Source organism: Pleurodeles waltl, chromosome 3_2 (assembly GCF_031143425.1).
Source record: "Pleurodeles waltl isolate 20211129_DDA chromosome 3_2, aPleWal1.hap1.20221129, whole genome shotgun sequence".
In the NCBI taxonomy this organism is placed as follows: domain Eukaryota; kingdom Metazoa; phylum Chordata; class Amphibia; order Caudata; family Salamandridae; genus Pleurodeles; species Pleurodeles waltl.
The window spans coordinates 212,652,131-212,724,219 of record NC_090441.1 but is presented as its reverse complement, the minus strand read 5'-3'; positions in this window follow the sequence as shown (position 1 = coordinate 212,724,219).

Here is a 72,089-nt window from a genome sequence, read left to right as displayed (position 1 = left end):
ACCACTGCCTTAGAGGATCCCCAGCATTGCTACCACCAGTCTTCCAGCGTTTTCCAGGCAGCCCAAGCTGCTGCCACCCCTCAGGCAGGTTTGTGCCCTCCTGCTGCTTGAAGAGCTCAAGCCCAGGAAGGAAAAACAAAGGATTCCCTTTGGGAGGGGGGTCGGTAACACATTCTCCCTTTGGAAATAGGCCTTACATGGCTTGGGAGGGGTAGCCTCCCCAAGCCACTGGTAAGCTTTGAAGGGCACATATGGTGCCCTCCATGCATAAACCAGTCTATACCGGTTCAGAGACCCCCAGTCTCTGCTCTGGAGTGAAACTTGACAATGGAAAAGGGAGTGACCACTCCCCTGTCCATCGCCACCCCAGGAGTGGTGCCCAGATCTCCTCCAGAGGGTCCCTGGGTTCTGCCATCCCGAATCCAAGGTAGGCAGGGGTATTCTGGGCGCATCTGAGTGGCCAGGCAGGTGACGTCAGAGCCCCCTCCTGATGGGTGGTCACCTGGCTAGGTGACCATCCCCCTTTCAGGGCTATTTAGGGTCTCTCTCTTGGGTGGGTCTTCAGATTCGGCTTGCAAGATTCCAGCAGGACTCCTCTGCAACCTTACTCGACTTCTAGCCACTGGAACTGCGAGTGGACCCTCCAGGAACCGACAATCAGCATCCACGAAGAAGACTCTTCCTGCAACATTGTTTCCATAGCTCCTTCCAGCTTCTGCAACATTTGCCTGGCTGTGCATCCTCTGGGGGAAGCAAGTCTTCAGCCTGCACAAGAAGGAAGAAGGAATCTCCCTTTGAGTGAAGGAGTCACTCCCCACATCTGCAGGCACCTACAGCAACAATGACCTGATGCGTGGCTATCCTCTCATCCTGAGCTGCGTGGATCCTGCATCACGGGTCATGGTCCGGAGTAGCACTCTTGGCCCTCACTGCCAGCTGTATAGCTTTGGTGGAGATAAGCCCTTGAATTCCCATGCAGGACAGTACCCCGATGTACTGCGTCCGTTGCAGCTGCAAAGGCTTGTTTGCATCTCCTCCAAGGAATCTTCAGGCTACATATAGCTCCAGCCCCCAGCACTCCTTCCTGTGATGCACAGCCCTCTGTGTGGTTCTCCTGCGGCGTGGGACACTTCTTCATTCATGCTGCGTGGGCTCTTCTGCAACGCCTGTGTCCCAATCCTGTGGAACTCCTGTGGGTGCTTCCTTTGCTCCTATGGGCTCTCTGTGTTGCTGAGGGTCCCCTCTAACCCCCCCACCTCTTGGGTTGAGTCCTCCTAGGCCTTGCTGGTCCCCGGCAGCTCCACTCTTTGCCAACCGCAACATTTGACTTTGCCAAGGATTGTTGGTGGAATTCCTGCTCCAACACCTCATTGCAATTCTTCTTACAGTGTGGGGCATCATCTGCATCCCTCAGCAACTCTTCACCGACTCCAGTGCAGTGCTGACCTTCTTCACATCACCGTCGACCAACTCCTGCTACCACAGCTGGGTGGGTAGTAGCTCCTACTCCTACTGAACTCTTCTGTGACTTCTAGACTTGGTCCCCTCTCTCCACAGGTCTTCCTCTTCAGGAATCCACTGCTGGTTTGTTGCAGTCTTCTCTGGATGTTGTATTTTCTTAATTTTCTTCCTTTTGGGTGGTTTGGGGAAAATCCACTAACTTACTCCTTTTCTCCTGGTCGCTGGGGGGTACTGTGGTATTTACCATTGGGGTTTCTTAGTACCCCAGCTCCCCTCTACACATTCCACTTACCTAGGTGGGTTCCTGTGTTCGCATTCTATTTTTTTAGTGTATGGTTTGGGCTCCCCCTGGGGTCACTATTGTCTAACTGCATTTGCACTGTTTTCTATCACTTTTTATGCCTATTTCTGGTAGCAAGTGTATATATTTAGTGTAGTACTTACCTCCTATTGGAGGGTTGTCTCTCAAATACGTTTTGGTATTGTGTCACTAAAATAAAGTACCTATATTTTTGTACCACTGTTTTCTTCCGTGTGTGTAAGTGCTGTGTGACTACAGTGGTATTGCATGAGCTTTGCATGCCTTCTAGTTAGACTACTACTAAAGTCTACTAAATTTCCAAACCCTTGTGGCAGACTACCATCTTCACCCCGGTCAACTCCTTACTTACAACCACCTTAAATAATCATCAAATGCCCTATTTCATGTCTGCTACCTAGCATTAACCCTACAAGAGGTGTGCCAGAAGCTCTGTACCATAGGAAATGGTGGCCAACTGATGGAATGGGTGTACAGACCTATCCTGCAACATGGAAACCACTCCAGGTCTTCTCGCCATACTACCTGGGTGATTGATGTAGCCAAACCTCTGCAAGATATGGACTAAAATACTGGACTTTCCCCACAAAGTACCCCACAGCTGTCACTTTAAGTAAATTCATAGTGCTTCCTTGTGAATGCATTCTGCCCGTTGCGTGCCATTGGCCTTGTGGTTTGTAACTCACAATTTGTTGCTTTCAATTTGCTGGCTTTATTTGTTTTAGGTTATGCAGCTTGAATTCGTCCCTTCCCTTGCCAAAACCTTATTTACAGTATCCTGCCGAGTGCCTTTCTGTAAACAGGCCTGTAAATCTTGTTCTTTTCTTATCATATTTGCTGTGCATCCAAAGAACAAAGTCAAATGTCAGGCTCTGTCTTCGGTGGGAACTTAGTGTTTACTTTCCTTTCTCTGACTTCAAATTGAGAGGGTTTATGCGACAATCTTGCTGGATACTGGGGTTAGGAAAGAGTTTTTTCTATCACATGACAACATTTAAATAAACTTCAGAATATATCAGAATTAGAAGTACAAATCAAGCACATTTTTGTTAATTCTGAACTGTGCTGGAAACAAATACCTTTACATGATTAAAACAAATCATTGCATTAGGTGATGCAATTTCCACACATCATCATCTGTGCACAGTATAGTTTGATTTGAAAAACTGTATATCTGTGCAAATGTAATGGTCATTTCAATCAAAAATGTGTTGTCTGTAATGGAGGTGTGTTAGCATATCATCCATACTGCACTCCACTCTGCTCTGCACCACTACACGCCACTGCACCCTAGTCTGTATCACTCTACTCCACTCCATGCCACTGCACCCTTCTCCATTCGGAACCACTCCACATTATGCCACTGCACTCTATGCTACCTCACACTATGCCTCTCTACTCTACTCTGTACTACTCTACTCTATGCCACTGCACTTTATGCCTCTCTACACCACTGCGCTCTGCTCGTCTGCACGCCATACCACTCCAGTCTAGGCAACACCAATCTAATCCGCACAACTCCACTCTCTGCCACTCTGCAACACTACACTGTACGCCACTGCACTCTAAGCTAATACACTCTATGCTAATGCAGTTTACTCTGTAACACTCAACTCTATGCCCCTGCACTCTACATCAATACACTGTACATCATTCTAATCTACTCTGCACCTCTGCACTCTATGCCACGGCACTCTACACTACTTTATGCCATCACACTCTATGCCACTTTATGCAACTCCACTCTAACCTGCACTTCTCCACTCTAAGCCACCTCAGTCTACTGTGAAATAATCTACTTTATGCCACTGCACTCTGTGCCACTGCACTCTCCACTCTATGCAACTGCACTCTACTCTGAAACAATCTATTCTACGCCACTGTACTCTATACCACTCTGACCACTGCACTCTAGTTCAATGCACTCTACACCACTGCACGCTGACACTCTGCAACACTGCACTGGCCGCCACTATATTCTACACCACTCTGCTCTGTACTACTGCATTCTGCACCAATATACTCTATCCCACTGCATTCTATGCCACTCTACTCTGCCCAATGCCACTATATGCAACTGCACTCTACACCAGTGCACTCTAAACAACTGCACTGTGCCCTTTACTCTGCACCACTGTACTCTATGCCACTGTTATCTGTACCACTCTACACCACTACACTGACACTCTACTTTGCAACTCTGCACTCTACACCACTCTACGCCACTGCACTCTAGGCACTATACTCTACTCTACACCACTCTACAATACTCCACTCCGCACCACTCTACACCAATGCACTCTGTGCCACGAGTCTACTCTGCACTCTATGACACTGCACCACTCTGCATTACTGCACTCTGCTACTCTATTGTATGCCACTCTACTCCACTGCACTCTATGTAACTCTACCCCATGCCACTCTATGCCACTGCACTCTGCGCCAATGCACTCTAAACAACTGCACTGTACGCCACTGCCCTCTACTCTGTACCACTGTACTCTACGCCACTGCTCTCTGTGCCACTCTACTCCACTCTACATCACTGCACTGACACTCTACTCTGCAGCGTTGCACTCTCCACCACTGTACTATACACCGATGTACTATGTACTACTGCATTCTATGCCACTGCACTCTATGCCACTCTACTCTGCATCACTCCACTCTACAGCACTTTGCTCTACTCTGCACCACTCTACACTACGCCACTGCACTCCCTGCAACGTGAGTCTACTCTGCAATCTATGCCACTGCACCACTCTACGCTAGTGCTCTCTCTGCCACTCTAATGTATGCAACTCTACTCCACTGCACTCTATGCCATTCTACTCTGTCCCATGCCACTCCATGCCACTGCACTCTAAACCACTGCACTCTGCGCTAACACACTCTAAACAACTGCACTGTACCCCGCTGCACTGTACTTTGCACCACTGGGCTCTACGCCACTGCTCCTATGCTACTCTACTCCACTCCACACCACTATGCCACTAACTTTAAGCCATGCTGAACAGCAGCTACTCTGGTGTATAACATGGCTAATGGCTAAAACACATTAACAAAGCCAATAACTCTTTTGTAGATGAGACCTATTGGCTTTGCCAATGTTTGTTAGTACTATGAGGTACTGAAGTACCTGAAAGAACTGTGAAAAATACAATTACATCATAATAAAGGCTGCTACAAAAAGCGCAAATACATTTTGGTTAAATACAAAAAAAGTGCTTCTGAAATACAGATTGGAATAATATACAGTTTATACCTAATACTAAAAAAAATTATAACACTCCATTAAAACCACACACTCCACAGCTCACCTTGGAACACCATTACAACACCTCTCTAAAAGTAATGTCTTTGCCATCAGAAAACTCCAAGTGACTCGTTTTAGTAAAGTCAATGCCGGTTTTCAAGCCCCTTTGTATTTGCAGATTTACCAGTTGTGCACATTTGCATGTCTTTAAGGAAGGAGACCCCCTGTCAAGGTCTGATTCTTATCTGTCGGCCCCTCCCTCCCTCAGAGCACAGGAGACCCCCTGCCTTTGAAACCTGCTGGGGAAACTCATCTGCCCGTAATTTCGCCCTGCCTCCCTTGTCCTTTAGGTGAAAGGCTGAAATTACGGACAAATGCCGTCCGTTAAAGGTTTAATCACGGACAACGGACGGCAGGGCGAAATTACGGACAGTCAGTGAAATTTACGGACGGGTGGTCACCCTAGGAGCCGCAGCACTTTCACAGGAGATGGTTGGGGGTTCCGTCCCCTTTGAATTGTTCACACGTAAGTAGCAGGTGACACCCCAATATTCCCCAGATGAAAAGGCCGGCGGGGGTTGTGGGGCGGAAATCCCCAACATCCCCATGTTAATCCCCAATGCAAGGGGACGGCTCATGACGGGGGCTGCTCATCGCGCCTCTTAAACTCCGCGCCCCGGGGTGTCAGTATTTAGCGGGTGCAATAAACCGCACCTATTTCAAACACTTGGAGGTGAGGCCTATAGGTCAAGCCTCAGGGCGCCTCCCTTACTGTGGTAATGGAATTCTGATTTAATTGGCATTTGTTTGCTTTGTAGCTCCTTGAGAAGGCCTCAAAGCGCTAAGGTTGAGTAAGCAGCTATTCACTTGCTTGTGAGTGCTCGGCAGAGCGTGTGCTTGTGCAGTGCTCCAGGGCCCTGGGTGGGGTTCAGGGGGTGCTCCAGGGCCCTTGGTGGGGTGCAGGGGGTGCTCCAGTCACGCGAGGCGGACATGGAGTGGAGAATTTTTTTGGCTACGCAGGAACTGTATTTGTGTTCTCTGTTAAGGCTGAGCACATGCAACAAATGTAACGTACTATGTATATGTGATGGGGGTTACAGCGTAAAGTTTTGTGGATTGATGATTGTTTCATGTGTTGTTGTAAATAAAATACGGCCGGGGATTTACGACCCCTAACCCAATTTTTTTAAATTTTGGCTGAAGTGATGCAGTGTCATGCGGAGGGTGTTGGGGGAGATTTGGCGGGAGTCCTCGGCGGTATCTGGCCATGTAACGCAGAGTACACGCACATGGGCTTTACGGGTCCACCCAGGAGCCACAGTGGTGCGACCCAAAAAAAATAAACAGGCGCCCATGTATATGAGTCAATGGGTCCACCCAGCAGCAATCTGTGGTGGTGCGAGACACAGAGATCAACAGACCATGGAATTCAAAAATACCACACATTTGTGGGTCTATGGTACCTACGCAGGAGCATCGGTGGCGTATCCAATCAGAATCAATGGACATCACATGTGCATGGCTTATGGGGACCATCTCACAGGAAGGTACAGTGAAACCTAAGGAATTCAACAAGCACCACATGTGCATGGGTTTACTGGAAGTCCTATAAACCCACATCTGTTGATTCTTTGGATCGCACTACCACCACTTCTGGGTGAACCTGTGGGCCTATGAATGTGGTGTGACCCAAGGAAACAGACACTATAAGTACCTAAGTCTATGTGGTTCATCCAGGAGTGGTGGTGGGACCCATAGAACCAAGAGATGTCACACATACACAAGTCTACTAGGTTCACCCAGGAGCGGTGGTGGTGTGACCCGTGGAAACGAGAGACGTCACATGTACACAGGTCTACGGAGTTCACCCAGGACTGGTGGTTATGTGACCCTGGGAAACGAGAGGCGTCACACGTAAACAGGTCTACGGGGCTCACCCAGGAACGGTGGTGGTGTGACCCGTGGAAACGAGAGGTGTCACATGTACAAAGATCTATGGGATTCACCCAGGAGCGGTGGTGGTGTGACCCGTGGAAACAACAGATGTCACACATACACAAGTCTAGGGGGTTCATCCAAAAGAGGTGGTGGTGTGACCCTTGGAAACAAGAGTCTATGGTGGTCACTCAGGAGCAGTGGTGGTGGTGTGACCCATGGAAACGAGAGACGTCACATGTACACAGGTCTACGGAGTTCACCAGGACTGGTGGTTATGTGACCCTGGGAAACAAGAGGCGTCACACGTAAACAGGTCTACGGGGCTCACCCAGGAGCAGTGGTGGTGTGACCCGTGGAAACGAGAGACGTCACATGTACAAAGATCTATGGGATTCACCCAGGAGCGGTGGTGGTGTGACCCATGGAAACGAGAGATGTCACATGTACAAAGATCTATGGGATTCACTCAGGAGCGGTGGTGGTATGACCCGTGGAAACGAGAGGTGTCACATGTACAAAGATCTATGGGATTCACCCAGGAGCGGTGGTGGTGTGACCCGTGGAAACGAGAGGTGTCACACATACACAAGTCTAGGGGGTTCATCCAAGAGAGATGGTGGTGTGACCCTTGGAAACAAGAGGCTATGGTGGTCACCCAGGAGCAGTGGTGGTGGTGTGACCCATGGAAACGAGAGACGTCACATGTACACAGGTCTACGGAGTTCACCCAGGACTGGTAGTTATGTGACCTTGGGAAACAAGAGGCATCACACGTAAACAGGTCTACGGGGCTCACCCAGGAGCGGTGGTGGTGTGACCCATGGAAACGAGAGGTGTCACATGTACAAAGATCTATGGGATTCACCCAGGAGCGGTGGTGGTGTGACCCGTGGAAACGAGAGACGTCACATGTACAAAGATCTATGGGATTCACCCAGGAGCGGTGGTGGTGTGACCCGTGGAAACAAGAGGTGTCACATGTACAAAGATCTATGGGATTCACCTAGGAGCGGTGGTGGTGTGACCTGTGGAAACGAGAGGTGTCACACATACACAAGTCTAGGGGGTTCATCCAAGAGAGGTGGTGGTGTGACCCTTGGAAACAAGAGGCTATGGTGGTCACCCAGGAGCAGTGGTGGTGGTGTGACCCATGGAAACGAGAGACGTCACATGTATACAGGTCTACGGAGTTCACCCAGGATTGGTGGTTATGTGACCCTGGGAAACGAGAGGCATCACACGTAAACAGGTCTACGGGGCTCACCCAGGAGCGGTGGTGGTGTGACCCGTGGAAACGAGAGATGTCACATGTACAAAGATCTACGGGATTCACCCAGGAGCAGTGGTGGTGTGACCCGTGGAAACGAGAGGTGTCACACATACACAAGTCTAGGGGGTTCATCCAAGAGAGGTGGTGGTGTGACCCTTGGAAACAAGAGGCTATGGTGGTCACCCAGGAGCAGTGGTGGTGGTGTGACCCATGGAAAAGAGAGGTGTCACATGTACACATGTCTACGGAGTTCACCCAGGACTGGTGGTTATGTGACCCTGGGAAACAAGAGGCGTCACATGTAAACAGGTCTACGGGGCTCACCCAGGAGCAGTGGTGGTGTGACCCGTGGAAACGAGAGACGTCACATGTACAAAGATCTATGGGATTCACACAGGAGCGGTGGTGGTGTGACCCGTGGAAACGAGAGACGTCACATGTACAAAGATCTATGGGATTCACCCAGGAGTGGTGGTGGTGTGACCCGTGGAAACGAGAGGTGTCACACATACACAAGTCTAGGGGGTTCATCCAAGAGAGGTGGTGGTGTGACCCATGGAAACAAGAGGCTATGGTGGTCACCCAGGAGCAGTGGTGGTGGTGTGACCCATGGAAACGAGAGGTGTCACATGTACACATGTCTACGGAGTTCACCCGGGACTGGTGGTTATGTGACCCGTGGAAACGAGAGGCATCACATGTAAACAGGTCTATGGGGCTCACCCAGGAGCAGTGGTGGTGTGACCCGTGGAAACGAGAGACGTCACAGGTACAAAGATCTATGGGATTCACCCAGGAGCGGTGGTGGTGTGACCCGTGGAAACGAGAGACGTCACATGTACAAAGATCTATGGTATTTACCCAGGAGCGGTGGTGGTGTGACCCGTGGAAACGAGAGGTGTCACATGTACAAAGATCTATGGGATTCACCCAGGAGCGGTGGTGGTGTGACCTGTGGAAACGAGAGGTGTCACACATACACAAGTCTAGGGGGTTCATCCAAGAGAGGTGGTGGTGTGACCCTTGGAAACAAGAGGCTATGGTGGTCACCCAGGAGCAGTGGTGGTGGTGTGACCCATGGAAACGAGAGACGTCACATGTACACATGTCTACGGAGTTCACCCAGGACTGGTGGTTATGTGACCCTGGGAAACGAGAGGCATCACATGTAAACAGGTCTACGGGGCTCACCCAGGAGCGGTGGTGGTGTGACCCGTGGAAACGAGAGACGTCACATGTACAAAGATCTATGGGATTCACCCAGGAGCGGTGGTGGTGTGACCCATGGAAACGAGAGGTGTCACACATACACAAGTCTAGGGGGTTCATTCAAGAGAGGTGGTGGTGTGACCCTTGGAAACAAGAGGCTATGGTGGTCACCCAGGAGCAGTGGTGGTGGTGTGACACATGGAAACAAGAGGTGTCACATGTACACATGTCTACGGAATTCACCCAGGACTGGTGGTTATGTGACCCTGGGAAACGAGAGGCGTCACATGTAAACAGGCCTACGGGGCTCCCCCAGGAGCAGTGGTGGTGTGACCCGTGGAAACGAGAGACGTCACATGTACAAAGATCTATGGGATTCACCCAGGAGCGGTGGTGGTGTGACCCGTGGAAACGAGAGGTGTCACATGTACAAAGATCTATGGGATTCACCTAGGAGCGGTGGTGGTGTGACCCGTGGAAACGAGAGGTGTCACACATACACAAGTCTAGGGGGTTCATCCAAGAGAGGTGGTGGTGTGACCCTTGGAAACAAGAGGCTATGGTGGTCACCCAGGAGCAGTGGTGGTGGTGTGACCCATGGAAACGAGAGACGTCACATGTACACAGGTCTACGGAGTTCACCCAGGACTGGTGGTTATGTGACCCTGGGAAACGAGAGGCGTCACATGTAAACAGGTCTACGGGGCTCACCCAGGAGCGCTGGTGGTGTGACCCGTGGAAACGAGAGACGTCACATGTACAAAGATCTATGTGATTCACCCAGGAGCGGTGGTGGTGTGACCCGTGGAAACGAGAGGTGTCACACATACACAAGTCTAGGGAGTTCATCCAAGAGAGGTGGTGGTGTGACCCTTGGAAACAAGAGGCTATGGTGGTTACCCAGGAGCAGTGGTGGTGGTGTGACCCATGGAAACGAGAGACGTCACATGTACACATGTCTACGGAGTTCACCCAGGACTGGTGGTTATGTGACCCTGGGAAACGAGAGGCGTCACATGTAAACAGATCTACGGGGCTCACCCAGGAGCGGTGGTGGTGTGACCTGTGGAAACGAGAGACGTCACATGTACAAATATCTATGGGATTCACCCAGGAGCGGTGGTGGTGTGACCTGTGGAAACGAGAGGTGTCACACATACACAAGTCTAGGGGGTTCATCCAAGAGAGGTGGTGGTGTGACCCTTGGAAACAAGAGGCTATGGTGGTCACCCAGGAGCAGTGGTGGTGGTGTGACCCATGGAAACGAGAGACGTTACATGTACACAGGTCTACAGAGTTCACCCAGGACTGGTGGTTATGTGACCCTGGAAACGAGAGGCGTCACACGTAAACAGGTCTACGGGGCTCACCCAGGAGCGGTGGTGGTGTGACCCGTGGAAACGAGAGGTGTCACATGTACAAAGATCTATGGGATTCACCCAGGAGCGGTGGTGGTGTGACCTGTGGAAACGAGAGGTGTCACACATACACAAGTCTAGGGGGTTCATCCAAAAGAGGTGGTGCTGTGACCCTTGGAAACAAGAGGCTATGGTGGTCACCCAGGAGCAGTGGTGGTGGTGTGACCCATGGAAACGAGAGACGTCACATGTACACAGGTCTACGGAGTTCACCCAGGACTGGTGGTTATGTGACCCTGGGAAACGAGAGGCATCACACGTAAACAGGTCTACGGGGCTCACCCAGGAGCGGTGGTGGTGTGACCCGTGGAAACGAGGGACGTCACATGTACAAAGATCTATGGGATTCACCCAGGAGCAGTGGTGGTGTGACCCGTGGAAACGAGAGGTGTCACACATACACAAGTCTAGGGGGTTCATCCAAGAGAGGTGGTGGTGTGACCCTTGGAAACAAGAGGCTATGGTGGTCACCCAGGAGCAGTGGTGGTGGTGTGACCCATGGAAATGAGAGGTGTCACATGTACACATGTCTACGGAGTTCACCCAGGACTGGTGGTTATGTGACCCTGGGAAACGAGAGGCGTCCCATGTAAACAGGTCTATGGGGCTCACCCAGGAGCAGTGGTGGTGTGACCCGTGGAAACGAGAGACGTCACATGTACAAAGATCTATGGGATTCACCCAGGAGCGGTGGTGGTGTGACCCGTGGAAACGAGAGACGTCACATGTACAAAGATCTATGAGATTCACCCAGGAGCAGTGGTGGTGTGACCTGTGGAAACGAGAGACGCCACATGTGCAAAGATCTCTGGGATTCACCCAGGAGTGGTGGTGCTGTGACCCATGGAAACGAGAGGTGTCACACATACACAAGTCTAGGGGGTTCATCCAAGAGAGGTGGTGGTGTGACCCTTGGAAACAAGAGGCTATGGTGGTCCCCCAGGAGCAGTGGTGGTGGTGTGACCCATGGAAACGAGAGATGTCACATGTACACAGGTCTACGGGGTTCACCCAGGACTGGTGGTTATGTGACCCTGGGAAACGAGAGATGTCACACGTAAACAGGTCTACGGGGCTCACCCAGGAGCGATGGTGGTGTGACCCGTGGAAACGAGAGACGTCACATGTACAAAGATCTATGGGATTCACCCAGGAGCGGTGGTGGTGTGACCCGTGGAAACGAGAGGTGTCACACATACACAAGTCTAGGGGGTTCATCCAAGAGAGGTGGTGGTGTCACCCTTGGAAACAAGAGGCTATGGTGGTCACCCAGGAGCAGTGGTGGTGGTGTGACCCATGGAAACGAGAGGTGTCACATGTACACATGTCTACGGAGTTCACCCAGGACTGGTGGTTATGTGACCCTGGGAAACGAGAGGCGTCAGATGTAAACAGGTCTATGAGGCTCACCCAGGAGAAGTGGTGGTGTGACAGGTGGAAACGAGAGACGTCACATGTACAAAGATCTATGGGATTCACCCAGGAGCGGTGGTGGTGGTGACACGTGGAAACGAGAGGTGTCACATGTACAAAGATCTATGGGATTCACCCAGGAGCGGTGGTGGTGTGACCTGTGGAAACGAGAGACGTCACATGTATAAAGATCTATGGGATTCACCCAGGAGCGGTGGTGGTGTGACCCGTGGAAACGAGAGGTGTCACATGTACAAAGATCTATGGGATTCACCCAGGAGCGGTGGTGGTGTGCCCTGTGGAAACGAGAGGTGTCACACATACACAAGTCTAGGGGGTTCATCCAAGAGAGGTGGTGGTGTGACCCTTGGAAACAAGAGGCTATGGTGGTCACCCAGGAGCAGTGGTGGTGGTGTGACCCATGGAAACGAGAGGCGTCACATGTACACAGGTCTACGGAGTTCACCCAGGACTGGTGGTTATGTGACCCTGGGAAACGAAAGGCGTCACATGTAAACAGGTCTACGGGGCTCACCCAGGAGCGGTGGTGGTGTGACCCGTGGAAACGAGAGACGTCACATGTACAAAGATCTATGGGATTCACCCAGGAGGGGTGGTGGTGTGACCCATGGAAACGAGAGGTGTCACACATACACAAGTCTAGGGGGTTCATTCAAGAAAGGTGGTGGTGTGACCCTTGGAAACAAGAGGCTATGGTGGTCCCCCAGGAGCAGTGGTGGTGGTGTGACCCATCGAAAAGAGAGGTGTCACATGTACACATGTCTACGGAGTTCACCCAGGACTGGTGGTTATGTGACCCTGGGAAACAAGAGGCGTCACATGTAAACAGGTCTACGGGGCTCACCCAGGAGCAGTGGTGGTGTGACCCGTGGAAACGAGAGACGTCACATGTACAAAGATCTATGGGATTCACACAGGAGCGGTGGTGGTGTGACCCGTGGAAACGAGAGACGTCACATGTACAAAGATCTATGGGATTCACCCAGGAGTGGTGGTGGTGTGACCCGTGGAAACGAGAGGTGTCACACATACACAAGTCTAGGGGGTTCATCCAAGAGAGGTGGTGGTGTGACCCTTGGAAACAAGAGGCTATGGTGGTCACCCAGGAGCAGTGGTGGTGGTGTGACCCATGGAAACGAGAGGTGTCACATGTACACATGTCTACGGAGTTCACCCGGGACTGGTGGTTATGTGACCCGTGGAAACGAGAGGCATCACATGTAAACAGGTCTATGGGGCTCACCCAGGAGCAGTGGTGGTGTGACCCGTTGAAACGAGAGACGTCACAGGTACAAAGATCTATGGGATTCACCCTGGAGCGGTGGTGGTGTGACCCGTGGAAACGAGAAACGTCACATGTACAAAGATCTATGGTATTTACCCAGGAGCGGTGGTGGTGTGACCCGTGGAAACGAGAGGTGTCACATGTACAAAGATCTATGGGATTCACCCAGGAGCGGTGGTGGTGTGACCTGTGGAAACGAGAGGTGTCACACATACACAAGTCTAGGGGGTTCATCCAAGAGAGGTGGTGGTGTGACCCTTGGAAACAAGAGGCTATGGTGGTCACCCAGGAGCAGTGGTGGTGGTGTGACCCATGGAAACGAGAGACGTTACATGTACACAGGTCTACAGAGTTCACCCAGGACTGGTGGTTATGTGACCCTGGAAACGAGAGGCGTCACACGTAAACAGGTCTACGGGGCTCACCCAGGAGCGGTGGTGGTGTGACCCGTGGAAACGAGAGGTGTCACATGTACAAAGATCTATGGGATTCACCCAGGAGCGGTGGTGGTGTGACCTGTGGAAACGAGAGGTGTCACACATACACAAGTCTAGGGGGTTCATCCAAAAGAGGTGGTGCTGTGACCCTTGGAAACAAGAGGCTATGGTGGTCACCCAGGAGCAGTGGTGGTGGTGTGACCCATGGAAACGAGAGACGTCACATGTACACAGGTCTACGGAGTTCACCCAGGACTGGTGGTTATGTGACCCTGGGAAACGAGAGGCATCACACGTAAACAGGTCTACGGGGCTCACCCAGGAGCGGTGGTGGTGTGACCCGTGGAAACGAGGGACGTCACATGTACAAAGATCTATGGGATTCACCCAGGAGCAGTGGTGGTGTGACCCGTGGAAACGAGAGGTGTCACACATACACAAGTCTAGGGGGTTCATCCAAGAGAGGTGGTGGTGTGACCCTTGGAAACAAGAGGCTATGGTGGTCACCCAGGAGCAGTGGTGGTGGTGTGACCCATGGAAATGAGAGGTGTCACATGTACACATGTCTACGGAGTTCACCCAGGACTGGTGGTTATGTGACCCTGGGAAACGAGAGGCGTCCCATGTAAACAGGTCTATGGGGCTCACCCAGGAGCAGTGGTGGTGTGACCCGTGGAAACGAGAGACGTCACATGTACAAAGATCTATGGGATTCACCCAGGAGCGGTGGTGGTGTGACCCGTGGAAACGAGAGACGTCACATGTACAAAGATCTATGAGATTCACCCAGGAGCAGTGGTGGTGTGACCTGTGGAAACGAGAGACGCCACATGTGCAAAGATCTCTGGGATTCACCCAGGAGTGGTGGTGCTGTGACCCATGGAAACGAGAGGTGTCACACATACACAAGTCTAGGGGGTTCATCCAAGAGAGGTGGTGGTGTGACCCTTGGAAACAAGAGGCTATGGTGGTCCCCCAGGAGCAGTGGTGGTGGTGTGACCCATGGAAACGAGAGATGCCACATGTACACAGGTCTACGGGGTTCACCCAGGACTGGTGGTTATGTGACCCTGGGAAACGAGAGATGTCACACGTAAACAGGTCTACGGGGCTCACCCAGGAGCGATGGTGGTGTGACCCGTGGAAACGAGAGACGTCACATGTACAAAGATCTATGGGATTCACCCAGGAGCGGTGGTGGTGTGACCCGTGGAAACGAGAGGTGTCACACATACACAAGTCTAGGGGGTTCATCCAAGAGAGGTGGTGGTGTCACCCTTGGAAACAAGAGGCTATGGTGGTCACCCAGGAGCAGTGGTGGTGGTGTGACCCATGGAAACGAGAGGTGTCACATGTACACATGTCTACGGAGTTCACCCAGGACTGGTGGTTATGTGACCCTGGGAAACGAGAGGCGTCAGATGTAAACAGGTCTATGAGGCTCACCCAGGAGAAGTGGTGGTGTGACAGGTGGAAACGAGAGACGTCACATGTACAAAGATCTATGGGATTCACCCAGGAGCGGTGGTGGTGGTGACACGTGGAAACGAGAGGTGTCACATGTACAAAGATCTATGGGATTCACCCAGGAGCGGTGGTGGTGTGACCTGTGGAAACGAGAGACGTCACATGTATAAAGATCTATGGGATTCACCCAGGAGCGGTGGTGGTGTGACCCGTGGAAACGAGAGGTGTCACATGTACAAAGATCTATGGGATTCACCCAGGAGCGGTGGTGGTGTGCCCTGTGGAAACGAGAGGTGTCACACATACACAAGTCTAGGGGGTTCATCCAAGAGAGGTGGTGGTGTGACCCTTGGAAACAAGAGGCTATGGTGGTCACCCAGGAGCAGTGGTGGTGGTGTGACCCATGGAAACGAGAGGCGTCACATGTACACAGGTCTACGGAGTTCACCCAGGACTGGTGGTTATGTGACCCTGGGAAACGAAAGGCGTCACATGTAAACAGGTCTACGGGGCTCACCCAGGAGCGGTGGTGGTGTGACCCGTGGAAACGAGAGACGTCACATGTACAAAGATCTATGGGATTCACCCAGGAGGGGTGGTGGTGTGACCCATGGAAACGAGAGGTGTCACACATACACAAGTCTAGGGGGTTCATTCAAGAAAGGTGGTGGTGTGACCCTTGGAAACAAGAGGCTATGGTGGTCCCCCAGGAGCAGTGGTGGTGGTGTGACCCATCGAAAAGAGAGGTGTCACATGTACACATGTCTACGGAGTTCACCCAGGACTGGTGGTTATGTGACCCTGGGAAACAAGAGGCGTCACATGTAAACAGGTCTACGGGGCTCACCCAGGAGCAGTGGTGGTGTGACCCGTGGAAACGAGAGACGTCACATGTACAAAGATCTATGGGATTCACACAGGAGCGGTGGTGGTGTGACCCGTGGAAACGAGAGACGTCACATGTACAAAGATCTATGGGATTCACCCAGGAGTGGTGGTGGTGTGACCCGTGGAAACGAGAGGTGTCACACATACACAAGTCTAGGGGGTTCATCCAAGAGAGGTGGTGGTGTGACCCTTGGAAACAAGAGGCTATGGTGGTCACCCAGGAGCAGTGGTGGTGGTGTGACCCATGGAAACGAGAGGTGTCACATGTACACATGTCTACGGAGTTCACCCGGGACTGGTGGTTATGTGACCCGTGGAAACGAGAGGCATCACATGTAAACAGGTCTATGGGGCTCACCCAGGAGCAGTGGTGGTGTGACCCGTTGAAACGAGAGACGTCACAGGTACAAAGATCTATGGGATTCACCCTGGAGCGGTGGTGGTGTGACCCGTGGAAACGAGAAACGTCACATGTACAAAGATCTATGGTATTTACCCAGGAGCGGTGGTGGTGTGACCCGTGGAAACGAGAGGTGTCACATGTACAAAGATCTATGGGATTCACCCAGGAGCGGTGGTGGTGTGACCTGTGGAAACGAGAGGTGTCACACATACACAAGTCTAGGGGGTTCATCCAAGAGAGGTGGTGGTGTGACCCTTGGAAACAAGAGGCTATGGTGGTCACCCAGGAGCAGTGGTGGTGGTGTGACCCATGGAAACGAGAGACGTCACATGTACACATGTCTACGGAGTTCACCCAGGACTGGTGGTTATGTGACCCTGGGAAACGAGAGGCATCACATGTAAACAGGTCTACGGGGCTCACCCAGGAGCGGTGGTGGTGTGACCCGTGGAAACGAGAGACGTCACATGTACAAAGATCTATGGGATTCACCCAGGAGCGGTGGTGGTGTGACCCACGGAAACGAGAGGTGTCACACATACACAAGTTTAGGGGGTTCATTCAAGAGAGGTGGTGGTGTGACCCTTGGAAACAAGAGGCTATGGTGGTCACCCAGGAGCAGTGGTGGTGGTGTGACACATGGAAACAAGAGGTGTCACATGTACACATTTCTACGGAATTCACCCAGGACTGGTGGTTATGTGACCCTGGGAAACGAGAGGCGTCACATGTAAACAGGCCTACGGGGCTCCCCCAGGAGCGGTGGTGGTGTGACCCGTGGAAACGAGAGACGTCACATGTACAAAGATCTATGGGATTCACCCAGGAGAGGTGGTGGTGTGACCCGTGGAAACAAGAGGTGTCACATGTACAAAGATCTATGGGATTCACCTAGGAGCGGTGGTGGTGTGACCCGTGGAAACGAGAGGTGTCACACATACACAAGTCTAGGGGGTTCATCCAAGAGAGGTGGTGGTGTGACCCTTGGAAACAAGAGGCTATGGTGGTCACCCAGGAGCAGTGGTGGTGGTGTGACCCATGGAAACGAGAGACGTCACATGTACACAGGTCTACGGAGTTCACCCAGGACTGGTGATTATGTGACCCTGGGAAACGAGAGGCGTCACATGTAAACAGGTCTACGGGGCTCACCCAGGAGCGCTGGTGATGTGACCCGTGGAAACGAGAGACGTCACATGTACAAAGATCTATGTGATTCACCCAGGAGCGGTGGTGGTGTGACCCGTGGAAACGAGAGGTGTCACACATACACAAGTCTAGGGAGTTCATCCAAGAGAGGTGGTGGTGTGACCCTTGGAAACAAGAGGCTATGGTGGTTACCCAGGAGCAGTGGTGGTGGTGTGACCCATGGAAACGAGAGACGTCACATGTACACATGTCTACGGAGTTCACCCAGGACTGGTGGTTATGTGACCCTGGGAAACGAGAGGCGTCACATGTAAACAGATCTACGGGGCTCACCCAGGAGCGGTGGTGGTGTGACCTGTTGAAACGAGAGACGTCACATGTACAAATATCTATGTGATTCACCCAGGAGCGGTGGTGGTGTGACCTGTGGAAACGAGAGGTGTCACACATACACAAGTCTAGGGGGTTCATCCAAGAGAGGTGGTGGTGTGACCCTTGGAAACAAGAGGCTATGGTGGTCACCCAGGAGCAGTGGTGTGACCCATGGAAACGAGAGACGTTACATGTACACAGGTCTACAGAGTTCACCCAGGACTGGTGGTTATGTGACCCTGGAAACGAGAGGCGTCACACGTAAACAGGTCTACGGGGCTCACCCAGGAGCGGTGGTTGTGTGACCCGTGGAAACGAGAGGTGTCACATGTACAAAGATCTATGGGATTCACCCAGGAGCGGTGGTGGTGTGACCTGTGGAAACGAGAGGTGTCACACATACACAAGTCTAGGGGGTTCATCCAAGAGAGGTGGTGGTGTGACCCTTGGAAACAAGAGGCTATGGTGGTCACCCAGGAGCAGTGGTGGTGGTGTGACCCATGGAAACGAGAGACGTCACATGTATACAGGTCTACGGAGTTCACCCAGGATTGGTGGTTATGTGACCCTGGGAAACGAGAGGCATCACACGTAAACAGGTCTACGGGGCTCACCCAGGAGCGGTGGTGGTGTGACCCGTGGAAACGAGAGATGTCACATGTACAAAGATCTACGGGATTCACCCAGGAGCAGTGGTGGTGTGACCCGTGGAAACGAGAGGTGTCACACATACACAAGTCTAGGGGGTTCATCCAAGAGAGGTGGTGGTGTGACCCTTGGAAACAAGAGGCTATGGTGGTCACCCAGGAGCAGTGGTGGTGGTGTGACCCATGGAAAAGAGAGGTGTCACATGTACACATGTCTACGGAGTTCACCCAGGACTGGTGGTTATGTGACCCTGGGAAACAAGAGGCGTCACATGTAAACAGGTCTACGGGGCTCACCCAGGAGCAGTGGTGGTGTGACCCGTGGAAACGAGAGACGTCACATGTACAAAGATCTATGGGATTCACACAGGAGCAGTGGTGGTGTGACCCGTGGAAACGAGAGACGTCACATGTACAAAGATCTATGGGATTCACCCAGGAGTGGTGGTGGTGTGACCCGTGGAAACGAGAGGTGTCACACATACACAAGTCTAGGGGGTTCATCCAAGAGAGGTGGTGGTGTGACCCTTGGAAACAAGAGGCTATGGTGGTCACCCAGGAGCAGTGGTGGTGGTGTGACCCATGGAAACGAGAGGTGTCACATGTACACATGTCTACGGAGTTCACCCGGGACTGGTGGTTATGTGACCCGTGGAAACGAGAGGCATCACATGTAAACAGGTCTATGGGGCTCACCCAGGAGCAGTGGTGGTGTGACCCGTGGAAACGAGAGACGTCACAGGTACAAAGATCTATGGGATTCACCCAGGAGCGGTGGTGGTGTGACCCGTGGAAACGAGAGACGTCACATGTACAAAGATCTATGGGATTCACCCAGGAGCGGTGGTGGTGTGACCCATGGAAACGAGAGGTGTCACACATACACAAGTCTAGGGGGTTCATTCAAGAGAGGTGGTGGTGTGACCCTTGGAAACAAGAGGCTATGGTGGTCACCCAGGAGCAGTGGTGGTGGTGTGACACATGGAAACAAGAGGTGTCACATGTACACATGTCTACGGAATTCACCCAGGACTGGTGGTTATGTGACCCTGGGAAACGAGAGGCGTCACATGTAAACAGGCCTACGGGGCTCCCCCAGGAGCGGTGGTGGTGTGACCCGTGGAAACGAGAGACGTCACATGTACAAAGATCTATGGGATTCACCCAGGAGCGGTGGTGGTGTGACCCGTGGAAATGAGAGGTGTCACATGTACAAAGATCTATGGGATTCACCTAGGAGCGGTGGTGGTGTGACCCGTGGAAACGAGAGGTGTCACACATACACAAGTCTAGGGGGTTCATCCAAGAGAGGTGGTGGTGTGACCCTTGGAAACAAGAGGCTATGGTGGTCACCCAAGAGCAGTGGTGGTGGTGTGACCCATGGAAACGAGAGACGTCACATGTACACAGGTCTACGGAGTTCACCCAGGACTGGTGGTTATGTGCCCTGGGAAACTAGAGGCGTCACATGTAAACAGGTCTACGGGGCTCACACAGGAGCGCTGGTGGTGTGACCCGTGGAAACGAGAGACGTCACATGTACAAAGATCTATGTGATTCACCCAGGAGCGGTGGTGGTGTGACCCGTGGAAACGAGAGGTGTCACACATACACAAGTCTAGGGAGTTCATCCAAGAGAGGTGGTGGTGTGACCCTTGGAAACAAGAGGCTATGGTGGTTACCCAGGAGCAGTGGTGGTGGTGTGACCCATAGAAACGAGAGACGTCACATGTACACATGTCTACGGAGTTCACCCAGGACTGGTGGTTATGTGACCCTGGGAAACGAGAGGCGTCACATGTAAACAGATCTACGGGGCTCACCCAGGAGCGGTGGTGGTGTGACCTGTGGAAACGAGAGACGTCACATGTACAAATATCTATGGGATTCACCCAGGAGCGGTGGTGGTGTGACCTGTGGAAACGAGAGGTGTCACACATACACAAGTCTAGGGGGTTCATCCAAGAGAGGTGGTGGTGTGACCCTTGGAAACAAGAGGCTATGGTGGTCACCCAGGAGCAGTGGTGGTGGTGTGACCCATGGAAACGAGAGACGTTACATGTACACAGGTCTACAGAGTTCACCCAGGACTGGTGGTTATGTGACCCTGGAAACGAGAGGCGTCACACGTAAACAGGTCTACGGGGCTCATCCAGGAGCGGTGGTGGTGTGACCCGTGGAAACGAGAGGTGTCACATGTACAAAGATCTATGGGATTCACCCAGGAGCGGTGGTGGTGTGACCTGTGGAAACGAGAGGTGTCACACATACACAAGTCTAGGGGGTTCATCCAAAAGAGGTGGTGCTGTGACCCTTGGAAACAAGAGGCTATGGTGGTCACCCAGGAGCAGTGGTGGTGGTGTGACCCATGGAAACGAGAGACGTCACATGTACACAGATCTACGGAGTTCACCCAGGACTGGTGGTTATGTGACCCTGGGAAACGAGAGGCATCACACGTAAACAGGTCTACGGGGCTCACCCAGGAGCGGTGGTGGTGTGACCCGTGGAAACGAGAGACGTCACATGTACAAAGATCTATGGGATTCACCCAGGAGCAGTGGTGGTGTGACCCGTGGAAACGAGAGGTGTCACACATACACAAGTCTAGGGGGTTCATCCAAGAGAGGTGGTGGTGTGACCCTTGGAAACAAGAGGCTATGGTGGTCACCCAGGAGCAGTGGTGGTGGTGTGACCCATGGAAATGAGAGGTGTCACATGTACACATGTCTACGGAGTTCACCCAGGACTGGTGGTTATGTGACCCTGGGAAACGAGAGGCGTCCCATGTAAACAGGTCTATGGGGCTCACCCAGGAGCAGTGGTGGTGTGACCCGTGGAAACGAGAGACGTCACATGTACAAAGATCTATGGGATTCACCCAGGAGCGGTGGTGGTGTGACCCGTGGAAACGAGAGACGTCACATGTACAAAGATCTATGAGATTCACCCAGGAGCGGTGGTGGTGTGACCTGTGGAAACGAGAGACGCCACATGTGCAAAGATCTCTGGGATTCACCCAGGAGTGGTGGTGCTGTGACCCATGGAAACGAGAGGTGTCACACATACACAAGTCTAGGGGGTTCATCCAAGAGAGGTGGTGGTGTGACCCTTGGAAACAAGAGGCTATGGTGGTCCCCCAGGAGCAGTGGTGGTGGTGTGACCCATGGAAACGAGAGATGTCACATGTACACAGGTGTACGGGGTTCACCCAGGACTGGTGGTTATGTGACCCTGGGAAACGAGAGATGTCACACGTAAACAGGTCTACGGGGCTCACCCAGGAGCGATGGTGGTGTGACCCGTGGAAACAAGAGACGTCACATGTACAAAGATCTATGGGATTCACCCAGGAGCGGTGGTGGTGTGACCCGTGGAAACGAGAGGTGTCACACATACACAAGTCTAGGGGGTTCATCCAAGAGAGGTGGTGGTGTCACCCTTGGAAACAAGAGGCTATGGTGGTCACCCAGGAGCAGTGGTGGTGGTGTGACCCATGGAAACGAGAGGTGTCACATGTACACATGTCTACGGAGTTCACCCAGGACTGGTGGTTATGTGACCCTGGGAAACGAGAGGCGTCAGATGTAAACAGGTCTATGAGGCTCACCCAGGAGAAGTGGTGGTGTGACAGGTGGAAACGAGAGACGTCACATGTACAAAGATCTATGGGATTCACCCAGGAGCGGTGGTGGTGGTGACACGTGGAAACGAGAGGTGTCACATGTACAAAGATCTATGGGATTCACCCAGGAGCGGTGGTGGTGTGACCTGTGGAAACGAGAGACGTCACATGTATAAAGATCTATGGGATTCACCCAGGAGCGGCGGTGGTGTGACCCGTGGAAACGAGAGGTGTCACATGTACAAAGATTTATGGGATTCACCCAGGAGCGGTGGTGGTGTGCCCTGTGGAAACGAGAGGTGTCACACATACACAAGTCTAGGGGGTTCATCCAAGAGAGGTGGTGGTGTGACCCTTGGAAACAAGAGGCTATGGTGGTCACCCAGGAGCAGTGGTGGTGGTGTGACCCATGGAAACGAGAGGCGTCACATGTACACATGTCTACGGAGTTCACCCAGGACTGGTGGTTATGTGACACTGGGAAACGAGAGGCGTCACATGTAAACAGGTCTACGGGGCTCACCCAGGAGCGGTGGTGGTGTGACCCGTGGAAACGAGAGACGTCACATGTACAAAGATCTATGGGATTCACCCAGGAGGGGTGGTGGTGTGACCCATGGAAACGAGAGGTGTCACACATACACAAGTCTAGGGGGTTCATCCAAGAGAGGTGGTGGTGTGACCCTTGGAAACAAGAGGCTATGGTGGTCCCCCAGGAGCAGTGGTGGTGGTGTGACCCATCGAAAAGAGAGGTGTCACATGTACACATGTCTACGGAGTTCACCCAGGACTGGTGGTTATGTGACCCTGGGAAACAAGAGGCGTCACATGTAAACAGGCCTACGGGGCTCACCCAGGAGCAGTGGTGGTGTGACCCGTGGAAACGAGAGACGTCACATGTACAAAGATCTATGGGATTCACACAGGAGCGGTGGTGGTGTGACCCGTGGAAACGAGAGACGTCACATGTACAAAGATCTATGGGATTCACCCAGGAGTGGTGGTGGTGTGACCCGTGGAAACGAGAGGTGTCACACATACACAAGTCTAGGGGGTTCATCCAAGAGAGGTGGTGGTGTGACCCTTGGAAACAAGAGGCTATGGTGGTCACCCAGGAGCAGTGGTGGTGGTGTGACCCATGGAAACGATAGGTGTCACATGTACACATGTCTACGGAGTTCACCCGGGACTGGTGGTTATGTGACCCGTGGAAACGAGAGGCATCACATGTAAACAGGTCTATGGGGCTCACCCAGGAGCAGTGGTGGTGTGACCCGTGGAAACGAGAGACGTCACAGGTACAAAGATCTATGGGATTCACCCAGGAGCGGTGGTGGTGTGACCCGTGGAAACGAGAGACGTCACATGTACAAAGATCTATGGTATTTACCCAGGAGCGGTGGTGGTGTGACCCGTGGAAACGAGAGGTGTCACATGTACAAAGATCTATGGGATTCACCCAGGAGCGGTGGTGGTGTGACCTGTGGAAACGAGAGGTGTCACACATACACAAGTCTAGGGGGTTCATCCAAGAGAGGTGGTGGTGTGACCCTTGGAAACAAGAGGCTATGGTGGTCACCCAGGAGCAGTGGTGGTGGTGTGACCCATGGAAACGAGAGACGTCACATGTACACATGTCTACGGAGTTCACCCAGGACTGGTGGTTATGTGACCCTGGGAAACGAGAGGCATCACATGTAAACAGGTCTACGGGGCTCACCCAGGAGCGGTGGTGGTGTGACCCGTGGAAACGAGAGACGTCACATGTACAAAGATCTATGGGATTCACCCAGGAGCGGTGGTGGTGTGACCCATGGAAACGAGAGGTGTCACACATACACAAGTCTAGGGGGTTCATTCAAGAGAGGTGGTGGTGTGACCCTTGGAAACAAGAGGCTATGGTGGTCACCCAGGAGCAGTGGTGGTGGTGTGACACATGGAAACAAGAGGTGTCACATGTACACATGTCTACGGAATTCACCCAGGACTGGTGGTTATGTGACCCTGGGAAACGAGAGGCGTCACATGTAAACAGGCCTACGGGGCTCCCCCAGGAGCGGTGGTGGTGTGACCCGTGGAAACGAGAGACGTCACATGTACAAAGATCTATGGGATTCACCCAGGAGCGGTGGTGGTGTGACCCGTGGAAACGAGAGGTGTCACATGTACAAAGATCTATGGGATTCACCTAGGAGCGGTGGTGGTGTGACCCGTGGAAACGAGAGGTGTCACACATACACAAGTCTAGGGGGTTCATCCAAGAGAGGTGGTGGTGTGACCCTTGGAAACAAGAGGCTATGGTGGTCACCCAGGAGCAGTGGTGGTGGTGTGACCCATGGAAACGAGAGACGTCACATGTACACAGGTCTACGGAGTTCACCCAGGACTGGTGGTTATGTGACCCTGGGAAACGAGAGGCGTCACATGTAAACAGGTCTACGGGGCTCACCCAGGAGCGCTGGTGGTGTGACCCGTGGAAACGAGAGACGTCACATGTACAAAGATCTATGTGATTCACCCAGGAGCGGTGGTGGTGTGACCCGTGGAAACGAGAGGTGTCACACATACACAAGTCTAGGGAGTTCATCCAAGAGAGGTGGTGGTGTGACCCTTGGAAACAAGAGGCTATGGTGGTTACCCAGGAGCAGTGGTGGTGGTGTGACCCATGGAAACGAGAGACGTCACATGTACACATGTCTACGGAGTTCACCCAGGACTGGTGGTTATGTGACCCTGGGAAAAGAGAGGCGTCACATGTAAACAGATCTACGGGGCTCACCCAGGAGCGGTGGTGGTGTGACCTGTGGAAACGAGAGACGTCACATGTTCAAATATCTATGGGATTCACCCAGGAGCGGTGGTGGTGTGACCTGTGGAAACGAGAGGTGTCACACATACACAAGTCTAGGGGGTTCATCCAAGAGAGGTGGTGGTGTGACCCTTGGAAACAAGAGGCTATGGTGGTCACCCAGGAGCAGTGGAGGTGGTGTGACCCATGGAAACGAGAGACGTTACATGTACACAGGTCTACAGAGTTCACCCAGGACTGGTGGTTATGTGACCCTGGAAACGAGAGGCGTCACACGTAAACAGGTCTACGGGGCTCACCCAGGAGCAGTGGTGGTGTGACCCGTGGAAACGAGAGGTGTCACATGTACAAAGATCTATGGGATTCACCCAGGAGCGGTGGTGGTGTGACCTGTGGAAACGAGAGGTGTCACACATACACAAGTCTAGGGGGTTCATCCAAAAGAGGTGGTGCTGTGACCCTTGGAAACAAGAGGCTATGGTGGTCACCCAGGAGCAGTGGTGGTGGTGTGACCCATGGAAACGAGAGACGTCACATGTACACAGGTCTACGGAGTTCACCCAGGACTAGTGGTTATGTGACCCTGGGAAACGAGAGGCATCACACGTAAACAGGTCTACGGGGCTCACCCAGGAGCGGTGGTGGTGTGACCCGTGGAAACGAGAGACGTCACATGTACAAAGATCTATGGGATTCACCCAGGAGCAGTGGTGGTGTGACCCGTGGAAACGAGAGGTGTCACACATACACAAGTCTAGGGGGTTCATCCAAGAGAGGTGGTGGTGTGACCCTTGGAAACAAGAGGCTATGGTGGTCACCCAGGAGCAGTGGTGGTGGTGTGACCCATGGAAATGAGAGGTGTCACATGTACACATGTCTACGGAGTTCACCCAGGACTGGTGGTTATGTGACCCTGGGAAACGAGAGGCGGCCCATGTAAACAGGTCTATGGGGCTCACCCAGGAGCAGTAGTGGTGTGACCCGTGGAAACGAGAGACGTCACATGTACAAAGATCTATGGGATTCACCCAGGAGCGGTGGTGGTGTGACCCGTGGAAACGAGAGACGTCACATGTACAAAGATCTATGAGATTCACCCAGGAGCGGTGGTGGTGTGACCTGTGGAAACGAGAGACGCCACATGTGCAAAGATCTCTGGGATTCACCCAGGAGTGGTGGTGCTGTGACCCATGGAAACGAGAGGTGTCACACATACACAAGTCTAGGGGGTTCATCCAAGAGAGGTGGTGGTGTGACCCTTGGAAACAAGAGGCTATGGTGGTCCCCCAGGAGCAGTGGTGGTGGTGTGACCCATGGAAACGAGAGATGTCACATGTACACAGGTCTACGGGGTTCACCCAGGACTGGTGGTTATGTGACCCTGGGAAACGAGAGATGTCACACGTAAACAGGTCTACGGGGCTCACCCAGGAGCGATGGTGGTGTGACCCGTGGAAACGAGAGACGTCACATGTACAAAGATCTATGGGATTCACCCAGGAGAGGTGGTGGTGTGACCCGTGGAAACGAGAGGTGTCACACACACACAAGTCTAGGGGGTTCATCCAAGAGAGGTGGTGGTGTGACCCTTGGAAACAAGAGGCTATGGTGGTCACCCAGGAGCAGTGGTGGTGGTGTGACCCATGGAAACGAGAGATGTCACATGTACACAGGTCTACGGAGTTCACCCAGGACTGGTGGTTATGTGACCCTGGGAAACGAGAGGCGTCACATGTAAACAGGTCTACGGGGCTCACCCAGGAGCGTTGGTGGTGTGACCCGTGGAAACGAGAGACGTCACATGTACAAAGATCTATGTGATTCACCCAGGAGCGGTGGTGGTGTGACCCGTGGAAACGAGAGGTGTCACACATACACAAGTCTAGGGAGTTCATCCAAGAGAGGTGGTGGTGTGACCCTTGGAAACAAGAGGCTATGGTGGTTACCCAGGAGCAGTGGTGGTGGTGTGACCCATGGAAACGAGAGACGTCACATGTACACATGTCTACGGAGTTCACCCAGGACTGGTGGTTATGTGACCCTGGGAAACGAGAGGCGTCACATGTAAACAGATCTACGGGGCTCACCCAGGAGCGGTGGTGGTGTGACCTGTGGAAACGAGAGACGTCACATGTACAAATATCTATGGGATTCACCCAGGTGCGGTGGTGGTGTGACCTGTGGAAACGAGAGGTGTCACACATACACAAGTCTAGGGGGTTCATCCAAGAGAGGTGGTGGTGTGACCCTTGGAAACAAGAGGCTATGGTGGTCACCCAGGAGCAGTGGAGGTGGTGTGACCCATGGAAACGAGAGACGTTACATGTACACAGGTCTACAGAGTTCACCCAGGACTGGTGGTTATGTGACCCTGGAAACGAGAGGCGTCACACGTAAACAGGTCTACGGGGCTCACCCAGGAGCGGTGGTGGTGTGACCCGTGGAAACGAGAGGTGTCACATGTACAAAGATCTATGGGATTCACCCAGGAGCGGTGGTGGTGTGACCTGTGGAAACGAGAGGTGTCACACATACACAAGTCTAGGGGGTTCATCCAAAAGAGGTGGTGCTGTGACCCTTGGAAACAAGAGGCTATGGTGGTCACCCAGGAGCAGTGGTGGTGGTGTGACCCATGGAAACGAGAGACGTCACATGTACACAGGTCTACGGAGTTCACCCAGGACTGGTGGTTATGTGACCCTGGGAAACGAGAGGCATCACACGTAAACAGGTCTACGGGGCTCACCCAGGAGCGGTGGTGGTGTGACCCGTGGAAACGAGAGACGTCACATGTACAAAGATCTATGGGATTCACCCAGGAGCAGTGGTGGTGTGACCCGTGGAAACGAGAGGTGTCACACATACACAAGTCTAGGGGGTTCATCCAAGAGAGGTGGTGGTGTGACCCTTGGAAACAAGAGGCTATGGTGGTCACCCAGGAGCAGTGGTGGTGGTGTGACCCATGGAAATGAGAGGTGTCACATGTACACATGTCTACGGAGTTCACCCAGGACTGGTGGTTATGTGACCCTGGGAAACGAGAGGCGGCCCATGTAAACAGGTCTATGGGGCTCACCCAGGAGCAGTGGTGGTGTGACCCGTGGAAACGAGAGACGTCACATGTACAAAGATCTATGGGATTCACCCAGGAGCGGTGGTGGTGTGACCCGTGGAAACGAGAGACGTCACATGTACAAAGATCTATGAGATTCACCCAGGAGCGGTGGTGGTGTGACCTGTGGAAACGAGAGACGCCACATGTGCAAAGATCTCTGGGATTCACCCAGGAGTGGTGGTGCTGTGACCCATGGAAACGAGAGGTGTCACACATACACAAGTCTAGGGGGTTCATCCAAGAAAGGTGGTGGTGTGACCCTTGGAAACAAGAGGCTATGGTGGTCCCCCAGGAGCAGTGGTGGTGGTGTGACCCATGGAAACGAGAGATGTCACATGTACACAGGTCTACGGGGTTCACCCAGGACTGGTGGTTATGTGACCCTGGGAAACGAGAGATGTCACACGTAAACAGGTCTACGGGGCTCACCCAGGAGCGATGGTGGTGTGACCCGTGGAAACGAGAGACGTCACATGTACAAAGATCTATGGGATTCACCCAGGAGAGGTGGTGGTGTGACCCGTGGAAACGAGAGGTGTCACACATACACAAGTCTAGGGGGTTCATCCAAGAGAGGTGGTGGTGTCACCCTTGGAAACAAGAGGCTATGGTGGTCACCCAGGAGCAGTGGTGGTGGTGTGACCCATGGAAACGAGAGGTGTCACATGTACACATGTCTACGGAGTTCACCCAGGACTGGTGGTTATGTGACCCTGGGAAACGAGAGGCGTCAGATGTAAACAGGTCTATGAGGCTCACCCAGGAGAAGTGGTGGTGTGACAGGTGGAAACGAGAGACGTCACATGTACAAAGATCTATGGGATTCACCCAGGAGCGGTGGTGGTGGTGACACGTGGAAACGAGAGGTGTCACATGTACAAAGATCTATGGGATTCACCCAGGAGCGGTGGTGGTGTGACCTGTGGAAACGAGAGACGTCACATGTATAAAGATCTATGGGATTCACCCAGGAGCGGTGGTGGTGTGACCCGTGGAAACGAGAGGTGTCACATGTACAAAGATCTATGGGATTCACCCAGGAGCGGTGGTGGTGTGCCCTGTGGAAACGAGAGGTGTCACACATACACAAGTCTAGGGGGTTCATCCAAGAGAGGTGGTGGTGTGACCCTTGGAAACAAGAGGCTATGGTGGTCACCCAGGAGCAGTGGTGGTGGTGTGACCCATGGAAACGAGAGGCGTCACTTGTACACAGGTCTACGGAGTTCACCCAGGACTGGTGGTTATGTGACCCTGGGAAACGAGAGGCGTCACATGTAAACAGGTCTACGGGGCTCACCCAGGAGCGGTGGTGGTGTGACCAGTGGAAACGAGAGACGTCACATGTACAAAGATCTATGGGATTCACCCAGGAGGGGTGGTGGTGTGACCCATGGAAACGAGAGGTGTCACACATACACAAGTCTAGGGGGTTCATCCAAGAGAGGTGGTGGTGTGACCCTTGGAAACAAGAGGCTATGGTGGTCCCCCAGGAGCAGTGGTGGTGGTGTGACCCATGGAAACGAGAGATGTCACATGTACACAGGTCTACGGGGTTCACCCAGGACTGGTGGTTATGTGACCCTGGGAAACGAGAGATGTCACACGTAAACAGGTCTACGGGGCTCACCCAGGAGCGGTGGTGGTGTGACCCGTGGAAACGAGAGACGTCACATGTACAATGATCTATGGGATTCACCCAGGAGCGGTGGTGGTGTGACCCGTGGAAACGAGAGGTGTCACACATAAACAAGTCTAGGGGGTTCATCCAAGAGAGGTGGTGGTGTCACCCTTGGAAACAAGAGGCTATGGTGGTCACCCAGGAGCAGTGGTGGTGGTGTGACCCATGGAAACGAGAGGTGTCACATGTACACATGTCTACGGAGTTCACCCAGGACTGGTGGTTATGTGACCCTGGGAAACGAGAGGCGTCAGATGTAAACAGGTCTATGAGGCTCACACAGGAGAAGTGGTGGTGTGACAGGTGGAAACGAGAGACGTCACATGTACAAAGATCTATGGGATTCACCCAGGAGCGGTGGTGGTGGTGACACGTGGAAACGAGAGGTGTCACATGTACAAAGATCTATGGGATTCACCCAGGAACGGTGGTGGTGTGACCTGTGGAAACGAGAGACGTCACATGTACAAAGATCTATGGGATTCACCCAGGAGCGGTGGTGGTGTGACCCGTGGAAACGAGAGGTGTCACATGTACAAAGATCTATGGGATTCACCCAGGAGCGGTGGTGGTGTGCCCTGTGGAAACGAGAGGTGTCACACATACACAAGTCTAGGGGGTTCATCCAAGAGAGGTGGTGGTGTGACCCTTGGAAACAAGAGGCTATGGTGGTCACCCAGGAGCAGTGGTGGTGGTGTGACCCATGGAAACGAGAGGCGTCACATGTACACAGGTCTACGGAGTTCACCCAGGACTGGTGGTTATGTGACCCTGGGAAACGAGAGGCGTCACATGTAAACAGGTCTACGGGGCTCACCCAGGAGCGGTGGTGGTGTGACCCGTGGAAACGAGAGACGTCACATGTACAAAGATCTATGGGATTCACCCAGGAGGGGTGGAAGTCACCCATGGAAACGAGTGGTGTCACACATACACAAGTCTAGGGGGTTCATCCAAGAGAGGTGGTGGTGTGACCCTTGGAAACAAGAGGCTATGGTGGTCACCCAGGAGCAGTGGTGGTGGTGTGACCCATGGAAACGAGAGGCGTCACATGTACACAGGTCTACGGAGTTCACCCAGGACTGGTGGTTATGTGACCCTGGGAAACGAGAGGCGTCACATGTAAACAGGTCTACGGGGCTCACCCAGGAGCGGTGGTGGTGTGACCCGTGGAAACGAGAGACGTCACATGTACAAAGATCTATGGGATTCACCCAGGAGCGGTGGTGGTGGTGACCCGTGGAAACGAGAGGTGTCACATGTACAAAGATCTATGGGATTCACCCAGGAGCGGTGGTGGTGTGACCTGTGGAAACGAGAGACGTCACATGTATAAAGATCTATGGGATTCACCCAGGAGCGGTGGTGGTGTGACCCGTGGAAACGAGAGGTGTCACATGTACAAAGATCTATGGGATTCACCCAGGAGCGGTGGTGGTGTGCCCTGTGGAAACGAGAGGTGTCACACATACACAAGTCTAGGGGGTTCATCCAAGAGAGGTGGTGGTGTGACCCTTGGAAACAAGAGGCTATGGTGGTCACCCAGGAGCAGTGGTGGTGGTGTGACCCATGGAAACGAGAGGCGTCACATGTACACAGGTCTACGGAGTTCACCCAGGACTGGTGGTTATGTGACCCTGGGAAACGAGAGGCGTCACATGTAAACAGGTCTACGGGGCTCACCCAGGAGCGGTGGTGGTGTGACCCGTGGAAACGAGAGACGTCACATGTACAAAGATCTATGGGATTCACCCAGGAGGGGTGGTGGTGTGACCCATGGAAACGAGAGGTGTCACACATACACAAGTCTAGGGGGTTCATCCAAGAGAGGTGGTGGTGTGACCCTTGGAAACAAGAGGCTATGGTGGTCACCCAGGAGCAGTGGTGGTGGTGTGACCCATAGAAACGAGAGGTGTCACATGTACACATGTCTACGGAGTTCACCCAGGACTGGTGGTTATGTGACCCTGGGAAACGAGAGGCGTCACATGTAAACAGGCCTACGGGGCCCCCCCAGGAGCGGTGGTGGTGTGACCCGTGGAAACGAGAGACGTCACATGTACAAAAATCTATGGGATTCACCCAGGAGCGGTGGTGGTGTGACCCGTGGAAACGAGAGGTGTCACATGTACAAAGATCTATGGGATTCACCCAGGAGCGGTGGTGGTGTGACCCGTGGAAACGAGAGGTGTCACACATACACAAGTCTAGGGGGTTCAGCCAAGAGAGGTGGTGGTGTGACCCTTGGAAACAAGAGGCTATGGTGGTCACCCAGGAGCAGTGGTGGTGGTGTGACCCATGGAAACGAGAGACGTCACATGTACACAGGTCTACGGAGTTCACCCAGGACTGGTGGTTATGTGACCCTGGGAAACGAGAGGCGTCACATGCAAACAGGTCTACGGGGCTCACACAGGAGCGGTGGTGGTGTGACCCGTGGAAACGAGAGACGTCACATGTACAAAGATCTATGGGATTCACCCAGGAGCGGTGGTGGTGTGACCCGTGGAAACGAGAGGTGTCACACATACACAAGTCTAGGGAGTTCATCCAAGAGAGGTGGTGGTGTGACCCTTGGAAACAAGAGGCTATGGTGGTTACCCAGGAGCAGTGGTGGTGGTGTGACCCATGGAAACGAGAGACGTCACATGTACACATGTCTACGGAGTTCACCCAGGACTAGTGGTTATGTGACCCTGGGATACGAGAGGCGTCACATGTAAACAGGTCTACGGGGCTCACCCAGGAGTGGTGGTGGTGTGACCCGTGGAAACGAGAGACGTCACATGTACAAAGATCTATGGGATTCACCCAGGAGCGGTGGTGGTGTGACCCGTGGAAACGAGAGGTGTCACACATACACAAGTCTAGGGAGTTCATCCAAGAGAGGTGGTGGTGTGACCCTTGGAAACAAGAGGCTATGGTGGTTACCCAGGAGCAGTGGTGGTGGTGTGACCCATGGAAACGAGAGACTTCACATGTACACATGTCTACGGAGTTCACCCAGGACTGGTGGTTATGTGACCCTGGGAAACGAGAGTCGTCACATGTAAACAGATCTACGGGGCTCACCCAGGAGCCGTGGTGGTGTGACCTGTGGAAACGAGAGACATCACATGTACAAAGATCTATGGGATTCACCCAGGAGCGGTGGTGGTGTGACCTGTGGAAACGAGAGGTGTCACACATACACAAGTCTAGGGGGTTCATCCAAGAGAGGTGGTGGTGTGACCCTTGGAAACAAGAGGCTATGGTGGTCACCCAGGAGCAGTGGTGGTGGGTGACCCATAGAAACGAGAGGTGTCACATGTACACATGTCTACGGAGTTCACCCAGGACTGGTGGTTATGTGACCCTGGGAAACGAGAGGCGTCACATGTAAACAGGCCTACGGGGCCCCCCCAGGAGCGGTGGTGGTGTGACCCGTGGAAACGAGAGACGTCACATGTACAAAAATCTATGGGATTCACCCAGGAGCGGTGGTGGTGTGACCCGTGGAAACGAGAGGTGTCAAATGTACAAAGATCTATAGGATTCACCCAGGAGTGGTGGTGGTGTGACCCGTGGAAACGAGAGGTGTCACACATACACAAGTCTAGGGGGTTCATCCAAGAGAGGTGGTGGTGTGACCCTTGGAAACAAGAGGCTATGGTGGTCACCCAGGAGCAGTGGTGGTGGTGTGACCCATGGAAACGAGAGACGTCACATGTACACAGGTCTACGGAGTTCACCCAGGACTGGTGGTTATGTGACCCTGGGAAACGAGAGTCGTCACATGTAAACAGGTCTACGGGGCTCACCCAGGAGCAGTGGTGGTGTGACCCGTGGAAACGAGAGACGTCACATGTACAAAGATCTATGGGATTCACCCAGGAGCGGTGGTGGTGTGACCCGTGGAAACGAGAGGCGTCACACATACACAAGTCTAGGGAGTTCATCTAAGAGAGGTGGTGGTGTGACCCTTGGAAACAAGAGGCTATGGTGGTTACCCAGGAGCAGTGGTGGTGGTGTGATCCATGGAAACGAGAGACGTCACATGTACACATGTCTACGGAGTTCACCCAGGACTGGTGGTTATGTGACCCTGGGAAACGAGAGGCGTCACATGTAAACAGGTCTACGGAGCTCACCCAGGAGCGGTGGTGGTGTGACCTGTGGAGTCGAGAGACGTCACATGTACAAAGATCTATGGGATTCACCCAGGAGCGGTGGTGGTGTGACCCATGGAAACGAGAGGTGTCACACATACACAAGTCTAGGGGGTTCATCCAAGAGAGGTGGTGGTGTGACCCTTGGAAACAAGAGGCTATGGTGGTCACCCAGGAGCAGTGGTGGTGGTGGTGTGACCCATGGAAACGAGAGGTGTCACATGTACACATGTCTACGGAGTTCACCCAGGACTGGTGGTTATGTGACCCTGGGAAACGAGAGGCGTCACATGTAAACAGGTCTATGGGGCTCACCCAGGAGCAGTGGTGGTGTGACCCGTGGAAACGAGAGACGTCACATGTACAAAGATCTATGGGATTCACCCAGGAGCGGTGGTGGTGTGACCCGTGGAAACGAGAGACGTCACATGTACAAAGATCTATGGGATACACCCAGGAGCGGTGGTGGTGTGACCCCTGGAAACGAGAGGTGTCACATGTACAAAGATCTATGGGATTCACCCAGGAGCGGTGGTGGTGTGACCTGTGGAAACGAGAGGTGTCACACATACACACGTCTAGGGGGTTCATCCAAGAGAGGTGGTGGTGTGACCCTTGGAAACAAGAGGCTATGGTGGCCACCCAGGAGTAGTGGTGGTGGTGTGACCCATGGAAACGAGAGACGTCACATGTACACAGGTCTACGGAGTTTACCCAGGACTGGTGGTTATGTGACCCTGGGAAACGAGAGGCGTCACATGTAAACAGGTCTACGGGGCTCACCCAGGAGCGGTGGTGGTGTGACCCGTGGAAACGAGAGACGTCACATGTACAAAGATCTATTGGATTCACCCAGGAGCGGTGGTGGTGTGACCCATGGAAACGAGAGGTGTCACACATACACAAGTCTAGGGGGTTCATCCAAGAGAGGTGGTGGTGTGACCCTTGGAAACAAGAGGCTATGGTGGTCACCCAGGAGCAGTGGTGGTGGTGTGACTCATGGAAACGAGAGGTGTCACATGTACATATGTCTACGGAGTTCACCCAGGACTGGTGGTTATGTGACCCTGGGAAACGAGAGGCGTCACATGTGAACAGGCCTACGGGGCTCCCCCAGGTGCGGTGGTGGTGTGACCCGTGGAAAGGAGAGACGTCACATGTACAAAAATCTATGGGATTCACCCAGGAGCGGTGGTGGTGTGACCCGTGGAAACGAGAGACGTCACATGTACAAAGATCTATGGGATTCACCCAGGAGCGGTGGTGGTGTGACCCGTGGAAACGAGAGGTGTCACATGTACAAAGATCTATGGGATTCACCCAGGAGCGGTGGTGGTGTGACCCGTGGAAACGAGAGGTGTCACTCATACACAAGTCTAGGGGGTTCATCCAAGAGATGTGGTGGTGTGACCCTTGGAAACAAGAGGCAATGGTGGTCACCCAGGAGCAGTGGTGGTGGTGTGACCCATGGAAACGAGAGACGTCACATGTACACAGGTCTACGGAGTTCACCCAGGACTGGTGGTTATGTGACCCTGGGAAACGAGAGGCGTCACATGTAAACAGGTCTACGGGCTCAACCAGGAGCGGTGGTGGTGTGACCCGTGGAAACGAGAGACGTCACATGTACAAAGATCTATGGGATTCACCCAGGAGCGGTGGTGGTGTGACCCGTGGAAACGAGAGGTGTCACACATACACAAGTCTAGGGAGTTCATCCAAGAGAGGTGGTGGTGTGACCCTTGGAAACAAGAGGCTATGGTGGTTACCCAGGAGCAGTGGTGGTGGTGTGACCCATGGAAACGAGAGACGTCACATGTACACATGTCTACGGAGTTCACCCAGGACTGGTGGTTATGTGACCATGGGAAACGAGAGGCGTCACATGTAAACAGATCTACGGGGCTCACCCAGGAGCGGTGGTGGTGTGACCTGTGGAAACGAGAGACGTCACATGTACAAAGATCTATGGGATTCACCCAGGAGCGGTGGTGGTGTGACCTGTGGAAACGAGAGGTGTCACACATACACAAGTCTAGGGGGTTCATCCAAGAGAGGTGGTGGTGTGACCCTTGGAAACAAGAGGCTATGGTAGTCACCCAGGAGCAGTGGTGGTGGTGTGACCCATGGAAACGAGAGACGTCACATGTACACAGGTCTACGGAGTTCACCCAGGACTGGTGGTTATGTGACCCTGGAAACGAGAGGCGTCACACGTAAACAGGTCTACGGGGCTCACCCAGGAGCGGTGGTGGTGTGACCCGTGGAAACGAGAGGTGTCACATGTACAAAGATCTATGGGATTCACCGAGGAGCGGTGGTGGTGTGACCCGTGGAAACGAGAGGTGTCACACATACACAAGTCTAGGGGGTTCATCCAAGAGAGGTGGTGGTGTGACCCTTGGAAACAAGAGGCTATGGTGGTCACCCAGGAGCAGTGGTGGTGGTGGTGTGACCCATGGAAACGAGAGGTGTCACATGTACACATGTCTACGGAGTTCACCCAGGACTGGTGGTTATGTGACCCTGGGAAACGAGAGGCGTCACATGTAAACAGGTCTATGGGGCTCACCCAGGAGCAGTGGTGGTGTGACCCGTGGAAACGAGAGACGTCACATGTACAAAGATCTATGGGATTCACCCAGGAGCGGTGGTGGTGTGACCCGTGGAAACGAGACACGTCACATGTATAAAGATCTATGGGATACACCCAGGAGCGGTGGTGGTGTGACCCGTGGAAACGAGAGGTGTCACATGTACAAAGATCTATGGGATTCACCCAGGAGCGGTGGTGGTGTGACCTGTGGAAACGAGAGGTGTCACACATACACACGTCTAGGGGGTTCATCCAAGAGAGGTGGTGGTGTGACCCTTGGAAACAAGAGGCTATGGTGGTCACCCAGTAGTAGTGGTGGTAGTGTGACCCATGGAAACGAGAGACGTCACATGTACACAGGTCTACGGAGTTTACCCAGGACTGGTGGTTATGTGACCCTGGGAAACGAGAGGCGTCACATGTAAACAGGTCTACGGGGCTCACCCAGGAGCGGTGGTGGTGTGACCCGTGGAAACGAGAGACGTCACATGTACAAAGATCTATTGGATTCACCCAGGAGCGGTGGTGGTGTGACCCATGGAAACGAGAGGTGTCACACATACACAAGTCTAGCGGGTTCATCCAAGAGAGGTGGTGGTGTGACCCTTGGAAACAAGAGGCTATGGTGGTCACCCAGGAGCAGTGGTGGTGGTGTGACTCATGGAAACGAGAGGTGTCACATGTACATATGTCTACGGAGTTCACCCAGGACTGGTGGTTATGTGACCCTGGGAAACGAGAGGCGTCACATGTGAACAGGCCTACGGGGCTCCCCCAGGTGCGGTGGTGGTGTGACCCGTGGAAAGGAGAGACGTCACATGTACAAAAATCTATGGGATTCACCCAGGAGCGGTGGTGGTGTGACCCGTGGAAACGAGAGACGTCACATGTACAAAGATCTATGGGATTCACCCAGGAGCGGTGGTGGTGTGACCCGTGGAAACGAGAGGTGTCACATGTAGAAAGATCTATGGGATTCACCCAGGAGCGGTGGTGGTGTGACCCGTGGAAACGAGAGGTGTCACACATACACAAGTCTAGGGGGTTCATCCAAAAGAGGTGGTGGTGTGACCCTTGGAAACAAGAGGCTATGGTGGTCACCCAGGAGCAGTGGTGGTGGTGTGACCCATGGAAACAAGAGGTGTCACATGTACACATGTCTACGGAGTTCACCCAGGACTGGTGGTTATGTGACCCTGGGAAACGAGAGGCGTCACATGTAAACAGGTCTACGAGGCTCACCCAGGAGCAGTGGTGGTGTGACCCGTGGAAACGAGAAACGTCACATGTACAAAGATCTATGGGATTCACCCAGGAGCGGTGGTGGTCTGACCCATGGAAACGAGAGACGTCACATGTACAAAGATCTATGGGATTCACCCAGGAGCGGTGGTGGTGTGACCCGTGGAAACGAGAGACGCCACATGTGCAAAGATCTATGGGATTCACCCAGGAGTGGTGGTGGTGTGACCCATGGAAACGAGAGGTGTCACACATACACAAGTCTGGGGGGTTAATCCAAGAGAGGTGGTGGTGTGACCCTTGGAAACAAGAGGCTATGGTGGTCCCCCAGGAGCAGTGGTGGTGGTGTGACCCATGGAAACGAGAGATGTCACATGTACACAGGTCTACGGGGTTCACCCAGGACTGGTGGTTTTGTAACCCTGGGAAACGAGAGACGTCACATGTACAAAGATCTATGGGATTCACCCAGGAGCGGTGGTGGTGTGACCCGTGGAAACGAAAGGTGTCACACATACACAAGTCTAGGGGGTTCATCCAAGAGAGGTGGTGGTGTGACCCTTGGAAACAAGAGGCTATGGTGGTCACCCAGGAGCAGTGGTGGTGGTGTGACCCATGGAAACGAGAGGTGTCACATGTACACATGTATACGGAGTTCACCCAGGACTGGTGGTTATGTGACCCTGGGAAACGAGAGGCGTCACATGTAAACAGGTCTATGGGGCTCACCCAGGAACAGTGGTGGCGTGACCCGTAGAAACGAGAGACATCACATGTACAAAGATCTATGGGATTCACCCAGGAGCGGTGGTGGTGTGACCTGTGGAAACGAGAGGTGTCACATGTACAAAGATCTATGGGATTCACCCAGGAGCGGTGGTGGTGTGACCTGTGGAAACGAGAGGCGTCACATGTACAAAGATCTATGGGATTCACCCAGGAGCGGTGGTGGTGTGACCCGTGGAAACGAGAGGTGTCACATGTACAAAGATCTATGGGATTCACCCAGGAGCGGTGGTGGTGTGACCTGTGCAAACGAGAGGTGTCACACATACACAAGTCTAGGGGGTTCATCCAAGAGAGGTGGTGGTGTGACCCTTGGAAACAAGAGGCTATGGTGGTCACCCAGGAGCAGTGGTGGTGGTGTGACCCATGGAAACGAGAGACGTCACATGTACACAGGTCTACGGAGTTCACCCAGGACTGGTGGTTATGTGACCCTGGGAAACAAGAGGCGTCACATGTAAACAGGTCTACTGGGCTCACCCAGGAGTGGTGGTGGTGTGACCCGTGGAAACGAGAGACGTCACATGTACAAAGATCTATGGGATTCACCCAGGAGCGGTGGTGGTGTGACCCATGGAAACGAGAGGTGTCACACATACACAAGTCTAGGGGGTTCATCCAAGAGAGGTGGTGGTGTGACCCTTGGAAACAAGAGGCTATGGTGGTCACCCAGGAGCAGTGGTGGTGGTGTGACCCATAGAAACGAGAGGTGTCACATGTACACATGTCTACGGAGTTCACCCAGGACTGGTGGTTATGTGACCCTGGGAAACGAGAGGCGTCACATGTAAACAGGCCTACGGGGCTCCCCCAGGAGCGGTGGTGGTGTGACCCGTGGAAACAAGAGACGTCACATGTACAAAAATCTATGGGATTCACCCAGGAGCGGTGGTGGTGTGACCCGTGGAAACGAGAGACGTCACATGTACAAAGATCTATGGGATTCACCCAGGAGCGGTGGTGGTGTGACCCGTGGAAACGAGAGGTGTCACATGTACAAAGATCTATGGGATTCACCCAGGAGTGGTGGTGATGTGACCCGTGGAAACGAGAGGTGTCACACATACACAAGTCTAGGGGGTTCATCCAAGAGAGGTGGTGGTGTGACCCTTGGAAACAAGAGGCTATGGGGGTCACCCAGGAGCAGTGGTGGTGGTGTGACCCATGGAAACGAGAGACGTCACATGTACACAGGTCTACGGAGTTCACACAGGACTGGTGGTTATGTGACCCTGGGAAACGAGAGGCGTCACATGTAAACAGGTCTACGGGGCTCACCCAGGAGCGGTGGTGGTGTGACCTGTGGAAACGAGAGACGTCACATGTACAAAGATCTATGGGATTCACCCAGGAGCGGTGGTGGTGTGACCTGTGGAAACGAGAGGTGTCACACATACACAAGTCTAGGGGGTTCATCCAAGAGAGGTGGTGGTGTGACCCTTGGAAACAAGAGGCTATGGTGGTCACCCAGGAGCAGTGGTGGTGGTGTGACCCATGGAAACGAGAGACTTCACATGTACACAGGTCTACGGAGTTCACCCAGGACTGATGGTTATGTGACCCTGGGAAACGAGAGGCGTCACACGTAAACAGGTCTACGGGGCTCACCCAGGAGCGGTGGTGGTGTGACCCGTGGAAACGAGAGGTGTCACATGTACAAAGATCTATGGGATTCACCCAGGAGCGGTGGTGGTGTGACCCGTGGAAACGAGAGACGTCACATGTACAAAGATCTATGTGATTCACCAAGGAGCGGTGGTGGTGTGACCCGTGGAAACAAGAGGTGTCACATGTACAAAGATCTATGGGATTCACCCAGGAGCGGTGGTGGTGTGACCTGTGGAAACGAGAGGTGTCACACATACACAAGTCTAGGGGGTTCATCCAAAAGAGGTGGTGGTGTGACCCTTGGAAACAAGAGGTTATGGTGGTCACCCAGGAGCAGTGGTGGTGGTGTGACCCATGGAAACGAGAGACGTCACATGTACACAGGTCTACGGAGTTCACCCAGGACTGGTGGTTATGTGACCCTGGGAAACGAGAGGCATCACACGTAAACAGGTCTACGGGGCTCACCCAGGAGCGGTGGTGGTGTGACCCGAGGAAACGAGAGACGTCACATGTACAAAGATCTATGGGATTCACCCAGGAGCAGTGGTGGTGTGACCCGTGGAAACGAGAGCTGTCACACATACGCAAGTCTAGGGGGTTCATCCAAGAGAGGTGGTGGTGTGACCCTTGGAAACAAGAGGCTATGGTGGTCACCCAGGAGCAGTGGTGGTGGTGTGACCCATGGAAACGAGCGGTGTCACATGTACACATGTCTACGGAGTTCACCCAGGACTGGTGGTCATGTGACCCTGGGAAACGAGAGGTGTCACATGTAAACAGGTCTATGGGGCTCACCCAGGAGCAGTGGTGGTGTGACCCGTGGAAACGAGAGACGTCACATGTACAAAGATCTATGGGATTCACCCAGGAGCGGTGGTGGTGTGATCCGTGGAAACGAGAGACGTCACATGTACAAATATCTATGGGATTCACCCAGGAGCGGTGGTGGTGTGACCCGTGGAAACGAGAGACGTCACATGTGCAAAGATCCATGGGATTCACCCAGGAGTGGTGGTGGTGTGACCCATGGAAACGAGAGGTGTCACACATACACAAGTCTAGGGGGTTCATCCAAGAGAGGTGGTGGTGTGACCCTTGGAAAGAAGAGGCTATGGTGGTCCCCCAGGAGCAGTGGTGGTGGTGTGACCCATGGAAACGAGAGACGTCACATGTACACAGGTCTACGGAGTTCACCCAGGACTGGTGGTTATGTGACCCTGGGAAACGAGAGGCGTCACACGTAAACAGGTCTACGGGGCTCACCCAGGAGCGGTGGTGGTGTGACCCGTGGAAACGAGAGACGTCACATGTACAAAGATCTATGGGATTCACCCAGGAGCGGTGGTGGTGTGACCTGTGGAAACGAGAGGTGTCACACATACACAAGTCTGGGGGTTTCATCCAAGAGAGGTGGGGGTGTGACCCTTGGAAACAAGAGGCTATGGTGGTCACCCAGGAGCAGTGGTGGTGGTGTGACCCATGGAAACGAGAGGTGTCACATGTACAAAGATCTATGGGATTCACCCAGGAGCGGTCATGGTGTGACCCGTGGAAACGAGAGATGTCACATGTACAAAGATCTATGGGATTCACCCAGGAGCGGTGGTGGTGTGACCCGTGGAAACGAGAGACGTCACATGTACAAAGATCTATGGGATTCACCCAGGAGCGGTGGTGGTGTGACCCGTGGAAACGAGAGGTGTCACATGTACAAAGATCTATGGGATTCACCCAGGAGCGGTGGTGGTGTGACCTGTGGAAACGAGAGGTGTCACACATACACAAGTCTAGGGGGTTCATCCAAAAGAGGTGGTGGTGTGACCCTTGGAAACAAGAGGCTATGGTGGTCACCCAGGAGCAGTGGTGGTGGTGTGACCCATGGAAACGAGAGGTGTCACATGTACACATGTCTACGGAGTTCACCCAGGACTGGTGGTTATGTGACCCTGGGAAACGAGAGGCGTCACATGTAAACAGGTCTACGGGGCTCACCCAGGAGCAGTGGTGGTGTGACCCGTGGAAACGAGAGACGTCACATGTACAAATATCTATGGGATTCACCCAGGAGCGGTGGTGGTGTGACCCGTGGAAACGATAGACGTCACATGTGTAAAGATCCATGGGATTCACCCAGGAGTGGTGGTGGTGTGACCCATGGAAAAGAGAGGTGTCACACATACACAAGTCTAGGGAGTTCATCCAAGAGAGGTGGTGGTGTGACCCTTGGAAAGAAGAGGCTATGGTGGTCCCCCAGGAGCAGTGGTGGTGGTGTGACCCATGGAAACGAGAGACGTCACATGTACACAGGTCTACGGAGTTCACCCAGGACTGGTGGTTATGTGACCCTGGGAAACGAGAGGCGTCACACGTAAACAGGTCTACGGGGCTCACCCAGGAGCGGTGGTGGTGTGACCCGTGGAAACGAGAGACGTCACATGTACAAAGATCTATGGGATTCACCCAGGAGCGGTGGTGGTGTGACCTGTGGAAACGAGAGGTGTCACACATACACAAGTCTGGGGGTTTCATCCAAGAGAGGTGGGGGTGTGACCCTTGGAAACAAGAGGCTATGGTGGTCACCCAGGAGCAGTGGTGGTGGTGTGACCCATGGAAACGAGAGGTGTCACATGTACAAAGATCTATGGGATTCACCCAGGAGCGGTCATGGTGTGACCCGTGGAAACGAGAGATGTCACATGTACAAAGATCTATGGGATTCACCCAGGAGCGGTGGTGGTGTGACCCGTGGAAACGAGAGACGTCACATGTACAAAGATCTATGGGATTCACCCAGGAGCGGTGGTGGTGTGACCTGTGGAAACGAGAGGTGTCACATGTACAAAGATCTATGGGATTCACCCAGGAGCGGTGGTGGTGTGACCTTTGGAAACGAGAGGTGTCACACATACACAAGTCTAGGGGGTTCATCCAAAAGAGGTGGTGGTGGGACCCTTGGAAACAAGAGGCTATGGTGGTCACCCAGGAGCAGTGGTGGTGGTGTGACCCATGGAAACGAGAGGTGTCACATGTACACATGTCTACGGAGTTCACCCAGGACTGGTGGTTATGTGACCCTGGGAAACGAGAGACGTCACATGTAAACAGGTCTACGGGGCTCACCCAGGAGCAGTGGTGGTGTGACCCGTGGAAACGAGAGACGTCACATGTACAAAGATCTATGGGTTCACCCAGGAGCGGTGGTGGTGTGACCCGTGGAAACGAGAGACGTCACATGTACAAAGATCTATGTGATTCACCAAGGAGCGGTGGTGGTGTGACCCGTGGAAACAAGAGGTGTCACATGTACAAAGATCTATGGGATTCACCCAGGAGCGGTGGTGGTGTGACCTGTGGAAACGAGAGGTGTCACACATACACAAGTCTAGGGGGTTCATCCAAAAGAGGTGGTGGTGTGACCCTTGGAAACAAGAGGTTATGGTGGTCACCCAGGAGCAGTGGTGGTGGTGTGACCCATGGAAACGAGAGACGTCACATGTACACAGGTCTACGGAGTTCACCCAGGACTGGTGGTTATGTGACCCTGGGAAACGAGAGGCATCACACGTAAACAGGTCTACGGGGCTCACCCAGGAGCGGTGGTGGTGTGACCCGAGGAAACGAGAGACGTCACATGTACAAAGATCTATGGGATTCACCCAGGAGCAGTGGTGGTGTGACCCGTGGAAACGAGAGCTGTCACACATACGCAAGTCTAGGGGGTTCATCCAAGAGAGGTGGTGGTGTGACCCTTGGAAACAAGAGGCTATGGTGGTCACCCAGGAGCAGTGGTGGTGGTGTGACCCATGGAAACGAGCGGTGTCACATGTACACATGTCTACGGAGTTCACCCAGGACTGGTGGTCATGTGACCCTGGGAAACGAGAGGTGTCACATGTAAACAGGTCTATGGGGCTCACCCAGGAGCAGTGGTGGTGTGACCCGTGGAAACGAGAGACGTCACATGTACAAAGATCTATGGGATTCACCCAGGAGCGGTGGTGGTGTGATCCGTGGAAACGAGAGACGTCACATGTACAAATATCTATGGGATTCACCCAGGAGCGGTGGTGGTGTGACCCGTGGAAACGAGAGACGTCACATGTGCAAAGATCCATGGGATTCACCCAGGAGTGGTGGTGGTGTGACCCATGGAAACGAGAGGTGTCACACATACACAAGTCTAGGGGGTTCATCCAAGAGAGGTGGTGGTGTGACCCTTGGAAAGAAGAGGCTATGGTGGTCCCCCAGGAGCAGTGGTGGTGGTGTGACCCATGGAAACGAGAGACGTCACATGTACACAGGTCTACGGAGTTCACCCAGGACTGGTGGTTATGTGACCCTGGGAAACGAGAGGCGTCACACGTAAACAGGTCTACGGGGCTCACCCAGGAGCGGTGGTGGTGTGACCCGTGGAAACGAGAGACGTCACATGTACAAAGATCTATGGGATTCACCCAGGAGCGGTGGTGGTGTGACCTGTGGAAACGAGAGGTGTCACACATACACAAGTCTGGGGGTTTCATCCAAGAGAGGTGGGGGTGTGACCCTTGGAAACAAGAGGCTATGGTGGTCACCCAGGAGCAGTGGTGGTGGTGTGACCCATGGAAACGAGAGGTGTCACATGTACAAAGATCTATGGGATTCACCCAGGAGCGGTCATGGTGTGACCCGTGGAAACGAGAGATGTCACATGTACAAAGATCTATGGGATTCACCCAGGAGCGGTGGTGGTGTGACCCGTGGAAACGAGAGACGTCACATGTACAAAGATCTATGGGATTCACCCAGGAGCGGTGGTGGTGTGACCCGTGGAAACGAGAGGTGTCACATGTACAAAGATCTATGGGATTCACCCAGGAGCGGTGGTGGTGTGACCTGTGGAAACGAGAGGTGTCACACATACACAAGTCTAGGGGGTTCATCCAAAAGAGGTGGTGGTGTGACCCTTGGAAACAAGAGGCTATGGTGGTCACCCAGGAGCAGTGGTGGTGGTGTGACCCATGGAAACGAGAGGTGTCACATGTACACATGTCTACGGAGTTCACCCAGGACTGGTGGTTATGTGACCCTGGGAAACGAGAGGCGTCACATGTAAACAGGTCTACGGGGCTCACCCAGGAGCAGTGGTGGTGTGACCCGTGGAAACGAGAGACGTCACATGTACAAATATCTATGGGATTCACCCAGGAGCGGTGGTGGTGTGACCCGTGGAAACGATAGACGTCACATGTGTAAAGATCCATGGGATTCACCCAGGAGTGGTGGTGGTGTGACCCATGGAAAAGAGAGGTGTCACACATACACAAGTCTAGGGAGTTCATCCAAGAGAGGTGGTGGTGTGACCCTTGGAAAGAAGAGGCTATGGTGGTCCCCCAGGAGCAGTGGTGGTGGTGTGACCCATGGAAACGAGAGACGTCACATGTACACAGGTCTACGGAGTTCACCCAGGACTGGTGGTTATGTGACCCTGGGAAACGAGAGGCGTCACACGTAAACAGGTCTACGGGGCTCACCCAGGAGCGGTGGTGGTGTGACCCGTGGAAACGAGAGACGTCACATGTACAAAGATCTATGGGATTCACCCAGGAGCGGTGGTGGTGTGACCTGTGGAAACGAGAGGTGTCACACATACACAAGTCTGGGGGTTTCATCCAAGAGAGGTGGGGGTGTGACCCTTGGAAACAAGAGGCTATGGTGGTCACCCAGGAGCAGTGGTGGTGGTGTGACCCATGGAAACGAGAGGTGTCACATGTACAAAGATCTATGGGATTCACCCAGGAGCGGTCATGGTGTGACCCGTGGAAACGAGAGATGTCACATGTACAAAGATCTATGGGATTCACCCAGGAGCGGTGGTGGTGTGACCCGTGGAAACGAGAGACGTCACATGTACAAAGATCTATGGGATTCACCCAGGAGCGGTGGTGGTGTGACCTGTGGAAACGAGAGGTGTCACATGTACAAAGATCTATGGGATTCACCCAGGAGCGGTGGTGGTGTGACCTTTGGAAACGAGAGGTGTCACACATACACAAGTCTAGGGGGTTCATCCAAAAGAGGTGGTGGTGGGACCCTTGGAAACAAGAGGCTATGGTGGTCACCCAGGAGCAGTGGTGGTGGTGTGACCCATGGAAACGAGAGGTGTCACATGTACACATGTCTACGGAGTTCACCCAGGACTGGTGGTTATGTGACCCTGGGAAACGAGAGACGTCACATGTAAACAGGTCTACGGGGCTCACCCAGGAGCAGTGGTGGTGTGACCCGTGGAAACGAGAGACGTCACATGTACAAAGATCTATGGGTTCACCCAGGAGCGGTGGTGGTGTGACCCGTGGAAACGAGAGACGTCACATGTGCAAAGATCTATGGGATTCACCCAGGAGTGGTGGTGGTGTGACCCATGGAAACGAGAGGTGTCACACATACACAAGTCTAGGGGCTTCATCCTAGAGAAGTGGTGGTGTGACCCTTGGAAACAAGAGGCTATGGTGGTTCCCCAGGAGCAGTGGTGGTGGTGTGACCCATGGAAACGAGAGACGTCACATGTACACAGGTCTACGGAGTTCACCCAGGACTGGTGGTTATGTGACCCTGGGAAACGAGAGGCGTCACACGCAAACAGGTCTTCGGGGCTCACCCAGGAGCGGTGGTGGTGTGACCCGTGGAAACGAGAGACGTCACATGTACAAAGATCTATGGGATTCACCCAGGAGCGGTGGTGGTGTGACCCGTGGAAACGAGAGGTGTCACACATACACAAGTCTAGGGGGTTCATCCAAGAGAGGTGGGGGTGTGACCCTTGGAAACAAGAGGCTATGGTTGTCACCCAGGAGCAGAGGTGGTGGTGTGAGCCATGGAAACGAGAGGTGTCCCATGTACACATGTCTACGGAGTTCACCCAGGACTGGTGATTATGTGACCCTGGGAAACGAGAGACGTCACATGTACACAGGTCTACGGAGTTCACCCATGACTGGTGGTTATGTGACCCTGAGAAACGAGAGGCGTCACATGTAAACAGGTCTACGGGGCTCACCCAGGAGCGGTGGTGGTGTGACCCGTGGAAACGAGAGACATCACATGTACAAAGATCTATGAGATTCATCCAGGAGCGGTGGTGGTGTGACCTGTGGAAACGAGAGGTGTCACACATACACAAGTCTAGGGGGTTCATCCAAGAGAGGTGGTGGTGTGAGCCTTGGAAACAAGAGGCTATGGTGGTCTCCCAGGAGCAGTGGTGGTGGTGTGACCCATGGAAACGAGAGGTGTCACATGTACACATGTCTACGGAGTTCACCCAGGACTGGTGGTTATGTGACCCTGGGAAACGAGAGGCGTCCCATGTAAACAGGTCTACGGGGCTCCCCCAGGAGCGGTGGTGGTGTGACCCATGGAAACGAGAGACGTCACATGTACAAAAATCTATGGGATTCACCCAGGAGCGGTGGTTGTGTGACCCGGCGAAACGAAAAACGTCACATGTACAAAGATCTATGGGATTCACCCAGGAGCGGTGGTGGTGTGACCCGTGGAAACGAGAGGTGTCACATGTACAAAGATCTATGGGATTCACCCAGGAGCGGTGTTGGTGTGAGCCGTGGAAACGAGAGGTGTCACACATACACAAGTCTAGGGGGTTCATCCAAGAGAGGTGGTGGTGTGGCCCTTGGAAACAAGAGGCTATGGTGGTTACCCAGGAGCAGTGGTGGTGGTGTGACCCATGGAAACGAGAGACGTCACATGTACACATGTCTACGGAGTTCACCCAGGACTGGTGGTTATGTGACCCTGGGAAACGAGAGGCGTCACATGTAAACAGGTCTACGGGGCTCACCCAGGAGCGGTGGTGGTGTGACCCGTGGAAACGAGAGACGTCACATGTACAAAGATCTATGGGATTCACCCAGGAGCGGTGGTGGTGTGACCCGTGGAAACGAGAGACGTCACATGTACAAAGATCTATGGGATTCACCCAGGAGCGGTGGTGGTGTGACCCGTGGAAACGAGAGGTGCCACATGTACAAAGATCTATGGGATTCACCCAGGAGCGGTGGTGGTGTGACCTGTGGAAACGAGAGGTGTCACACATACACAAGTCTAGGGGGTTCATCCAAAAGAGGTGGTGGTGTGACCCTTAGAAACAAGAGGCTATGGTGGTCACCCAGGAGCAGTGGTGGTGGTGTGACCCATGGAAACGAGAGGTGTCACATGTACACATGTCTACGGAGTTCACCCAGGACTGGTGGTTATGTGACCCTGGGAAACGAGAGGCGTCACATGTAAACAGGTCTACGGGGCTCACCCAGGAGCAGTGGTGGTGTGACCCGTGGAAACGAGAGACGTCACATGTACAAAGATCTATGGGATTCACCCAGGAGCGGTGGTGGTGTGACCCGTGGAAACGAGAGACGTCACATGTGCAAAGATCTATGGGATTCACCCAGGAGTGGTGGTGGTGTGACCCATGGAAACGAGAGGTGTCACACATACACAAGTCTAGGGGGTTCATCCAAGAGAGGTGGTGGTGTGACCCTTGGAAACAAGAGGCTATGGTGGTTCCCCAGGAGCAGTGGTGGTGGTGTGACCCATGGAAACGAGAGACGTCACATGTACACAGGTCTACGGAGTTCACCCAGGACTGGTGGTTATGTGACCCTGGGAAACGAGAGGCGTCACACGCAAACAGGTCTTCGGGGCTCACCCAGGAGCGGTGGTGGTGTGACCCGTGGAAACGAGAGACGTCACATGTACAAAGATCTATGGGATTCACCCAGGAGCGGTGGTGGTGTGACCCGTGGAAACGAGAGGTGTCACACATACACAAGTCTAGGGGGTTCATCCAAGAGAGGTGGGGGTGTGACCCTTGGAAACAAGAGGCTATGGTTGTCACCCAGGAGCAGAGGTGGTGGTGTGAGCCATGGAAACGAGAGGTGTCCCATGTACACATGTCTACGGAGTTCACCCAGGACTGGTGATTATGTGACCCTGGGAAACGAGAGGCGTCACATGTAAACAGGTCTATGGGGCTCACAAAGGAGCAGTGGTGGTGTGACCCGTGGAAACGAGAGATGTCACATGTACAAAGATCTATGGGATTCACCCAGGAGCGGTGGTGGTGTGACCCGTGGAAACGAGAGACGTCACATGTACAAAGATCTATGGGATTCACCCAGGAGCGGTGGTGGTGTGACCCGTGGAAACGAGAGGTGTCACATGTACAAAGATCTATGGGAATTACCCAGGAGCGGTGGTGGTGTGACCTGTGGAAACGAGAGGTGTCACACATACACAAGTCTAGGGGGTTCATCCAAGAGAGGTGGCGGTGTGACACTTGGAAACAAGAGGCTATGGTGGTCACCCAGGAGCAGTGATGGTGGTGTGACCCATGGAAACGAGAGACGTCACATGTACACAGGTCTACGGAGTTCACCCAGGACTGGTGGTTATGTGACCCTGTGAAACGAGAGGCATCACACGTAAACAGGTCTATGGGGCTCACCCAGGAGCGGTGGTGGTGTGACCCGTGGAAACGAGAGACGTCACATGTACAAAGATCTATGGGATTCACCCGGGAGCAGTGTTGGTGTGACCCGTGGAAACGAGAGGTGTCACACATACACAAGTCTAGGGGGTTCATCCAAGAGAGGTGGTGGTGTGACCCTTGGAAACAAGAGGCTACGGTGGTCACCCAGGAGCAGTGGTGGTGTGACCCGTGGAAACGAGAGACGTCACATGTACAAAGATCTATGGGATTTACCCAGGAGCGGTGGTGGTGTGACCTGTGGAAACGAGAGACGTCACATGTACAAAGATCTATGGGATTCACCCAGGAGCGGTGGTGGTGTGACCCGTGGAAACGAGAGACGTCACATGTGCAAAGATCTATGAGATTCACCCAGGAGTGGTGGTGGTGTGACCCATGGAAACGAGAGGTGTCACACATACACAAGTCTAGGGGGTTCATCCAAGAGAGGTGGTGGTGTCACCCTTGGAAACAAGAGGCTATGGAGGTCCACCAGGAGCAGTGGTGGTGGTGTGACCCATGGAAACGAGAGACGTCACATATACACAGGTCTACGGAGTTCACCCAGGACTGGTGGTTATGTGACCCTGGGAAACGAGAGGTGTCACACGTAAACAGGTCTACGGGGCTCACCCAGGAGCGGTGGTGGTGTGACCCGTGGAAACGAGAGACGTCACATGTACAAAGATCTATGGGATTCACCCAGGAGCGGTGGTGGTGTGACCCGTGGAAACGAGAGGTGTCACACATACACAAGTCTAGGGGGTTCATCCAAGAGAGGTGGTGGTGTGACCCTTGGAAACAAGAGGCTATGGTGGTCACCCAGGAGCAGTGGTGGTGGTGTGATCCATGGAAACGAGAGGTGTCACATGTACACATGTCTACGGAGTTCACCCAGGACTGGTGGTTATGTGACCCTGGGAAACGAGAGGCGTCACATGTAAACAGGTCTATGGGGCTCACCCAGGAGCAGTGGTGGTGTGACCCGTGGAAACGAGAGACGTCACATGTACAAAGATCTATGGGATTCACCGAGGAGCGGTGGTGGTGTGACCCGTGGAAACGAGAGACGTCACATGTACAAAGATCTATGGGATTCACCCAGGAGCGGTGGTGGTGTGACCCGTGGAAACGAGAGGTGTCACATGTAGAAGGATCTATGGGAGTCACCCAGGAGCGGTGGTGGTGTGACCTGTGGAAACGAGAGGTGTCACACATACACAAGTCTAGGGGGTTCATCCAAGAGAGGTGGTGGTGTGACTCTTGGAAACAAGAGGCTATGGTGGTCACCCAGGAGCAGTGGTGGTGGTGTGACCCATGGAAACGAGAGACGTCACATGTACACAGGTCTACGGAGTTCACCCATGACTGGTGGTTATGTGACCCTGAGAAACGAGAGGCGTCACATGTAAACAGGTCTACGGGGCTCACCCAGGAGCGGTGGTGGTGTGACCCGTGGAAACGAGAGACGTCACATGTACAAAGATCTATGAGATTCATCCAGGAGCGGTGGTGGTGTGACCTGTGGAAACGAGAGGTGTCACACATACACAAGTCTAGGGGGTTCATCCAAGAGAGGTGGTGGTGTGACCCTTGGAAACAAGAGGCTATGGTGGTCACCCAGGAGCAGTGGTGGTGGTGTGACCCATGGAAACGAGAGGTGTCACATGTAAACATGTCTACGGAGTTCACCCAGGACTGGTGGTTATGTGACCCTGGGAAACGAGAGGCGTCACATGTAAACAGGTCTACGGGGCTCCCCCAGGAGCGGTGGTGGTGTGACCCGTGGAAACGAGAGATGTCACATGTACAAAAATCTATGGGATTCACCCAGGAGCGGTGGTGGTGTGACCCGTGGAAACGAGAGACGTCACATGTACAAAGATCTATGGGATTCACCCAGGAGCGGTGGTGGTGTGACCCGTGGAAACGAGAGGTGTCACATGTACAAAGATCTATGGGATTCACCCAGGAGCGGTGTTGGTGTGAGCCGTGGAAACGAGAGGTGTCACACATACACAAGTCTAGGGGGTTCATCCAAGAGAGGTGGTGGTGTGGCCCTTGGAAACAAGAGGCTATGGTGGTTACCCAGGAGCAGTGGTGGTGGTGTGACCCATGGAAACGAGAGACGTCACATGTACACATGTCTACGGAGTTCAACCAGGACTGGTGGTTATGTGACCCTGGGAAACGAGAGGCGTCACATGTAAACAGGTCTACGGGGCTCACCCAGGAGCGGTGGTGGTGTGACCCGTGGAAACGAGAGACGTCACATGTACAAAGATCTATGGGATTCACCCAGGAGAGGTGGTGGTGTGACCCGTGGAAACGAGAGGTGTCACACATACACAAGTCTAGGGGGTTCATCCAATAGAGGTGGTGGTGTGACCCATGGAAACGAGAGGTGTCACATGTACATATGTCTATGGGGTTCACCCAGGAGCGGTGGTGGTGTGACCCGTGGAAACGAGAGGTGTCACACATACACAAGTCTAGGGGGTTCATCCAATAGAGGTGGTGGTGTGACCCATGGAAACGAGAGGTGTCACATGTACATATGTCTATGGGGTTCACCCAGGAGCGGTGGTGGTGTGACCCATGGAAACGAGTGATGTGACACAAACACAATTGTACAGGGTTCACCCAGGAGTGGGGGTGGATCTCACGGGTGGAGGAAAATGCTGTGGACAAGCAACCCACGGTAGTTGCGATTACAGAGTGGGATGAATTGAAAATAATACCATAGAAACAGAGCCAGTAGAATAGGAAATGACAGGGAGGGCAGGAAGATGAATGAGATAGACTTTGAGAGGATGGTCTGGGAGAAGTTCTAGCCTAGGTCCTTTCCAGGCCCGCTTAGACCCACAGGGAAGGAAGCCACCATCTTATAACCGGACCTTGGGTTGGACCACATTTGAGAAGGGTTAAGCAAGGTTGTGGGAAAGTGCTCCAGGTGAGGGTGGGGACCACTGGGGGGGAGGGTAGGGGTGATGACAAAGGACCTGCAGCTTGTGCTTCACTTGTTCCATTTCCGTGTTCGCTCATGAGCACCAACCTCTGGTCTGTGCGTAGGCTCTCGAAAGGGAGTGCCAACACATTTTGTTTCTTTTCAGGCTGCCTCTTCAGACACTTTAGCTTTTTAGCAGGCCCATTTGTTTATCCAAGGGGTGTTAATGTTTGCTCATTAGCAGTGAGAAGTGTCCATCTGCATCTGAAGGACTCTGCACAACCACTCACTGGGCCCACCAGATAAAAGGCAGCAAGTCAGAAACTAAATTTTATTTTGCATTTCAGAAATCTGACAATTGGCACTATGTTATAAAATCAGGGCAACTGGAATCGTGTGTTTGCCCTCAACGCCCTCACACTCTTCAACGCCCCTCATGCTGTTCAACACCCTCACGCTCTTCAACGCCCCTCACGCTTTTCAACGCCCCTCATGCTGTTCAACGCCCTCACGCTCTTCAACGCCCCTCATGCTCTTCAACGCCCCTCATGCTCTTCAACGCCCCTCACGCTCTTCAACGCCCCTCACGCTCTTCAACGCCCCTCACGCTTTTCAACGCCCCTCATGCTGTTCAACGCCCTCACGCTCTTCAACGCCCCTCATGCTCTTCAACGCCCCTCATGCTCTTCAACGCCCCTCACGCTCTTCAACGCCCCTCACGCTTTTCAACGCCCCTCATGCTGTTCAACGCCCTCACGCTCTTCAACGCCCCTCATGCTCTTCAACGCCCTCACGCTTTTCAACGCCCTCATGCTGTTCAACGCCCTCATGCTCCTTCACGCTCTTCAATGTCAACGCCCCTCACGCTCTTCAATGTCAACGCCCCTCACGCTCTTCAACGCCCCTCACGCTCTTCAACACCCTCACGCTCTTCAATGTCGACGCCCTCACGCTCTTCAGTGCTCCTCACGCTCTTCAACGCCCCTCATGCTGTTCAACACCCTCACGCTCTTCAACGCCCCTCATGCTGTTCAACGCCCTCACGCTCTTCAACGCCCCTCACGCTTTTCAACGCCCCTCATGCTGTTCAACGCCCTCACGCTCTTCAACGCCCCTCATGCTCTTCAACGCCCCTCATGCTGTTCAACGCCCTCACGCTCTTCAACGCCCCTCATGCTGTTCAACACCCTCACGCTCTTCAACGCCCCTCATGCTGTTCAACGCCCTCACGCTTTTCAACGCCCTCACGCTCTTCAACGCCCCTCACGCTTTTCAACGCCCCTCATGCTGTTCAACGCCCCTCATGCTGTTCAACACCCTCACGCTCTTCAACGCCCCTCATGCTGTTCAACGCCCTCACGCTCTTCAACGCCCCTCATGCTGTTCAACGCCCTCATGCTGTTCAACGCCCTCATGCTCTTTCACGCTCTTCAATGTCAACGCCCCTCACGCTCTTCAATGTCAACGCCCCTCACGCTCTTCAACGCCCCTCACGCTCTTCAACACCCTCACGCTCTTCAATGTCAACGCCCTCACGCTCTTCAGTGCTCCTCACGCTCTTCAACGCCCCTCATGCTGTTCAACACCCTCACGCTCTTCAACGCCCCTCACGCTCTTCAACGCCCCTCATGCTGTTCAACGCCCTCACGCTTTTCAACGCCCCTCATGCTGTTCAACGCCCTCACGCTCTTCAACGCCCCTCATGCTCTTCAACGCCCCTCACGCTCTTCAACGCCCCTCATGCTGTTCAACGCCCTCACGCTCTTCAACGCCCCTCATGCTGTTCAACGCCCTCATGCTTTTCAACGCCCACACGCTCTTCAACGCCCCTCACGCTCTTCAACACCCTCACACTCTTCAATGTCAACGCCCTCACGCTCTTCAGTGCTCCTCACGCTCTTCAACGCCCCTCATGCTGTTCAACGCCCTCACGCTCTTCAACGCCCCTCACGCTTTTCAACGCCCACACGCTCTTCAACGCCCCTCATGCTTTTCAACGCCCCTCATGCTGTTCAACGCCCTCACGCTCTTCAACGCCCCTCATGCTGTTCAACGCCCTCACGCTCTTCAACGCCCCTCATGCTGTTCAACGCCCTCACGCTCTTCAACACCCTCACGCTCTTCAATGTCAACGCCCTCACACTCTTCAGTGCTCCTCACGCTCTTCAACGCCCCTCATGCTGTTCAACACCCTCACGCTCTTCAACGCCCCTCATGCTGTTCAACGCCCTAACGCTCTTCAACGCCCCTCATGCTCTTCAACGCCCCTCACGCTTTTCAACGCCCCTCATGCTGTTCAACGCCCTCACGCTCTTCAACGCCCCTCATGCTGTTCAACGCCCTCACGCTCTTCAACGCCCCTCATGCTGTTCAACGGCCTCACGCTCTTCAACGCCCCTCATGCTGTTCAACACCCTCACGCTCTTCAACGCCCCTCATGCTGTTCAACGCCCTCATGCTTTTCAATGCCCACAAGCTCTTCAACGCCCCTCACGCTCTTCAACACCCTCACGCTCTTCAATGTCAACGCCCTCACGCTCTTCAGTGCTCCTCACGCTCTTCAACGCCCCTCATGCTGTTCAACGCCCTCACGCTCTTCAACGCCCCTCATGCTTTTCAACGCCCACACGCTCTTCAACGCCCACACGCTCTTCAACGCCCCTCACACTTTTCAACGCCCCTCATGCTGTTCAACGCCCTCACGCTCTTCAACGCCCCTCATGCTGTTCAACGCCCTCACGCTCTTCAACGCCCCTCATGCTGTTCAACGCCCTCACGCTCTTCAACGCCCCTCACGCTTTTCAACGCCCCTCATGCTGTTCAACACCCTCACGCTCTTCAACGCCCCTCATGCTGTTCAACGCCCTCATGCTTTTCAACGCCCACACGCTCTTCAACGCCCACACGCTCTTCAACGCCCCTCATGCTGTTCAACGCCCTCACGCTTTTCAACGCCCCTCATGCTGTTCAACGCCCTCACGCTCTTCAACGCCCCTCATGCTCTTCAACGCCCCTCATGCTGTTCAACGCCCTCACGCTCTTCAACGCCCCTCATGCTGTTCAACACCCTCACGCTCTTCAACGCCCCTCATGCTGTTCAACGCCCTCACGCTTTTCAACGCCCTCACGCTCTTCAACGCCCCTCACGCTTTTCAACGCCCCTCATGCTGTTCAACACCCTCACGCTCTTCAACGCCCCTCATGCTGTTCAACGCCCTCACGCTCTTCAACGCCCCTCATGCTGTTCAACGCCCTCACGCTTTTCAACGCCCTCATGCTGTTCAACGCCCTCATGCTCTTTCACGCTCTTCAATGTCAACGCCCCTCACGCTCTTCAATGTCAACGCCCCTCACGCTCTTCAACGCCCCTCACGCTCTTTAACACCCTCACGCTCTTCAATGTCAACGCCCTCACGCTCTTCAGTGCTCCTCACGGTCTTCAATGCCCCTCATGCTGTTCAACACCCTCACGCTCTTCAACGCCCCTCACGCTCTTCAACGCCCCTCATGCTGTTCAACACCCTCACGCTTTTCAACGCCCCTCATGCTGTTCAACGCCCTCACGCTCTTCAACGCCCCTCATGCTCTTCAACGCCCCTCACGCTCTTCAACGCCCCTCATGCTGTTCAACGCCCTCACGCTCTTCAACGCCCCTCATGCTGTTCAACGCCCTCATGCTTTTCAACGCCCACACGCTCTTCAACGCCCCTCACGCTCTTCAACACCCTCACACTCTTCAATGTCAACGCCCTCACGCTCTTCAGTGCTCCTCACGCTCTTCAACGCCCCTCATGCTGTTCAACGCCCTCACGCTCTTCAACGCCCCTCACGCTTTTCAACGCCCACACGCTCTTCAACGCCCCTCATGCTGTTCAACGCCCTCACGCTCTTCAACGCCCCTCATGCTGTTCAACGCCCTCACGCTCTTCAACGCCCCTCATGCTGTTCAACGCCCTCACGCTCTTCAACGCCCCTCATGCTGTTCAACACCCTCACGCTCTTCAACGCCCCTCATGCTGTTCAACGCCCTCATGCTTTTCAATGCCCACACGCTCTTCAACGCCCCTCACGCTCTTCAACACCCTCACGCTCTTCAATGTCAACGCCCTCACGCTCTTCAGTGCTCCTCACGCTCTTCAACGCCCCTCATGCTGTTCAACGCCCTCACGCTCTTCAACGCCCCTCATGCTGTTCAACACCCTCACGCTCTTCAACGCCCCTCATGCTGTTCAACGCCCTCACGCTCTTCAACGCCCCTCATGCTGTTCAACGCCCTCACGCTTTTCAACGCCCTCATGCTGTTCAACGCCCTCATGCTCTTTCACGCTCTTCAATGTCAACGCCCCTCATGCTCTTCAATGTCAACGCCCCTCACGCTCTTCAACGCCCCTCACGCTCTTTAACACCCTCACGCTCTTCAATGTCAACGCCCTCACGCTCTTCAGTGCTCCTCACGCTCTTCAACGCCCCTCATGCTGTTCAACACCCTCACGCTCTTCAACGCCCCTCACGCTCTTCAACGCCCCTCATGCTGTTCAACGCCCTCACGCTTTTCAACGCCCCTCATGCTGTTCAACGCCCTCACGCTCTTCAACGCCCCTCATGCTCTTCAACGCCCCTCACGCTCTTCAACGCCCCTCATGCTGTTCAACGCCCTCACGCTCTTCAACGCCCCTCATGCTGTTCAACGCCCTCATGCTTTTCAACGCCCACACGATCTTCAACGCCCCTCACGCTCTTCAACACCCTCACACTCTTCAATGTCAACGCCCTCACGCTCTTCAGTGCTCCTCACGCTCTTCAACGCCCCTCATGCTCTTCAACGCCCTCACGCTCTTCAACGCCCCTCACGCTTTTCAACGCCCACACGCTCTTCAACGCCCCTCATGCTTTTCAACGCCCTCACGCTCTTCAACGCCCCTCATGCTGTTCAACGCCCTCACGCTCTTCAACACCCTCACGCTCTTCAATGTCAACGCCCTCACGCTCTTCAGTGCTCCTCACGCTCTTCAACACCTCTCATGCTGTTCAACACCCTCACGCTCTTCAACGCCCCTCATGCTGTTCAACGCCCTCACGCTCTTCAACGCCCCTCATGCTCTTCAACGCTCCTCACGCTTTTCAACGCCCCTCATGCTGTTCAACGCCCTCACGCTCTTCAACGCCCCTCATGCTGTTCAATGCCCTCACGCTCTTCAACGCCCCTCATGCTGTTCAACGCCCTCACGCTCTTCAACGCCCCTCATGCTGTTCAACACCCTCACGCTCTTCAACGCCCCTCATGCTGTTCAACGCCCTCATGCTTTTCAATGCCCACACGCTCTTCAACGCCCCTCACGCTCTTCAACACCCTCACGCTCTTCAATGTCAACGCCCTCACGCTCTTCAGTGCTCCTCACGCTCTTCAACGCCCCTCATGCTGTTCAACGCCCTCACGCTCTTCAACGCCCCTCATGCTTTTCAACGCCCACACGCTCTTCAACGCCCCTCACGCTTTTCAACGCCCCTCATGCTGTTCAACGCCCTCACGCTCTTCAACGCCCCTCATGCTGTTCAACGCCCTCACGCTCTTCAACGCCCCTCATGCTGTTCAACGCCCTCACGCTCTTCAACGCCCCTCACGCTTTTCAACGCCCCTCATGCTGTTCAACACCCTCACGCTCTTCAACGCCCCTCATGCTGTTCAACGCCCTCATGTTTTTCAACGCCCACACGCTCTTCAACGCCCCTCATGCTGTTCAACGCCCTCACGCTCTTCAACGCCCCTCATGCTGTTCAACATCTCTTCTATCCCACTTCATCATATTATCCATACCCTTAGCTCACTTTTCTCACTTTCCCATCTCGCACCCCTCTGTCTCTCACACACACCCACTCTTTCCTACTTCTATGCCTGTTCCCGCCACCTAGGGCCAGCACACAGATTTTTGCCATCCCAAGTTTAATGTACATTTTTCTGTACTGACTATTCTTCCCAAAAATTGTCCCTGCTGACGTGTTTCACACTGTCCTTTGTTCTGACAACTACTCTCTTGAACTCTATTTTATCATTCTTCCCCTCCCTTTTCTTAGATGCATCTGTCGCACACATTCTCTTCTCAACCTCCCACCTTCCTTTCTCTCTCTCACATACCCTCCTCTCACACTTCCCACTCTTTCCATTTGCACACCTTTTCTCTCCATCCTCTAGTATCTGCTCTCTCCATCCTTTTCACTTCCCTCAAGCTCAGCGTGCACACACCCACGCACACACCCAGGCAACCCCCTCACACTCATACCCCCACACACACTCACATGCACACACCCAGGCACCCCCTCACACACTCATATCCCCACACACACTCTCACACACGCACACACATGCACACACCCAGGCACCCCCCACACACTCATAACCCCACACACACTCACACACATGCACACACACACACCCACACACACGCACCCAGACACACACCCAGGCACCCCCACACACACTCATAATCCCACACACACTCTCACACATGCACACACACACACACACCCACGCACACACCCAGGCACCTCCCCACACACTCATATCCCCACACACACTCACACACACGCACACACACACGTACACACCCAGGCACCCCCTCACACACTCATATCCCCACACACACTCACACACATGCACATGCACACACGCACACACCCAGGCTACCCCCTCACACTCATACCCCCACACACACTCACACACATGCACACACCCACGCACATGCCAAGGGACCCCCACACACACTCATACCCCCACACACACTCATACACATGCACACACCCATGCACACACCCAGCCAACCCCCACACACTCATACCCCCACACACACTCACACACATGCACACACCCATGCACACACCCAGGCACCCCCCACACACTCATACCCCCACACACACACACACCCAGGCACCCCCACACACTCATACCCCCACAGTCACACACATGCACACGCACACACCTATGCACACACCCAGGCAACCCCCACACACTCATACCCCCACAGTCACACATGCACAAAACCACGCACACACTCAGGCAACCCCCACACACTCATACCCCCATACACACTCACACACACGCACACACCCAGGCACCCCCCCACACACTCATAACCCCACACGCACTCACACACATGCACACGCACACACCCATGCACACACCCCGGCAACCCCCACACACTCATACCCCCACAGTCACACACATGCACACGCACACACCTATGCACACACCCAGGCAACCCCCACACACTCATACCCCCACACACACTCACACACATGCACACACCCAGGCACCCCCACACACACTCATACCCCCACAGTCACACACATGCATGCACACACACCACTCTTCCTGACAGATATCTCACTATTGTTTCCCACACCTCCCTCTATCACATCTTCCTTTCACATATCTTCTAGTTTCACCTTCTCTTAAACACCCTCTTTTCTGTCCCACACAGTCCTCTTACCATCCGCTTCTCACTCACTTACACCCTCACTTCTCAATTAAATGCATCTCTGGCAAACACGTGTAGAGTCTGCTCGTCTTTAAACCCTCCTTTCCTCTCAAACCCCACTTGGGTGCCCTTCGCACGGTCAGCCCCCCTCGCCCTGAGCCACCTGCTGGCCATATGCTTCTCCTTCTCAGCTGCGGCTTCTCACGAGCACTCACACTGTTGCCCTCCCTCCTTCACATACTCACTCAAGGAAGAGTGTGGATTTTAAGGTCCCGATCACCGGCTCTAATGTTGAAGGATCGTTTTTGAAAATGTAGTTGGTGAAAAGAGAGCTGCGTTCCACAGGTTGGCAGCATCGACTTAGAGGCCCGGCCGATGAGGTCAGACAAGGACCTCCTACGCAGGATGGTGGAGTTACATCACCGCAGTCGTGTTCAACATGCAGCATGGACATCTGGGGCAGACTTAACAAGGTTTGTGTTTCCTCTTGTCCCACACAAGGGGGCGCAAGGGTGACGCAAAACCTACATTAGATTCATCAGCCTTGCGTCTCGAGTAATGCAAAGTGGCGCACATCCTGGCGTGCCTTGGTTACTCTGCGCCAGGGAGGCGCTCCACAAGGGAGGTGGGGGTTCCCATCTATGCACCCATGGATTCTGACACAGCCCCAGATTTACCAACACTGGAGACCCCAGAATGTGTATGAATTGTATGCGTCTCTGAGAAACATCTGTACTTGCCCTCGTTTTTCCCTCTTTCCATGTGTGTTGCATTCGGCAGCACACACACAAAGCGCTAAAACACTTCTAAGGATTGCTGCGTGCAGGTACCTTGCACCATGACGCAAGGGTGTCCGCGTTGGCGCTAGGCTGTCAGAAGAGCACGGGTGCTAGGAAATGAGAGGAATGCGCCGCGTAATGTTAAATACAATGTATTTCTGTTTCAAAAGCGCCGCACCTGAACATCCGGGGCATCTGCAGTTTACTGGAGTCGGCGATTCTTTTGTTTGAAGTGCATTGTGGGCAGGTGTTATTTGGGCACTCGGTGCCAAGAACTTCACACAGGTTTGGAGGCGCTGTGCAATCCCAGCCTCGGTGCTGGACCTCCAGTGGAGAGAGGTCGTCTCAGCCAAGGGCCCTGTGGGCCCCGGCCAGAGGTGAGAGCCCCCTGCAGGCAGACATCAGACAAGGCTCAAAGCAGAACTGTCAACAAATGAAATGAGGAAAAGAAGCCGAAACCAATTAAAAAAAAAAGAAGTTAAAAACATAAACAAAAAGCGCTGCGAAACAAATTATAGAAGCGCTGTGCTCTCTCCCCGCAGAGCAGGCACTGATGGAATCCAAGTTCAAAGGAGGACTCAGGGCCGGGTCAGAGGTCGCGACCCCCCCCATTGCTGCTGTATTCCTTGTTAATACACGAGGCTCTGGATTGGCTGCAGACACAGGGGCGCAGCGCCCACCGCCCCGCGAGCCACCGCGCGCACATCTGCACATTTCTAAATTAAAAAGCAAGCCCCAGCCTTTCTCGCCTCCACGTGAGGGGGGAACAGCCGCACCGGGGACGTTTCTGTCTCGCAATCCCAGAATAATGAACGATCTAGAAACACAGAACGGGCCTTGTAAAGCGCCTCGTTGTAGCTGGCCTGCAGCACTACCCGGTGGGCGCTGCCCCTGGTGCCCCCTCCTGCCCACGGGCTCAGATCCCTTCACATTCCAAGGCGGCTCCGCAGAAACGCCCCCGGTGCAGCTGTCCCCCCTCCCGTGGAGCCTGAAAGGCGGGGGCTTGTTTTATAATTTAGAAATGTGCAGATGCGCGCGGTGGCTCCTGGTCCCCGGTGTCTGCAGCCACCCAGGAGCCTCGTGTAATACAGCAAGCAATGCCCCACTCCGAGGGAGGGGGCCCCGACCTCCGACCCCGGCCCTGGGCGCTCCTCCGAACTTCCATCAGTGGCTTCTGTGCGGGGAGAGAGCGCAGAGCGCCTATAATCTGCTTCCAAGCACTTTTCCTTTCTGTTTTTAGATGCGTTTCTTGATTGCTGGGCCTTGTTTACTCATCTCAGCCGCCGGTGATGAATGTGCTGCTGTGTGCCCTGTGTGATGCCAGCCTGCACGGTCTCATCCCTGCCCAGGGCCCCCTGCACAGAACCAACGGTGTCCCAGTCAGAGAGAAGCGGAGGTGCCCAGCTGGCATCCTTCCAGGCGACCCCTGTGCCAGGCCGGTGGCCTCTCAGTCCCCAGCATTATCCTGCTGAACAGCAGAATGGAAGTCTCCTCTGGGCTGGGTCTCTTATATAGCCTTAGAACCCGCCGTAGCGGGCTCTACCGGCTATTAAAGGCCCGCTCCCCGCGTTAAATGCCCGAGCCGAAACCGCCGTAGCGGGCTCTCCCGGCTATTAAAGGCCCGCTCCCCGCGTTAAATGCCCGAGCCGAAGGCGAGGGCATTTAACAAGGGAGAGGGACTTTAATAGCCGGTAGAGCCCGCTACGGCGGGTTCTAAGGCTATTAGAACATTCTGCCACACAGGGCAGAATGTTCTATCAAAAAAAAAAAATGTTCTATTAGCGAAATTATTGTTAATCTGCTACTAAAATAATATGTCACTCTCGCAAAGGCATTTAGCCATCATCACCGTTCAGAGAATGACTTCAGCAGGCACCAAGGGCCTCATTTACAAGCCCTTGCGGTCACAAGTGGCGCACAGGGAGCGAAGGCTGCAGGCCACTTTGTGTGGCTGTATATGGCCTTGTAGATAGGGCCCCTTTCACGCTTTACTCTGCGTGGCTGTATATGGCATTGTAGATAGGGCCCCTTTCACGCTTTACTCTGCGTGGCTGCATATGGCCTTGTAGATAGGGCCAGTTTCACGCATTACTCTGAGTGGCTGCATATGGCCTTGTAGATAGGGCCAGTTTCACGCATTACTCTGAGTGGCTGTATATGGCCTTGTAGATAGGGCCTCCTTCACGCATTACTCTCCATGGCTGTATATGGCCTTGTAGATATGGCCCCTTTCACGCTTTACTCTGTGTGGCTTTATATGGCCTTGTAGATAGGGCCCCTTTCACGCTTTACTCATCGTGGCTGTATATGCCCTTGTAGATAGGGCCCCTTTCCCGCATTACTCTGCGTGGCTGTATATGGCCTTGTAGATGTGGCCCCTTTCACGCTTTACTCATCTTGGCTGTATATGACCTTGTAGATAGGGCCCCTTTCACGCTTTACTCTGCGTGGCTGTATATGGCCTTGTAGATAGGGTCCCTTTCACGCTTTACTCTGCGTGGCTGCATATGGCCTTGTAGATAGGGTCCCTTTCACGCATTACTCTGCGTGGCTGCATATGGCCTTGTAGATAGGGCCCCTTTCACGCTTTACTCTGAGTGGCTGCATATGGCCTTGTAGATAGGGCCCCTTTCACGCAGTACTCTGCATGGCTGAATATGGCCTTGTAGATAGGGCCCCTTTCACGCATTACTCTGCTTGTCTGTATACGGCCTTGTAGATATGGCCATTTCATGCTTTACTCTGTGTCGCTTTATATGGCCTTGTAGATAGGGCCCCTTTCAAGCTTTATTCATCGTGGCTGTATATGGCCTTGTAGATAGGGCCCCTTTCACGCTTTACTCATCGTGGCTGCATATGGCCTTGTAGATAGGGCCCCTTTCACGCTTTACTCTGCGTGGCTGCATATGGCCTTGTAGATAAGGCCCGTTTCACGCATTACTCTGCATGGCTGCATATGGCCTTGTAGATAAGGCCCCTTTCACGCATTACTCTGCGTGGCTTTAAATGGCCTTGTAGATATGGCCCCTTTCACGCTTTACTCTGTGTGGCATTATATGGCCTTGTAGATAGGGCCCCTTTCACGCTTTACTCTGGGTAGCTGCATATGGCCTTGTAGATAGGGCCCCTTTCACGCAGTACTCTGCGTGGCTGAATATGGCCTTGTAGATAGGGCCCCTTTCACGCATTACTCTGCTTGGCTGTATACGGCCTTGTAGATATGGCCCTTTCACGCTTTACTCTGTGTGGCTTTATATGGCCTTGTAGATAGGGCCCCTTTCAAGCTTTACTCATCTTGGCTGTATATGGCCTTGTAGATAGGGCCCCTTTCACGCTTTACTCATCGTGGCTGCATATGGCCTTGTAGATAAGGCCCCGTTTCACGAATTACTCTGCGTGGCTGCATATGGCCTTGTAGATAAGGCCCCTTACACGCATTACTCTGCGTGGCTTTATAAGGCCTTGTAGATAGGGCCCCTTTCACTCATTACTCTGCGTGGCTGTATATGGCCTTGTAGATAGGGCCCCTTTCACGCATTACTCTGCAGGGAAGGGGAGCACGTGTGGCGCAATGGGGAAAAGTAACATTACTTCTCTCGGTTTTTCCCTCTTTCCATGAGCGCTGTATTTTTGTAGATACAGTGCATTCCTGCCCTTTCGTTTTGATGCAGGGCAGCGCAGCAAAAAGGCTTGCGACGTTGCCTTGCTCCAAAACCTTGTAAGTGAGACCCTAACTCTTGCACATACACACGCTAAAGAGTTAGTGGTTTTATTACAAGCCCCCGTGCACCACAAGCGTCACTTATTTGATGCTCCTGTGGCGCACAGTGCAGACCCACATCTACGAGGCCACGCAGAGCCACTTTGTGTGACTTTACATGCCATTGTGGATATGGTGTCAAGCAACGCAGCACAATTCTCTGCGTTGCCTCACACTGTTTCAGGGAAGGCGTTCCATGGGCGTTGCTGTGGTTGTTCCCACGCAACACCCATGGTTTTTGACACTGCCCCAGATTTACAATGTAGCGTACGCCTCCCAGAGCAGGTGTAACGAAGAGAAACGTTTCTTTCCTCTTTCCACGTGTGCTGCATTCTGCAGCACACATAGAAACATGGAAAATGCCTTTAGGAATTGTTTGTGTGCAGGAAGGTGTCCCTTTCTGCACAACAGCATTCATGCCAACAACACAGACACCCTTGCAGCATAATACCGGGCGCCTGCGTTGGCGCTAGGCAGCCAAAATGGTGCCAGTGCAGGGGAAAGGCCAGGGATGCACCTTATCTCATAGATATGGTACGTTCCTGCCCTTTTAAATTGCATAGAGCAGCACAGCAACAAGACTTGTGGCGCTGTCCTACGCCACATCTGTGTGGATAGGGCCCTCAGGGACAGATTTAAGAAAAGTGGAGCTGCAACCAGTGCAGCCCCGCTTTCTAGCACCTCTTAGCGCCCCCCACTGCCACCATGTGTGCACTGTATTTAAAATACTGCGCACCATGGCGCAGGGTGGGGGGCAATAGATTCAGAATTTATGACGCTATTGATGTACTACTTAGGGTGAGCCCCAAAGCTTTGGCGCTCACCCTGAAAAGTACATAGGAGCCCATGGTAAAAAATGGAGTGCCCCCTTTTTTGAGCAGGCGTTAAACATGCCGAAAAAAATGGTGCAACGAAATCTTTAAGATTTCTTTGCACTATTTTTTAGCCCCCCTGACAGGGGTACGCCCCCCTTGCATACATTATACGTGGCGCAGGTATAATGTGGCGCAAGGGGTTACAAAGTGGCGCAATGCATGCATTGCCCCACTTTGTGAATCTGGCGCATGGATTTTGGCCTCAGTGGACCACATTAGAGTAGAAAAAATTATACTATGTGGCACAAGGAGGCGCTAGGCCACGGAGAGGCCGGGGTATAAATATAGGGTAAATGGAGACACCCAGAGGCAGCCGCAGAGAGACCGGGGTATAAATATAGGGTAAATGAAGACACTCAGAGGCAGCCGCAGAGAGACCGGTGTATAAATATAGGGTTAATGGTGACACCCAGAGGCAGCCGGAAAGAGGTCGGGTATAAATATAGGGTTATTGGAGACACTCAGAGGCAGCCGCAGTAAGACCGGGGTATAAATATAGGGTATATGGGGACACCCAGATGCACCCGGAGAGAGAACGGGGTATAAATATAGGGTAAATGGAGACACCCAGAGGCACCTGCAGGGATACCGGGGTATAAATATAGGGTAAATGGGGACACCTAGAGCCACCTGCAGGGAGACCGGGGTATAAATATTGGGTAAATGAAGACACCCAGAGGTAGCCCCAGAGCGGTCGGGGTATAAATATAGGGTAAATGGAGACACCCAGAGGCAGCCACAGAGAGACCGGGGTATAAATATAGGGTAAACGGAGACACCCAGAGGCACCCGAAGAGAGACCAGGGTATAAATATAGGGTAAATGGAGACACCCAGAAGCAGCCGCAGAGAGACCGGGGTATAGATATAGGGTAAATGGAGACACCCAGAGACACCTGCAGGGAGACCGGGGTATAAATATAGGGTAAATGAAGACACCCAGAGGCACCTGCAGGGAGACCGGGGTATAAATATTGGGTAAATGAAGACACCCAGAGGAAGCCAAAGAGAGACCGGGGTATAAATATAGGGTAAATGGAGACACCCAGAGACAGCCGCACAGAGACCGGGGTATAAATATAGGGTAAATGGAGACACCCAGAGGCAGCGGCAGAGAGACCGGGGTATAAATATAGGGTAAATGGAGACACCCAGAGGTACCCGGAGAGAGACCGGTGTATAAATATGGGGTAAATGGAGACACCCAGAGGCACCTGCAAAGAGACCGTGGTATAAATATAGGGTTAATGGAGACACCCAGAGGCACCCAGAGAGAGACCGGGGTATAAATGTAGGTTAAATGGAGACACCCAGAGGCAGCCGCAAAGAGACCGGGGAATAAATATAGGATAAATGGAGACACCCAGAGGCAGCCGGAGAGAGGTCGGGGTATAAATATAGGTTAAATGGAGACACCTAGAGGCAGCAACAAAGAGGTCGGGGTATAAATATAGGGTAAATGGAGACACCCAGAGGCAGCGACAGAGAGACCAGGGTATAAATAAAGGGTAAATAGAGACACCCAGCGGCAGCCGCAGAGAGACCGGGGTATAAATATAGGGTAAATGGAGACACCCAGAGGCAGCCGCAGAGAGACCGGGGTATAAATATAGGGTAAATGGAGACACCCAGAGGCAGCGACAGAGAGACCGGGGTATAAATATAGGGTAAATGGAGACACCCAGAGGCAGCCGCAGAGAGACCGGGGTATAAATATAGGGTAAATGGAGACACCCAGAGGCAGCCGCAGAGAGACCGGGGTATAAATATAGGGTAAATGAAGACACCCAGAGGCACCCGGAGAGATCACTAGAAGCTAAATTATCCAAAATGTGTGCCAAATGTGGGCCCATATTCATATAGTTTTGTGTCAAAAAGTATAGCGCCGGCTTGTGCCATTCCAGGACACCAGCCTTGTGCCATATTTATGGAACTGCGCAATCCGGCGCAAAGGTTGGCTAGCATAAAAAATAATTGTGGGGGTGGCGGTATGGGAGAATGGTGTTTTGCAACAAAAAATGATGTTAGGCTGAAGATGACTCTGACCAGCCTAGCATCATTTCTTGACTCAAAACCATCCATACCACATGACTCCTGTCTTATAACAGACAGGAGTGATACCCACCATCCCAATGACCAGTACAGGGGACCAGTGTCCCTTGGCATGGCCATTGCACCCATTGCCATGTAGGGGTTCCTTTTCAGGGCCCCCAATGGCACTTTAAATATTTACTAAAATACTTACCTCTACTTACCTAGAGTTACCTGGGATAGGGTCCTCCATCCCCTGGTGTCCCTCTGGTGTGGGTGGGGATGGTCCTGGGGCTTTCGGTGGGCACCTGTGGGCTCTTTCCATGGTGTTTGACCATGGAAATGGGTCCATAGGTCCCTTAACGCCTGCCCAGACCCAGGCGTTAAATAATGGTGCTCTTCAGGACAGATAGAAAGATGAAAACGACTGTCAGGATTGTTTTTGTGCAGGAAGGTGTCCCTTCCTGCACAAAACCAATCCTGCATGCAAGGCAGACATCCTTGCACCATGGTGAGAGGCCTCGGTCACTGTAAGAGGTGTCTGTGAGAGACAGGGGTACCTCTGAGAGGCCTCATGATATGCATACTTGTTTCAACATCTTCTGGACTGACACGCGTGCACATGTCCCAGCACTTGCACATCTTTGAGGCTGGCGAACATAGAGATTGTTCAGCCCTTGCACGCTTCTAGGCTGGCACAAATGCACAATGCCCAGTGCCTGCAAATGTTCTAGTCTGGTATGCATGTACATTCCCCCACCCCTGCACAGCTTGTGGGCTGGCCACATACACCTTGCCCAGTGCTTGCAAATTTTCTAGGCTGGCATGCATTCACATTGGCCATTGCCTCCCCATCTTTTAGGCTGGTGTGAATACACATTGTCTAGTGCTTGCACATTTTCCACACTGACATGCATTCACATTGCCCAGCGGAGCACTTGCACATCTTCTAGGCTGGTACACATGCATATTGTCCAATGTTTGCAGTTTGTAAGCTGGTGTGAAAGCACAATGATCAGCGCTTGTATCTCCTAGGATAGTATGAATGCACATTGCCCAGCACTTGCACATCTTCTAGGCTGGCATGCATGCACATTGCCCAGCACATGCACATCTTCTAGGCTGGTGTAAATGCATATTGCCTAGTTCTTGCACATCTTCTAGGCCCTACACATCCTCTATGCTGGCATGTTTGCACATTGCCCAGCACTTGCACATCTCCTGGGCTGGTGCACAGGCACCTTACCCAATGCTTGCCCTTCCTCTAGGTTGGCTGGATGCACATTGCCCAGGGCTAGCATGCATGCCTATCGCCCAGTGCTTGAACATCCCTGGGCTGGCATGTACGCACATTGCCCAGCGCCTGCACATTGTCTAGGGTGCTTGTATACAAGCACATTGTCCAGCCAATGCACATCCTCTAGGCTGGCATATGTGCACATTGCCCAGTGATTGCACATCTTCTAGGCTGGCATATGTGCACATTGCCTAGTGATTGCACATCCTCTAGGCTGGCATATGTGCACATTACCCAGTGATTGCACATCTCCTAGGCTGGTGCACAGGCACATTACCCAACACTTGTCCTTCTTCGAGGCTGGCTAGATGCATAGTGCCCAGCACTCGCACATCTTTAGAGTGGCATGTGTGCACATCACCCACCGCTTGTCCTTCTTGCACGTTAGCATGGATGTACATCGCTCACCGCCTGCACATCTTCTAGGCTGTGTGAATACACAATGCTAATGCTTGCCCTTCTTCTAGGCTGGCATGTATGCTCATTGACAAGAGCTAGCTCTTCTTCTAAGTTGGCACGCATACACACTGACAAGCTCCTGCACACCCTCAAGGCTGACATGCATGCACATTGTCCAGCACTTGCACATATTCTAGGCTGGTATATATACATTACACAGGGCTGCCACATCTCCTAGATGGCATACGTGCACATTACCAACCCTTGCACATCTCCTGGGTGCCATACACGCACATTACCCCATGGCACATCTCCTGGGTGGCATTCCTGCACATTACCCACCTCATGCACATCTCCTGGGTGCCATACATGCACATTACCCACCCCTTGCACATCTTCTCGGTGGCATACGTGCACATTACCAACCCCTTGCACATCTTCTGGGTGACAGACACGCACATTACCCCCCCCCCCGGCACATCGCCTGGGTGGCATTCCTGGACATTACCCACCTCATGCACATCTCCTAGGTGCTATACACACACATTACTCACCACTTGCACATCTTCTGCATGGCATACATGCCACATTACCCACCCCTGCACATCTCCTGGGTGCCATATATACACATTACTCACCTGTGCACATCTCCTGGGTGGTATATATGCACATTACCATCCTGTGCACATCTCCTGGGTGGCAAACATGCACATTACCACCCCGTGCACATCTCCTGGGTGGCATATATGCACATTACCCACCTGTGCTCATTTCCTGAGTGGCATACATACACATTACCCGTGTCTTGCACATCTCATGGTTGGCATTCATGCACATTACCACCCCGTGCACATCTCCTGGGTGGCATACATGCATATTAACACCCCTTGTACGTCTACCGGGTGACAAATATGCACATTGCCGATGCCTTGTACATCTGCTGGGTGGCATACATGCACATTACCCACCCCTTGCACATCTCCTGGGTGGCATACATGCACATTATCCAGTCCTTCCACACCTCCTGGGTGGCATACATGCACATTACCTACACTGCATATCTCCTAGGTGGCATACATGCACTTCACCCACTTGTGCACATGCCCTGAGTGGCATACATACACATTACCCACACCTTGCTCATCTCATGGGTGGCATACATGCACATTACCTATGCCTTGCACATCTCCTGGGTGGCATACATAAACGTTACCAACCGTTGCACATCTCCTGGGTAGATTACATGCACATTACCCACCCCTTGTATATCTCCTGGGTGACATACATGCACATTACCACCCCTTGTACCTCTCCTGGGTGGCATACATGCACATTATCCCCCTTGTAATCTCCTGGGTGACATACATGCACATTACCCCCCTTGCACATCTCCTGGGTGACATACATGTACATTACCCACCCCTTGTACATCTCCTGGGTGGCATACATGCACATTACCTACACTGCATATCTCCTGGGTGGCATACATGCACATTAACCACTCATGCACATGTCCTGAGTGGCATACATACACATCACCCACTCGTGCACATGTTCTGAGTGGCATACATACACATTACCCATGTGTTGCACATCTCATGGGTGGCATACATGCACATTACCCATGCCTTGCACATCTCCTGGGTGGTATAAATGCACATTACCATCCTGTGCACATCTCCTGGGTGGCATATATGCACATTACCCACCCGTGCACATCTCCTGGGTGGCATGCATTCACAGTACCCCCCCTTGCACATCTCCCAGGTGAAATACATGCACGTTACCAACCCTGTGCACATCTCCTGGGTGCCATATATACACATTACCCACCTGTGCACATCTCCTGGGTGGTATATATGCACATTACCATCCTGTGCACATCTCCTGGGTGGCAAACATGCACATTACCACCCCGTGCACATCTCCTGGGTGGCATATATGCACATTACCCACCCGTGCACATCTCCTGAGTGGCATACATACACATTACCCGCATCTTGCACATCTCATGGTTGGCATTCATGCACATCACCACCCCGTGCACATCTACTGGGTGGCATACATGCATATTAACACCCCTTGTACGTCTACCGGGTGACAAATATGCACATTGCCGATGCCTTGCACATCTGCTGGGTGGCATACATGCACATTACCCACCCCTTGCACATCTCCTGGGTGGCATACATGCACATTATCCAGTCCTTCCACACCTCCTGGGTGGCATACATGCACATTACCTACACGGCATATCTCCTAGGTGGCATACATGCACTTTACCCACTCGTGCACATGCCCTGAGTGGCATACATACACATTACCCACGCCTTGCTCATCTCATGGGTGGCATACATGCACATTACCCATGCCTTGCACATCTCCTGGGTGGCATACATGCACATTACCAACCCTTGCACATCTCCTGGGTAGATTACATG